The sequence below is a fragment of the Myxocyprinus asiaticus genome, chromosome 28, assembly GCF_019703515.2.
Source record: "Myxocyprinus asiaticus isolate MX2 ecotype Aquarium Trade chromosome 28, UBuf_Myxa_2, whole genome shotgun sequence".
Lineage (NCBI taxonomy): Eukaryota > Metazoa > Chordata > Actinopteri > Cypriniformes > Catostomidae > Myxocyprinus > Myxocyprinus asiaticus.
In genome coordinates this window covers 18,423,017-18,477,286 of record NC_059371.1, presented here as the reverse complement: position 1 = coordinate 18,477,286, position 54,270 = coordinate 18,423,017, and the positions used below count along the sequence as shown (strand labels likewise).

At 36.6% G+C, this 54,270-nt stretch overlaps 4 protein-coding genes, 2 long non-coding RNA genes and 5 other non-coding genes across 13 annotated transcripts; 4 read left to right on the top strand and 7 right to left on the bottom strand.

Moving 5' to 3' along the window:
* Positions 1-3,934: 3,934 nt before the first annotated feature.
* Positions 3,935-7,795, top strand: LOC127418504 (guanylyl cyclase-activating protein 2-like). The gene is made up of 4 exons (XM_051659098.1): positions 3,935-4,418; positions 5,050-5,199; positions 5,505-5,619; positions 5,815-7,795. Exons 1-4 carry the CDS (start codon positions 4,218-4,220, stop codon positions 5,940-5,942), a joined length of 594 nt encoding a protein of 197 aa, XP_051515058.1. The 5' UTR covers positions 3,935-4,217; the 3' UTR covers positions 5,943-7,795.
* A 788-nt stretch (positions 7,796-8,583) lies between these two features.
* On the top strand, positions 8,584-11,250 carry LOC127418506 (uncharacterized). 3 transcript variants are annotated; one of them, XR_007893504.1, is made up of 4 exons: positions 8,584-8,954; positions 9,393-9,665; positions 9,792-9,905; positions 10,764-11,250. It is a non-coding gene; the product is annotated as an uncharacterized LOC127418506 (long non-coding RNA). The 3 variants fall into 3 exon arrangements; XR_007893503.1 differs by having other exon boundaries at positions 9,393-9,905; positions 10,764-10,853; positions 10,955-11,250; XR_007893502.1 differs by having other exon boundaries at positions 9,393-9,905.
* A 602-nt stretch (positions 11,251-11,852) lies between these two features.
* Positions 11,853-16,730, bottom strand: LOC127418502 (C->U-editing enzyme APOBEC-2-like). Its single transcript, XM_051659096.1, has 2 exons — positions 14,463-16,730; positions 11,853-12,694 (listed from the first exon to the last, which is right to left on the bottom strand). The coding sequence occupies exons 1-2, from the start codon at positions 14,747-14,749 to the stop codon at positions 12,160-12,162; spliced, it is 822 nt and encodes a 273-aa protein (XP_051515056.1). The 5' UTR covers positions 14,750-16,730; the 3' UTR covers positions 11,853-12,159.
* Positions 16,731-16,850: 120 nt separating this feature from the next.
* On the bottom strand, positions 16,851-21,894 carry LOC127418498 (uncharacterized). Its single transcript, XM_051659091.1, has 2 exons — positions 21,418-21,894; positions 16,851-21,142 (listed from the first exon to the last, which is right to left on the bottom strand). The coding sequence occupies exons 1-2, from the start codon at positions 21,565-21,567 to the stop codon at positions 19,397-19,399; spliced, it is 1,896 nt and encodes a 631-aa protein (XP_051515051.1). The 5' UTR covers positions 21,568-21,894; the 3' UTR covers positions 16,851-19,396.
* An 886-nt stretch (positions 21,895-22,780) lies between these two features.
* LOC127418505 (uncharacterized) lies at positions 22,781-25,367 on the bottom strand. The gene is made up of 2 exons (XR_007893501.1): positions 24,668-25,367; positions 22,781-23,272 (listed from the first exon to the last, which is right to left on the bottom strand). It is a non-coding gene; the product is annotated as an uncharacterized LOC127418505 (long non-coding RNA).
* On the bottom strand, positions 25,351-25,422 carry trnae-uuc (transfer RNA glutamic acid (anticodon UUC)). The gene has a single exon. It is a non-coding gene; the product is annotated as a tRNA-Glu (tRNA).
* A 405-nt stretch (positions 25,423-25,827) lies between these two features.
* Positions 25,828-25,899, top strand: trnah-gug (transfer RNA histidin (anticodon GUG)). Its single transcript has one exon. It is a non-coding gene; the product is annotated as a tRNA-His (tRNA).
* Positions 25,900-26,197: 298 nt separating this feature from the next.
* ebp (EBP cholestenol delta-isomerase) lies at positions 26,198-34,481 on the top strand. Its single transcript, XM_051659097.1, has 5 exons — positions 26,198-26,343; positions 26,783-27,089; positions 33,705-33,741; positions 33,826-33,956; positions 34,045-34,481. The coding sequence occupies exons 2-5, from the start codon at positions 26,783-26,785 to the stop codon at positions 34,266-34,268; spliced, it is 699 nt and encodes a 232-aa protein (XP_051515057.1). The 5' UTR covers positions 26,198-26,343; the 3' UTR covers positions 34,269-34,481.
* A 4,346-nt stretch (positions 34,482-38,827) lies between these two features.
* On the bottom strand, positions 38,828-38,900 carry trnaf-gaa (transfer RNA phenylalanine (anticodon GAA)). Its single transcript has one exon. It is a non-coding gene; the product is annotated as a tRNA-Phe (tRNA).
* Positions 38,901-41,254: 2,354 nt separating this feature from the next.
* Positions 41,255-41,328, bottom strand: trnan-guu (transfer RNA asparagine (anticodon GUU)). The gene has a single exon. It is a non-coding gene; the product is annotated as a tRNA-Asn (tRNA).
* A 1,194-nt stretch (positions 41,329-42,522) lies between these two features.
* trnan-guu (transfer RNA asparagine (anticodon GUU)) lies at positions 42,523-42,596 on the bottom strand. The gene has a single exon. It is a non-coding gene; the product is annotated as a tRNA-Asn (tRNA).
* Between the last annotated feature and the right edge of the window lie 11,674 nt (positions 42,597-54,270).

Sequence of the window (54,270 nt, the reverse complement as noted above, 5' to 3'; positions counted from 1 at the left end):
ATATAGGACACGTTTTACTGTGGATATAGATACTTGTCTACCTGTTTCCTCCAGCATCTTTACAAGGTCCTTTGCTGTTGTTCTGGGATTGATTTGCACTTTTTGCACCAAACTGCATTCATCTCTAGGAGACAGAATGTGTCACCTTCCTGAGCAGTATGATGGATGCGTGGTCCCATGGTGTTTATCCTTGTGGTACCTTCAGGCATTTGGAAATTGCTCCCAAGGATGAACCAGACTTGTGGAGGTTCACACTTTTTTTATGAGGTCTTGGCCGATTAATTTTGATTTTCCCATGATGTCAAGCAAAGAGTCACTGAGTGTGAAGGTAGGCCTTAAAAACATCCACAGGTACATCTCCAATTGACTCCAATTAGCCTATCAGAAGCTAATTGGCTAATTTCCTAAAGGCTTGACATAATTTTCTGGAATTTTCCAAGCTGCTTAAAGGCACAGTTAACTTAGTGAATTTAAAATTCTGACCCACTGGACTTGTGATAAAGTAAATTAAAAGTGAAACAATCTGCAAACAATTGGTGGAAAAATTAATCATGTCATGCATAAAGTAGATGTCCTAAATGACTTGCCAAAATTATAGTTTGCTAATATGAAATCTGTGGATTGGTTAAAAAATTAGTTTTAATGACTTCAACCTAAGTGTATGTAAACTTCTGACTTCAACTGTATGCAATGCATAGGGGTTGCCGGTGGCTCTCTAAAGTGGGTGCAATCGCTAATCATACTCTTATCAGATCTGTGAGATCTGTTTGATCATATCACTTCAGAAGATATGGATTTAACCACTGGAGTGTTATTGATTACTTTTATGCTGCCTTTATGTCCTTTTTGGACCTTCAAATTCTGGCCACCATTCACTTGCATTGTATGAAGATCTGAAGATATATCTACAGAGCTGAAATATTCTTTTAAAAATCTTTATGTTCTGCAGAAAAAAGAAAGTCATCCACATCTGGGATGGCATGAGGGTGAGTAAATGATGAGAGAATTTTCAGTTTTGGGTGAATTATCCCTTTTTAAGTCTTCACTGTGTAAGTAGTTGTGTAAGAAAACAACCAGATCAACAGCAGTGTGAATTAGCCTCTGTTACAGTGACACCCAGAGGCTTTTGTCAGTTCCTCTGCAAATGGGACTTTTAAAAAAAGGACTTTGTTTCCTACAGAATTAAATTTGTGCTTCCATCTGTTGTCCATGTTAATCATTACATCTTGGAAGACTATATTTATATCATAATAATTAATTTAGTGTCATATGAAATTAGAGCACTGATGAATAATTGTATATATTAATCATGCGTCTCCTGATCACAAACAAAAATCTGCACCATTCAGCAGTGCATTAAAATGTATTTAGATCCACTTATGACTTTTAATTATTCATTAGGCCCGTTCAGAAGCAGAGCACTTATTTCCCCATAGTCCTAATATTAATGATTTGCAGCTGAAGATCATTTTGCATTGCAAATACCATATGTGTGCAAGTCCTACTTGTTATTGTATTGGGTTTTAATCCAATAAGGACATTAATTATTTGTGCAATGCCCTCGATACCTCCAGGCCAAAAGAGATTATCCCCAAGAAGTATGTAGTCAGCACATTGGAATAGGTCTTTAAAGAGCACGGACTAACACTAAACACTTTGTGCACTGTACTATGTGTACACACAGTACTACACACCAACGAACACACTTCACATAGAGTGGGATACACCTGAACACAACTGAGTGTTAAGGTCTCATTGAACACTTATTGTCATATTGTCAAACAGTACATTGCACAACCACTCTGAGCACTATAAGCCAGGCATTTTCCCACTGTTTAAAGTAATAATGAATTTAATTCAATCATACCATAACCAGTGTATTGCTTGCATTCCTACATTAATATCACATATAATCCATTTACAAAGATGTAGAAAACTGATGGAGAACTTATATGTCATTACAGACTTTTCAACATCATGGCCTTGAAAACACATAGATTCTTTAACAGGGTCAAACTCACCATTATAGATTCTACAGTAGACTTTGTTTGTCATTTTGCAAATGCTGTCATCAAACCCACAATGTACCTTTTCCCGCAACCTGCTAAGTGTTTTCCCATAAGGCCATGATAGTGATTGTGTATAAGATCTTGATCTATTTTCATATTTGAAAATGTGGCCATGGTATTTTCAGCCCATATGTCTGATTATGGAATTAAACATTTGGAATACAGTTTGTGTGGTAACACTTTACAATAAGGTACAATTCGTTAACATTTGTATTTGTTAACATAAATAATAATGAACACAATTTTAATAGTATTTGCTTATCTTGGTTAATGTTAATGTAATGTTCAACATTTACTAATATGTTTTTAAAATTAATAGTTGTATATGTTACCATTAGTTAATACAACATAAACTAACAATGAACACCTGTGTTTTTATCAATTAACATTAAAGGAATAATTGAAGTTCATTACAAGTTAAGCTCAAACAACAGCATTTGTGGCATAATGTTAATTCCCACAAAAGATCATTTCAACCCATCCCTCCTTTCTTAAAAAAGAGGGAAAAATTAGGTTACAGTGAGGCAGTTACAATGAAAGTGAATGGGGCCAACTTTTGGAGGGTTTAAAGGCAGAAATTTGTTTTTAATGACTTTATAAAAGCACTTACATAGTTTGTTCTGTTAAAACTTGTGTATTATTTAAGCTGTAAAGTTGTTTAAAATGGCATTTTTGCAGTGGACTACTTAATTGCAGGGTTTACTGCGTCATGGCAACAAAGTTGTAAAATTGGTTGTAACTTTACACAGAAAAGGTTTGTTAGCAATTTTATCACACTAAAATCATATTGACATGCATATTGTTTACAATTTGTGGCTATATTTTTTTCCGGATTGGCCCCACTTCCATTGTAAGTGCCTCACTGTAACCCAGCTTTTTGCTTTGTTTTTGTTTTTTTGTTTTTTAAAGGAAGGACAAATTATTTTTTGTGGTAATCAGCATTATGCCACAAATGCTGTCAACTGAGTTTAACATGTATTGAACCTGGAATATTCCTTTAACCAAGACTAAAAAAATGCTGTTTAAAAATATTGTTCATTGTTTGTTAATGATTCCTAATGCATTAACTAATGTCAACAAATGGAACCTTATTGTGAAGTGTTACCATTTGTTTTATAGTTTTACTATGTTGCCATTTGTATTATAGTTTTATTATGGTCCAGAGAGATGCATCACCCTCATGAATTAGGCCAGACTTCTCTAGATCCTATTTTTGAAAAACTATAAATAGTTAGAGCAGAGGGCATAAGGGATTATGACTTAGATTGTCTGAATAATTGAAAGGATAAAGTGATCGAGAGGAGAATTTGGTTTTAATGGTCTACATGATACATCAGTCAAGTTACTAGAATGCCACCAAATACACTGGATCATTGTTGGGTTCCTTGAAAACAAACATTCATGTGTTTTGTTACACTGCACTGATGAAGCATTCTTTGCCCTAAAGCCCCAAATACTGTTTTACATGTGGCTTGTCTGTTATGCATCAAATCCTTTGGTATCTGTCCATACTCTATGTATTTTCACTGATACAGTTTTGGATCGGATTTCCTTTCTCCAGAAAACTTCATCATGTTTTGTAGTGATTCATTTTTAGAAGATTTTCCTCTGGCATCTTGTGGCCTAAAGCCAGACAAAAATTTAACAGGGAAAAATAATCAGTGAGTCAGTTCATTTACTGACATATTCATCATTTTGAGATATATGGAGAGCCCTTGAACATGAGGATAGGAGCGCTCTATGTTCTAAATGATGAATAATAGCAAAGCTTCTTTTGATCTTGTTTCAAGCTAATTGATTCAGACATGGATTGATATAAATAATCCATAGCTGTCATGTGACCCATAATAGTCATTGTGCTGAATTCCAAGCCAGTAGGGCATCTGCGTTGAAGGCTTGTGGTTACTTTCACACTTTGGTTGATAATAAATCAAATTCTGAAAAAATTTTCTGCCATTTTTAATAAGGGATACATTCGTACCTTCGCATTCCATCAAGCAGACATTTTCGGTGTTGTATCACAGTTTGTTGGGGTTTAAGGTTTATTGTAATGTTTGGATCAAGGATAACTCCAGGGAAGTGAGGCTGCCAGATGTGATCATGGGCGTTTTTTGTTGAAAGGCAGAGCTTGTGTTGCTTACTGTAGTGATGGGTCAGCGGTTGAGTGAGGATTCGGATGAGAAAGAGATTGATGTTGCTGAACTGCAGGAGTGGTACAAGAAGTTTGTGGTGGAATGCCCAAGCGGAACCCTCTTCATGCACGAGTTCAAGAGCTTCTTTGGCGTTACTGGCAACCAGGAAGCATCGGATTACATAGAAAACATGTTCCGGGCTTTTGACAAAAATGGGGTAAGTGATTCAATTTTAGTTACCACACCAAAACATTCTAGATGTAGGCCTGTTTTAAACACTGCAGACTGTGTAGAAAATACTCAAGTGCCAGCTATCAGTGGTATTAGTTTGTTTTTGTTTATTCTTAAACTGTTGAATAATGATAGTCTAGGGCACTTTTCTGGAGCAAACGTTAAGAAGCCCTTATTTCAGTTTGGCTTTCCCACATGAACATTAAAAAAGTTAAAAACCAGTCACTTCACATGAATGCATTTAGGCAAACAAAGTCTTACTCAGAGTGAACATGTCAAGCATGAATAGACTACAAGTGTAGTTGCAGATCCATATGTGACAAGCCAAACTAAAATAAAGGCTTTTTAGTGTTTGTACCAGAAGAAGTGCCTATGATTTCTCTATGTGCTGGTACCGAAAACTTCCACCTTACTCTCTACTTTAAAACTTTCACTTTTCAAAAGTATTAACTCTGGTGTGGAAAGAGTAAGTTCTGACAATGAGATTTGTTACAGTTTTCAGATTTAGGAAGGACATTTGCCTCTTTGTTGCTGTAAATGGCTAGAACTCTGTTTTGGTAGGTCATTTTCTGGACAGAATTCCTTTTTCATCTCTCATTTCCTTTCATGTTTCATAGGACAACACTATTGATTTTCTGGAATATGTTGCGGCCTTGAATCTAGTGCTGAGAGGAAAGCTTGAGCACAAACTGAAATGGACTTTTAAAATGTACGACAAGGATGGGAGTGGCTGTATCGACAAAACAGAGCTAAAGGAGATTGTGGAGGTATTTATCCCTGGTGTCCTTTCCGTTTAATAACCAGGTCAGACAATAACCAGACTGGGTGAAACATTGCTAGGATAATAGTTCCTCAGTGGTTTACATGGTTTTAAAGAAAAAAAGGGATGAAGTTTTTGTATTTATGGTTACAAGGCATGAAGAAAAAATTGCAAATGCAATCTTTGCATAATTGCGAATGCAGTCTTAATTGTAATCTGTATACACATAACAAAGCCACTCATGACTGAACACTAAACACTATGTTTGTCCTATATTTGTCACTCTGCATAACATTGACCTTACTTTTACAGTCAATCTACCGACTAAAGAAAGCCTGCCATGGTGAACTTGATGAAGAGTGTAACCTCCTGACCCCAGATCAGGTGGTGGACAGAATATTTGAGCTAGTGGATGAGAATGGAGATGGTAAAACTTATATTATTATGATTTATTAGTTATGCAGGTGAATAATTACTGAATGGTAATTAAAAAGTTCACAACTTTAGTCCTTTATAATTTTTTTTTTTTTTTTTTTTTTTTTTTTATGCATCTTTTTAGTAGATATGTGAAAGTGCTTTACTTTCTGTTCAAAAGGACTCTTTCAATTTTCTTTGTCCACAGGGGAGTTGTCTCTGGATGAGTTCATTGACGGGGCACGGCGAGACAAATGGGTCATGAAGATGCTGCAAATGGATGTTAACCCCGGGGACTGGATTAATGAACAGCGACGCCGCAGCAGCAACTTTTGAACTCCATATTAACAAAACAAACCCTTAACATACTGGAAACCTACCCCTTCAGCAAACATTATACACAGATTATACATAGTTTCTCAAAATGTTAGGCCTGGCAATGAAAGTGAACCTTAATCTATCAGCTCCAATCATTTTGATAAAGTGTAGAGAGAGATCTCTGGCGTGGAGGGAAATGACCTCGCTTCTGTCTCTTCCTATCCCTCTTCTTTTCTCATATATTCCCCACTGCATCTCTCCCTTGTGTGTGTTTTGAAAACAACATTTATTTTATTTAAATGTGTATATTCATGTTTTCTTTATTCTTTCTCTCATATTTGTTCTTGGGAACTGTGAAAGTCTTTAATTCTGACTTTCTGTTATTACTGTTACGCTTCAGATGAGGCAGTTTTGAGTTTTATTGTCTGACACATATTACACAATTAAAGGGATAGTTGACCAAAAAATGAAACTTCTCTCATCATTTACTCACACTCATGCCATCCGAGTTGTGTATGACTTTCTTTCTTCTGCAGAAAACAACCAAAGATTTTTAGAAGAATATTTCAGCTCTGTAGGTCCATTCAAAGGAAGTGAATGGGTGGCCAGAACTTTGAAGGTCCAAATAGCACATAAAGGCAGCATAAAAGTAATCCATATGACTCAAGTGGTTAAATCCATGTCTTCTGATGCGATATGATAAGTGTGGGTGAGAAACAGATCAATATTTAAGTCCTTTTATCCTTTAAATTCTCCTCCCTGCCCAGTAGGTGGTGATATGCACAACGAATGTGAATAACAAAAAACAAAAGAAGAAGAATGTAAAATTGAAAGTGGAAATTGATAGTAAAAAAAAAAAAAAAAAAAAAAAAAAAAAAAAACATAAATATTTATCTGTTTCTCACCCACACTTATCATATCGCATCAGAAGACATGGATTTAACCACTGGAGTCATATGGATTACTTTTATGCTGCCTTTATGTGCTTTTTGGAGCTTAACAGTTCTGGCCACCATTCACTTCTTTTGTATGGACCTACAGAGCTGAGATATTCTTCTAAAATCTTTGTTTGTGCTCTGCAGAAGAAAAAAGTTATATGCATCTGGGATGGCATGAGGGAGTGTAAATGATATGAGAAATGAGAATTTTCATTTTTGGGTGAAATATTCCTATAAGGAATAATAGCAGCCATTGATTTCATATGGACATATCTAATGTTTGTAAATATATTAATATTGTAAAGACTAAGATCTCTTTAAGGTTACAATTCAATCATACATTACATAAACTGTGGTGTATGAATTAAATTATATTCTTTTTCATTTTATACAAGGTCACAGTAAATAATTAAAAAAATATAATAATAATTTACAACTGGCATGTTCTAACATGTTCTTTTGTCAGTGGTGGCACATACACACCAGTAACATTACTCATGAATGTCATTATTGATTTGTTGATTGGAGGTTGATATTGAAGATAAGGAAGGTTTTACAAAACATTAATTATATCTATATCAGATAATTACCAAGCCTACTGAAGGATATTTTTTTTTTTTTTTTTTTTTTACAGTGTTATAATTTGATTAACATCATCACTAACACCTCTAACATTTCAAAAGGACCTTCAAATAGGTTTTTAAGGAAACGTAAGCACATGGACCCTTGCTGTCCTCACTGCAAATAACTTTTAGTCTCATGAAAGTTTTTTTTTTTTTCTTCACTGATATTAAAAAATAGAATTACAAATTAGTATTGCATTTAAAACATTCTGAGTTATTTTTGTGTTTTACAATAATAAAACAAATTATTTTAATGAACATTGTGTATTTTAATGTACATTTAATAAATAAGCTTATATTATTTTCCAAATATTAGCAAGACTTGTTTTTTCGAAGTGACAGTATTTGCAACTGTAATTATAGAATTTCCCTTAAATTTTGATGTATGAATGTAAAACTCTTTTAAATAAATAAACACAAATACATAAGTTACAAAAATGACTGACTTTTAAATATTTTCTTTATTTCCCCCAGTAGACTTTTTCACAAGGTTGCTCTTGCATTCCCAAACGCTAGAGGGCAGTCATACCTTCAATGAAGCAGGACTAAAAGTCAAAAAGAAATCTACATTTCTCGTGATTTTTCCTGGTATTTTGTTTACAGTTATTGACTCAAACTAAAGCAGCGTTTCGATCTTTTGCAAAACACAGACTGAACTTAAATGGTGTAGTAAGTTTTTAGACTACCTAGCTGTAAACAGCAGTTAACGTAACCAGCCAGAGAATAATAGATAGCAAACACTTTGGCACGTGTAAATATTCTCTAGTAGTTTTATTCACCATAACCTGTAATTCATTACTGATGATAAACACGATCATTATAAACTATACAGGAGAGGCCGGGGCTAGTTGTCACACAAAGAAGGTGTGGTAAGGGTTGTATTTCAGTACATAGGTTTAAAGTCTTTGAGTTTGGCAACGCATGAGAAGAGATTTGTTCACCTGTCCGGCCACAGATGCCCTGGCACACTGCATCAGTGAAGACTGCCGCATGGCAGCAGGTGTCGCTGTGCTCTTCGAGAAGAAATTTGGTGGAACTCAGGAGCTTCTGACTCAGAGTTTAAAGCTACACTGTGTAACTTTTCTTTGTTAAAAAAAAATAAAATGTTATTAATGAGAGAGTGCAACAAAAATCCATCTTCCAAACCATGTCTTTACCCAAATACACTTTGATAAATCTATAATAAAAAATGATGCGTTTTGACGTCATAGCATATGTATGGTGTGGGAGTAGCATGAAGCTGAAAGTTTGTTGTCACAATGAACGAGAAAAATTGACCATGGATCGTTAAAAACGGCAATCCTCCAGGGAATCACCGGTTGTAAAAAAACAAAGAAACCCCAAAAAGAGCAGAGTCTACAAGCAAAAAGGGAAAGCGACTAGAGTCCGTAATAAAACCCGAATCAACATTGGCGACAACTGAAAGGATTTAAAAGCGACCCAGAGATGGCTTATTTCTTACTCAACAGGTAAGATTTTTTATTGACATGATTTATGTATAGTTGTGTAATCACACACAAGTCTTTTCATTTGCTTGCACACTTGTGTATTTTTCTTTATAACGGCAATAAGTTATATAAATAAATCCTTTAGTCCTAGGCTTTTTGAAATTATGTTGACCACTGGTTGGTAACAATGACAATCTATAAATTAGTTACTACTGTGGTCTATTTGGCCAGAATATCCTGCAGTTATAAAAACTTTACAACGTTTGACCTTATCAGACTAGCAATCATTATATCTAATGTTAACGAGCTTTGCCTAACATTTGTAACGTCATTTATTTCAAAACACCAATGTTTCCAATAAGTCAGAACAATAGCATAAGATATGGCACTTACCTGCTCAGATGACAAGTTTTCAGATATCCGTCTTTTCCTTTCTTTCTTTATTTATTTGTCCATTAGCTCTGAAAAGATGTCCTGTATTCATGTGTACACCGATGCCTCGAACCACATTCACAGAGGAGCAGAGCCGAACCACAACCAAAACAATGTTGTTCCGCAAGACGCATGCAGTTTTATTTTTTAACCGCTAGAAGGCCAAAAGTTACGTAGTGTAGCTTTAAATTATCATTACTAATAAGAAATCAAACCACACTAGTGTTACCACCTAGTTAATTCTCCATTGTCTTTTTTTTTTTTCAAACAGTGAAGCGACCTGGCCAGTGTGCTGTCCTTGTAAGATGACTCTTACCAGTATTTACTTCACCACGCAACTGCTCTATTTGAGCAATTAAGATGAGTTTTCTGGAGATTTTTGTCGACCAAAACTTACCTATTTTCACTTTTTTTTTGCTCCATTAGGTCACAAAGGAAAAAGTACTACCAAAAACCCACCTATGACATTCTTAGAAAGAGCCTTGTGTCTATGAGAGAACACTGCCTGGCCCATGGTATTACCAGATTATCCATGCCCTGGTAAACTGACATATTTAATAACAATTAAAGCATTGTGTTATTATATTTTTTGTTTTTTAATGTAGATATGTCTTTTAGTTTCCTGTGTCAAGCCATATGTACTTTTTTTTAGGATATGATTCCAAATAAATTATTTCAAGCACAGAATAAAAATGTCACTTTTTCCAATGTTCCAATCAGGAACTAAAAACAGTTCAAGGAACAAAAACTGAAAACAAAGAAATGTTTTTGCAGAAATTAACCGAAAATGGGAACAAAATCCCTTTCAATTGTTTCGCAGTGAAAATGTTTTGTTTTTTTAATGCTGGTAACAGGTTAATAACCGGTTAGTTTTGTTCCAATGATTTTTTCATGAAACCAAAGACCAAAGGATATATCACAGTAAATATTTAGAATTACACCACTTCCTGTTGCCCTAAAAAATTAGGCTTCTCTCTTTTTAGTAGAACATAAGCATATGCTTTGATTCTGAAGGACATCACTAGTTTAAAAACCAATGATAAAATAATAAAAGTCATTCGGCCCTCAAAAGGCGGTGTTCAAATGTGCCCAAGCAGTGTGTGTGCCTGCTGGAGCGAAAACTTTAGGCTTTTAATTGATTTTAGGTGGCCAAATGAATATTTGAAATATTTTTGGGGATATATTTAATATTAAGAATTCATTTTTTTGAAAAGACATTACTTTATAAAAAAATATTTTAATTTAGCTTATTTTGGGTGAAGCAAGTCCCTGATTTTGAGCTTGTTTCTCTTGTGAGATTTGAAAACACTGCAACTGGTATATCACCCACCCTTAGCACAGAGTACTGTCATTTTAAAAAGAACGTTATTAACCATTCTTTTATTTTGTTCTAACCAGTTACCAATTGGAAAGGAGGCTGCGGAACATTGGAATGAAAAAATACTGTTTCTGCTCAGAATGAACCGACATGAAAAACATTTCGTTTTGGTCTCTGGTTCCAATATAGCTGGATAATTGCCTTTCTAAATACTAATTTAGAAAGAATTATCATAAAACTTTCTTTTAAATAGATTTCCTTGTTTTGCTAGGATTGGCTGTGGACTGGATAAACTAAAGTGGGAAAACATGTCTTCCATTATTACAAAAGACTTTCAGAACACAAAGGTCTGCATCACTGTGTATACGATCTAGACCATAGCAGGTCTGAAATTCACATTAATTATTCTTAAAGAATGGTCAAAGGGGCACTTTTTATTCCAAAGGAATTGCACTTTTTCTGGAAAATATGCTGTAAAATGTAGTGGGTTCCTTAGTCTTCTCAGAAGCAGGTATAAGCTCAAGATTCTAAATAAGGGTTCAAACACTGTCCTAGAAGTATACACAAAATATATGACCAATAAAACAATCTGTTGTTTTTTCTTATGTTAGAATTTCCTATACATATCCTGTTGCATGAAGTGTATGGATTTTGTTTCCACCACTAGTATACCTAAAATACTAGGTGTATTTTGAATTGTTTCAATCTCAGAATGAAGAAACCGTTTGATAAAATTCTACTTTACTTTAGTATTTATTTCAGTACAATATTACTAATGAAACAATACTGTAAACATTTTGTAAAGTGCTATTTCATTACTGTTAATCTTGTAAATATCACTTTATTAATTAGTAACATATAATAATCTTATATAAACCTACCTTGACTTATATTAAATCTACCACGGAAATAGCTGAGACTAGCACCAGACCTTCATACTGGGATCTTTAGGCCATGCAAGGAAATAGTCACATTTTATTAACATACAAAGAGACTATTCAGCATGATGAATATTTTCAGAAGTTGTTTTAAAAAGACAAAATGTTAACATTTAAACACAATCATTAGATCAAACAATATTTGGGTTGCAAATAAACCAAATCAAGTCCAGTTCTGAACATATACTCAATATTTTTCCTGAATTACTTGAATAATGATAGCACATTGCATGCTTGAATTTTAGACTACACCCATCAGTTATTTGCAGAAAATTATCCACAGTAAAATAAAAATCGGTTTTCCCAAATATTTGTAACACACCTCCTAATACTTTAAAATCATTTCAAGTCTAAAATCCAAGCAAAAAAGTCAAACGTGTGATTTTACAGAACAAACTGTGATGACATAGGAAGAAGACACTGCTATAATGGCAGGGTGATTGTAATAATTTGTTTACAAGTTCTAATTTCCTTAATTTCCTTAAAAGCCATGCTGCATTAGACAGTATTTATCAATAGCCAGCAGCAACTCCTTACCCTACTTTAGAATATCACACAGCCTTTCATCATAATATTCATAGCTTTCTTGGCAGTCCTCCCAGGGTGTAAAGCTATCTTCTTCATTCTCAACAAAAGTAGACCAAACATAGGCAAAATCCAAAGGTCTCATCATGTGTAGCTTACACCCTGCTCTAACTAGTGCCTGTAGTCCAGCCTGTATCTCTGGTTCCTCCCACTGGAAGAGACGGGAACAGTGGATATTCAAGCGCAGTGTTTTGCGTGATCGCAAGATCTCTACAAGCTTAGCAGCACAGGTTGCGCAAGGACTCGAGGATGTGTACCAGGTTACTGTGTAGCAAAGTGACTTGTCATAAAAAGCCAGCACTTGTTGAAAAAAGACCTCCTCAGCGTGTGAGCCTGAATGCTCATCCTCCAGGTAACCACGAAGGCCATCTGCCTCTGTAGTGCCTCCTTGTATGTCTACCTGGTAGCACAGAAAGGTCTTGTTGCGTCCTGAAGAATATTCCACATTTTTAAATTGGAATTTAAAGAAGGTGGGGTTCATCCTGTCTCTGTGGGAATAAAGAGGGATATGCCTATGAAAATTATACCCCTAGACTTTTAACACATGAAAGAATTTGCTGCTCAACAGCACAAAGTGCTCTGTAATAATTAAAGAAATATTCCAGGGTCAATACAAGTTAAGCTCAATCCACTTCATGTGGCATAATGTTGACTACCACAAAAAAAAACTTGTCCCTCATTTTCTTAAAAAAAAAAAAAAAGAACCAGCAGCAGCAAAAATCGAGGTTACAGTGAGGCACTTACAATGGAAGTGAATGGGGCCCATTTTTTGGAGGGTTTAAATCCAGAAATATGAAGCGTATAATTTTATAAAAGCGCTTACATTCATTCTTCTGTTAAAACTTGTGTATTATTTGATCTGTAACGTTGTTTAAATCGTTGTTTTAGGCTTTAAGGGTTTACAGTGTTATATCGTCAGGGCAACAAAGATGTAAAATTGAAAATAACTTTACATAAATGGTTTGTAACCGATTTTATCACACTAAAATCATGTTAACATGCATAGTGTTTATTTTTTGTGGCTATACTTTTGAAACAGTATTTTAACGATAACAGACTGGCCCTCATTGACTTCCATTGAAAGTGCCTCACTATAACCCAGATGTTTGCTTTTATTAAGAAAAGGAGGGATGAGTGGAAATAATTTTTTGTGGTAATCAACATTATGCCACACGTACTGTCGATTGAGCTTAACTTGTATTGAACCCGGAATATTCCTATAATCAGATTAAGTAAAAGTAAAATGAAAAACATGAATGCATACATTTTCTTCAAAACAGATTGTTTGGACAAGAAGAGCTTCTATAAGGGTGGCCACCAAGAGGCCTACAACAACCCCAAAGGGGTTACAGTCCTCTATTACAGAAATAAGAGAAGTTGTGCATGGGGCAACACTGGCACCCATACTTCACTTTTCAAATTTGGCTTGTATGGAGGTCTTTGTTGTAATAAATTCCTTTACTACCTTAGGCGTTTGTCTGAAAGCAAATGAGAGATTCAGCAATTTGCTTGAAGAATCTATGGTCTGATAAGACCTAAAACTGATATTGGGGGCCTTAGTGCATGTACTGTGTTAGATTTGCATCACCAAATTAAAAACATCATTACAGGACAGAAGAAAAAAAAATATTGTGCTGAGTAGCCTACAGAACAATCCTTAACAAATGGCATTCAAAAACAGAGCATAATCACAGTGGAGTGGCTTAAAATTGAAAGGTTAATGTCCTGGATTGGTCCTGTCCAAGTCTAAGCTCACCAAAGAACTGCTATTCACAAAATGTTCCTATTCAAAATGATAGAATTTAAGCAATTTTGCCATTATCAAGATGTTTACTACTGACAGAGATAAACAGACTCAGATGTAACTGCCAAAGGTGACTTACCAATAATTATTTTTAGAGTGATGAATACTCACAGATAAAACTCTTTTCTATTTTAAAGTTTTAGTTGATTTATTAACATGTCTGGAGTTTTTCTTTTACATTATTTTGCAATGAGGCGGAAATAAATCTTAAAAAGATCATCATTTAATTCTGTAACAAAAAAATCATACAATGTCCATGAGGTGAATACTTAGGCAGAATCAAAAACAGTCACTATCAAAAAGTATTTGTTTAGACGCAATACTCTTACCTTTCTTTTAAATGGTAAGCAATGTCACACAACATGAATTTTAAAGATCAAGATATGTATGTTCTCAAGACTGATTTGAAAGCATGAGATCCAGTTTGTATTAGTCAGAGATCTTTGACTTACCCTACAATGATCTCAAACGGAGGTAGCTCAATAGGCTCCAGCTGAAACTCCTCATCTTTGACAGGACCCTGGGCTCCTTCTGCTATCTCCCCATTTCCCTGAGGCTTATCGACATTGTTTTGCTGATTTTCTGCTGTCTTCTCTGACTTCTTTGGCATCTTCTGTTCCTTATCTTTGTCCTTTTCTTTCTCCTTCTCAGGTATGCTTTCCGCTTTCTCCCCTTTCTTCTCTTTCTTTTTTATCAGACCTCCTTTGCTGGGTGTCCTGCTGTCCTTTCTGTCTGCCATGACAGAGTTGTGCGATGAACTGGGTCTGTTTGTCAGTGAGTGTGTGAGGGAGATTTAGTACGTGAGTCAGAGAGGTTGCGGCATGAATATGTTCCCAAGTCAGAGAAGATGACAATAAAGGTGTCATAAACAGGAGCTGGACAGAGAACGTGTGAGGGAGGAGGAGTGAAGAACAGCTACTCTGTCTTGTTTCCATGCTATAAAAAGGAGGGGGGATTTTCATACGTTCATATTTTTTGCCATTGTTTAAACAAGTCACTGCCCCATGTCATTCAACAGATGCATTAAAGGAATAGTTCAGCCAAAAATTGTCATCATTAACTCATCCTTATGTTGTTCCAAACCCGTATGACGTTTGTGGAGCAGCCTCAGTCACTAATCACTTTCATTGTATGGGGGGGTGCAATAAAAGTGAATGGTGACTGAGACTAACATTTTGCTTGTCATCTCCATTTGTGTTTATGGGTTTGAAACAACTTGATGGTGAGTAAATGATGACAGAATTGTCCTTTTTGGGTGAGCTATTTCTTCTACCCATTTCCTTCTTGCTCAATTTCAAATTATGAGCATTGACATTGAATGGCATATAATGGCACACTCATCCAGGTATTTCCCTCTAGTTTTGATCGGGATATTATTGCCATTCAAACACCAACAACAGGCAGTTTATTAATAACTGTCATTTGGCAGAGAGTTCAGAATGAGTCAGTCTCTTCACATAGTGAATGCCATGGATCAGTCCAAGATCTTACTGCCTTTGCATCAAGGCCATCTAAAGGTTAACATAGCACTGGCCAGTCCTAAAGAAATCTAATTCATAACTCTGGGTTTTTCCTGCACTCTTTAACCCATGAACAACCTGTAGTTACTATTTATCAACTCACCAAACTCTGCAGATGTCAAACAAGGACATAGCCAGGAAAATACTTTTGGGTGGGCCTCAATACAAATGGATGGGCCAAAAAACTTCCTTAACAACAGAAAGGCGGTGCTTTAAAACAGTACTTTCACACTTTCAGAAATCAGAATTTTTTGTTTTTGTTTTACTATTTTATAAATATATCTGTAGTCAAAGAATAATCTCTAATATTTTGGATGGGCCTGGGTCCACCCCGGCCCACCCTTGGCTAGGCCACTGATGTCAAATACAGTGCTCTTGTGACTTTTGAACATGTTATTTATCTTCTGCCAGAGATGGGAACCAAGGAAAGACCATTGGTCTTGTACAGTCCCAAATCTGTGGCGATGTTGATCTAGTTTACAAGGGGTACTAACCATAAGGGTAGTTATTTTAAGATGCATATATATAAGATCTATTACTGTTGTATGAATATAGAGCACATTCTGAAAACACTAGGTATCAAGCCTTAAAAAGCTAGCAGCAATGCTAATGTTATGAATTGTTTAAATATAGATCAGAGTGTGAGCAGCTGAGGCCACGTATGCTTCAACAACTGTGTACAAAACAACTGTATCTGCCCTCCTCTGACAGAAAGCCACACTGATAGATGGCTGGATAGATAGCTAATCTGGCTTAGTTATAATGATATTGGCCTGACTGCACATTGCAGTCTCAGAAATGAATTACTTGTGTATGAAGGCATATTCCTGCTAAAATTGAGTTTTCATTTCATTTCAGACCGATTGTGTTACTTATTTGGCACTGGAAGTAAATGACCATTTTTTTTCTCACACAAACGCACCCCCTACCTAAACATCACATCCACAGCATCTGATTGACAGGCATCCATTGTTGGCATAGAGATTACAATTGCAAGCATGGTTTGGCAGGGAGTGAGCGTGAAAATGAGGAAATGAAATAGCAAGCAGAGCATTGCTATTGCTGTTTCAATATGGCTGGGCCGCTAGGATGTTGAAAATAAAATGTCAAATGGATTTTGCTTTTCCATTTGAAATTTGGCAGACTTTGTATATTAAGTGTGCACTAATAGAAAATGAAATTCCAAATACAAAGTCGCATAGAATATAATACTGTATTCTGAGTAGGAAAATGAAATTAGGATTGCCACCGCTCGTGCACACAAACACACACACTCAAGAATACTGATTGCTGCATTGCCCACCCCACCTTACACATAAATCTGCTTGAGATTGAGTTTATTGATTGAATGTCCTTTTTGCTATTTTTTCACCACGATCAGAATACAGGCACATTTAAACTCTGCTGTTAAGATGCACAACCTGGCACATGTGCACACTACTTTATAACTATTAATGCATACACACTAATAATTACTGATTGGTGGAATTATTGTAATATACAAACATTGCCTGCCCCTTTTAGGATAAATTGCATTACCCAGCATTTCATATTTACAACATAGGACAAAATGTAAGGTTTGGTAACTAACACTTTTTTTTTTTTTTTTACTGAAATGGAAATGTCAACCTTTTTCATACAAAAACAAAAAGTCTCACACCAACATATCCAACAGGCTTCATTGCTCTCCATTCAGCCCTGAAAGCTGGGAGAGACTGCAGTCCACCATTAGCCTTCTCCAATTCCCCACAGGCCTGAAATGTAATTATTTTCAATTACAGGACCTGCCTGCAGCTTTCTAGCAGGCAGGTTTTGTACACAAAGAATCCACACAAATAGCTTGTCAGACATATTGTAGCTATCTGACCAATTTATCTCTTCAATGTTTACAAAGCTACCTTTAACCAAATGTTTAATAATGTTTATTTGAAAATTGCTATTCTTTTTCTAACGTGTTTTGAGAAAGCATTTAGTTGCAAGAATCCATGTTTTTCAGAGTTAAATAACATGCTGATAGAGAATGAGAGTTCATATGTAAATATTTAACAATTAATAAGGGATATACAGCATTGTGCACTGCACTCATATGATTCTGTTGTGTTTAAGTAGCATTATATTGGGGTGAAAAATTAATTGACAGAACATAACATTTTGTGTCTTACGAGTACATAAATCTGTAACAAAGGCAGTTAAAGCTGAAGTATGTAACTTTTTTGGTGTTAAAATACTTTCTGCTATCCCAGCTTAATATGCAGAGACATTCATATGTTAATTTTCTTGAAAACTATTAGTACTGTATCTCTGTTGCACTATGAAAATACCTCCATTTGTTTTGAGTGACCCATATTAAGAGAGACAATAACATTGGCTACGTTTACATGTACACCAATTCTCTGATTATTGCAATAATCAGAGTATAAGTAACAATTCGATTACGATGTTTACCTGATTTGGGCAAACCTCTTCAATCCAGTTTTCATGCTACTTGCCAATCCTCTTATTATTCGCTGAGAAATGTGATGTTTTAATGCTTTTTTATCAAAATAATATTACAAAAAAAATCTTGTTGCAAATATGGAAAAATATGGAAAATTAGACAGTCAGTTTGTGAGTTTTTTTTTGAACAATTTATTAAAAGAACCGGTTAATAAGAGTCATTTTCGACTACGCTTGATGCGCTGTCTGTTTTGATTCACTAAAAAGAATCGGTTCATAAGAGTAATTTTTTGTCAGATTACACTGGTTGCTCTGTATGTTTTGTTTCACTAAAAAGAATCGGTTCATAAGAGTCACTTGTTTGAATCGGAATACACGCGCTGGATGTTGTTCTGTTCCGCCTGCGAGTGTAAACTCATTTGAAAGACATACTTGCAATTTATTTATTTATTATTATTATTATTTTTTTTTTTTTTTTTGCAGTATACAGTCTTATTTATCCCACCAACATTCAAATTAGACTGCAAACCGACATTCACAACTCGTGAAAATTTGTTTTCTTTTGCCGTGGGTATTCTGCAGTTGGGGAGCACCACTGCTCGAAAACAGTGCCGGAAACTGCCGTTTCGCATTAAGCCAAGAAGTGCAGCTTCTTTTGTTTCGTGATGTTTTTGAACCTGTGCTTGAGCGTAACGTCATCCGTCTGCAGCACTGGCACAGGCGCACTTTGGTCAGAGTGGAAAGAATGAAATTAAAGCGTTTACATGCCAGTATAAAGTGATTAAAATAGGAGTACTCCACATATCTTTCTGCAATTATCATTACTCTGATTATTAGCATAATCGCAATATTCTGATTACATGAGCAACAGTTTAATGGCAGTATTGCCTTAATCAAATTGTAATCGCGTTATGAGGGTGCATGTAAACGTAGCCATTGACTCGACAAATAGCGTGAGCTGGGGGTGGGACTATCTGTTTGTTTGATCAACAGAGACGAAGCTGTTTTGAAAACAATGTTTATTTTTGCAATTCCGTTTGGTGGCGCAGAAATTACATACCTCAGCTTTAATAGGGTAACACTTTATAATGTTTATTAATATATCATATTTTCATATATATTTTAATTTACATGAACTAGTGATCTGTATCATTACATAATGTTTGTTAACTTATTAATAAAGGTTATTATAAAAAAGTGTTACCCATAATAGTTAGATAAGTGCAGACTAGTCCATTCTAGAATCAAACTATTAACTAATCATATAAAAAAAAAAGTAATTATTTGCTGACAATACGTATTTTGATATTTTTTAATTCTATTTGTACTGACAGATATATATCAGGCACAATCCCCATTTGGATTTGAGGTGTTTAGTTTGATATTAGTAAAAAAGAAAGAAGATAATCGCTGTAAAGCTTTCTTTGCAGCTAGGACCAAAGTATCCTATAGTTAGCTTTTAAATAAATTAGAGTGTCCAAGTTTTTTGGCAGAAGTCGACATTGCTCTGGACTGAGTGTCTTGCTAACCAGGTTGAATATCTGATCCACTGCTGTGGTTGTTGCTGGCACAGTAAAAACTTTCTTGGCCACTTGTGAGAGCAAGGGGAAATCTATGGACTTGCGTTTCCAGTATTGTAATGGATCCTCATCTGTTGGTTCTTCGTGAAGATATGCAGACAGCTCCTGCTCCACAGTCTTGGCTTGAGTGGTTGGCCTCTGCTTAATGAATGAGAAAAGCTTGCAGCGTTTGGATGGAGATGGCTGGGCCTCTGAGTGATGTTCTAGTGGACTCAAAGGCTGAGTATGCTTTCCAACCACTTCCAGCAGCATCTGCTTGTGCCAGTCAGTGTCACTGCTCCAGGAGAGCTTGAACTGTGGATCCAGGGTAGTCGCCGTTACACAGAGAGGGTCCTTAAGAATGCCGGCAAGCCTGCGGTCCAGAGCTTGAGACAACCCCATCACAATCCCTGAGCACTGGTGAGTTATGACCTCTGCCAGATGCTTGCGCAGACCTAATACACAGGGCAGGGCTAAGCTGATGGAGACATGCTTGTCTCCCTGGACCATGTCTGAAGCCTCTTCGAAAGGCTCCAAAATCTCAACTAGCTCCCTCAGCACAGCTTTTTCTAAGTTACTGAGGACTATGTCATTTCTGTCCACAATGTCTTCGAGGAAATCCATAGACTCCATCATCTGACGCATAATTTTTAACTGCGCATTCCAGTTCTTGTCTGAAGATCCCTGTCCATTTGTAGGGGCACTACTAGAGCCAAACACTTGGACAAGTTTTTCAGGAGCCACTGTAGCAATTATATAGTTGTACAGACAGGCTGCTTTGCTTAGAGGAACTGATATCTGAGGGGAAGCGCAAACTCCTTCCCTAACACATTGAGCCAGTAATCGAGCAAAGCAGTCTATCCTACTTCGACCAAGACACTGACCTAAAGACTTGTGGTTCTCGTTGCCACTAATGGCTTCCTTAACTCCTCCTGCACCAGTCTCTTCATCGCTACTATCTTCTTCCTCATCCTCACCGTTCCCAATGAGATGGAACCCAGGCAGATGAAAGGCAGATCTGTCTTCAGAAGGCGACGTGTCAGCAACAACTCTGAACACTTTTCCAGAGATGTCATGGGATTCTGAGATCTCATTAAACTCTGTGAGCATTTGCTGGGAGTTACTGTGGTCTGCAAGAGGCAAACATGCCAGAAGAGCGGATCTAATATGCCAGTCTGCATTTATGAAATGGCAAGTCACTCCAAGATACCCAGCACCTACAGTGCTGCTTGTCCACAGGTCAAGGGTCACACTGCAGGACTCTGCCCCTTTTAGAGCCTGCTTGGCAGCTAGCTGCACTTGAGAAACATAGGCTGGCAGAAGTTGCTGTTGTATATAATGGCATGGTACTGGAATATATCGGGGTTCCAGGAGCTGAAGTAACTCCCGGAAGCCCTCATATTCCACAATCTGTGCTGGCTGCAGGTCTCGGATGATCATCTTGGCAATGGCTTCCGAGATGAGGGATTGCCGAGGGTCGCTGTAGTCAAACTTGCTCATCCCAGCACCATTTTGAGAGATCACTCGGCCACCTGCAGGGCCAGCACACATCTGCATCGCCTCCCTTTTCACATCTTTCTTCCTCACAAACTCATCATACATGGCCTGGTGCTTGCGCTGTGAATGTGAAATGCACTAGTTATACTGATGAAATACAGATATAGGACTTATAATAAATGTAAGAACAAAAAGTATGGAATATGAATAGAACCTAAATGGCCAAGTTGATTATACTGTAGTTAAAATACATACATTTCAAGAATATATTAAAACAAACAAAATAATATTACTTATGTTAACACATTTATTACTGCATCATGATATTAAATTAGATACAAAACACATTTTACGTTTTGATTGGCTTTCATTCAGCTCAACAAATTAACCCTTACCTTTAGATGTGTAACAAAGTTAGAAGTAACTGTCCGTTTAGCCTGAATCCGTGTGCCACAAGCTTTGCAGTTTGATTCAATCTTGCCATTATCCCCCTCACAGACTATATTGAAGTAATCCAGAATGGAGACCCTAGATTTTGACGCCATCAGTGATTTTCAAATCTTCCACGTCAGATGCAACAAAGCGTGAGAATACTACACTAAAACGAAAACAATGTGATGCACCCCTTTGTTCTCCAAAATATCAGTCTTGCTTTTGAGATCCTAATAGCACTGTCTCTTTATGGCGATAACAGGATCGTTATCTGACCGAGATAACGTGTTCACCTGAGCTGACATTGATTGCATCGTCCCGTCATCATGTCAAAATACTTTCTTGGTTAGAAGTCCCATCAAAACACACCTCACGTCCGTCAAACCTGTGTAAACCCACAAACGATATGCTGGTCCCAGTATGAGCTCCGACTGTAAACATTACCCTATCCGCTAGCAGCTTTTTGCAATGAACACCAGGAAGTAGACGGCGAACAGGGCATTAATTTATTTATTTACCCTTCTCTCCTCTGTTTCTATGTTTTGTTTTGTTTTTATTCATGAACAGATATACACAACTTGATAAACGTAGGCTAACCTATTGGCACGATAAAGAAAAGTGCTCTTTGTATCACTTGTTTTACAAAGAGTGGTCACGTATAATATTTTAGCAATGATGTGTGCGATTTCATGTTAAGTAGCCTGCTAATAAACTGTAATCTGGTTGTAGCTAAAATATATTAAAAGGCGAGAACGCGCCTCATTCATATTGCTCGTGCACATTTTTGTTTTACTTGCATCAAAGTTTTTCTTTATCTGGTTTGTGTAGTATTTATTTTCTGTGTCGAAAATAGTTTAGACTAAAATTGCTTCCACGAATTATTATTATTATTATTGACTGATTGAAAAACATCGCCTCATTGTACTCATGTAAGCTTAGTTTGTCTAGTCTTTGTTTAAAACAAAACATGGCTCTGTAACAGAAATGACTATCTGAGGAAGCTTGGTACCTTTACATTGTAGAAGAAGAATCTGAAGAAGAATCAAATTTTGTTGTTGTTGTATTTTATGGAAAAGCAAGTATTAAGATATATTTCCTCCTATATTTTGAGATAGCTTACTGACATGCACCTCCAAATATGACTGGAGGGGTATTCATATTAAGGTTTAGAATATTTTCAACCACACAGAGCAGGTCCTCAAAAAATACTGTAAAGACAACAATTCAAATCTATCTTTTAACTCATTTTAAAATGAAGTATTAGTCTAAAATCAACTGTACATGCTCAGATTTCACAATAGCATATACTCAAGATGACAATACAGCTCATCAATCAACAGTATTTTTTATTAAGAAAACAACATTGTTTTTATGTTAATATGGCATAAAGGTAATTTGGCATTTAATAAAAATAATATGTTTTGTTTATATAGCGCTTTTCTTAGGCTCAAGGTCACTTTACAAAAGAATAATCAAAAGAAAAAAATGGATCAAACAAGAAAACGAGGGTCAGACAACAAAAGATCAAATACAGGAAAAAATAAATTTCCAAATATGTTATTTAACAGTCATTTTAAACAGATACGTTTATTCTGTGGAGAAGGAATGATGGCCCACTTTATGGTACAAATAAATACATAAAGATTTAATAGAAGAAATGAATGAATTAATGAATAAGGTCACTTTTATCCCTTTATCGTTTCTTGTTGAGTCTTCTCTATCTTCTGTTGTTTCTCCTTTATTTGGGTCTGCATTTCTTTCCTTGTAGCCAGTATCGCAGTATTTTTAGGGGTGCAGTCTCTGTTGAGAGAGAGATGACTGGGGGAAAAGGGGTGACACGGTTAAATGAATCCATAATGCAAACATATTCTGGGTTCTTGCAGTTTTTAAAATTTGTCAGTGGTAAAGTATCAACATCTAAATTTCATGTTCAAAACAGGATAACCTAATGAATGAAACAATGAATTTGTGTTACAATATTGCCAATTATATCATAAGTAACCACTATTTTTTAACAGTTCTGCATGTACCATAAACATTAAACATGTGTATATGAGCATTTGCAATCTGTCAACATGAAGCATTTGACAAATTGCTGTTGATGTTACAGACATTATGAATTTACATCAATATCATTTTGATTAGGCAATGTGAGTGTATTTCCTGATGTTACTGCAGCACTGAAATATTGTTTTATTCAAAATCTTTAAGGTCAATTTGAAACATGTATCTTGCATTGTTTGCTACTGAATTATCTGATTGTTAAAATGACTCAATTGTTGAGTTATAGTGATATAATCAAATGTTCTCATTACATGTCACAGTAATCTTGTGTTAAAGTAATAGTTTGCGCAAAAATAAAAATTATTTCATTTACTCACCCTCATGCCATCCCAGATGTGTGTGACTTACTTCTTCAGAACACAAATGAAGATTTTTAGAAGAATATTTCAGCTCTGTAGGATCATACAATGCAAATGAATGATGACCAAAACTTTGAAGCTCCAAGAAGCACATGAATTCAGCATAAAAATAATCCATAAGACTCCAGTGGTTAAATGCATGTCTTCTGAAGCGATCTAATGTGGTTTAAGTGAGAGCAGACCGAAATATAACAAATTTAGTAATATTTTGGTCCTTTCTCACACAGAATCGATTAGATCTCTTCAGAAGACATAGATTAAACCACTGGAGTCTTATGGATTACTTAATGCTACCTTTTTGTGTTTTTTGGAGCTTCACATTTTTGTCACCATTCTCTTGGATTGTATGGACCTACAGAGCTGAAATATTCTTCTAAAAATCTTAATTTGTGTTCTGAAGAAGTAAGTCACACACATCTGGGATGGCATGAAGGTGAGTAAACAATGAGAGAATTTTCATTTTTGGGTGAACTATTTCTTTAAGAAAAAACAATTATGTGAAAGAAAACATGTATAATCCTATTAAAAGCATGATAGCAGGTTTTAAATGAATGAATGCGTGACTTTGTTACAAGTGTGACCATTTTGCTGTTTTGTACTAAAAGTTTTGAATTTTGGTATTTCAAAAGTTTTGGTACTTGTGAATATAGTTCACATAACTAAACATACAGATTCAGATTGAATGCACTAATTAAAACCACACATACAATGTGCATCAAAGCACATCACATCAGTATGCTTTGCTTTTATACAGAAGGATTTCACTATAGCAGAAGAAAGCAATATTTACCCTCTTTAAAGGCAGCTTGAGCCTGTTTAAGATTTTGTTGTACAAGGATGCCAAACCACTTTAAAGGATCTCTGTGCTCTGGTGTGGACGACTCAAACTTTGTTTTTACTTGAGGGTCTGTCTCCTGTTGCTCATTTGAGGCATCTTCCTCTGCACTGTCCTTTTGTTTGGCATTTATTAGCCTCCAAAGACCTGAAACGAAGTTGCTGATCAAGGCGCATTTCTGCTGTTTTGTCTGACTAGACACGGTTGAATAGTGCTGTAAGAAAATGTATGACTTTGAAATGCATTGATATTTTTACCAGATAATTGTTTTGCTAGGATGCCCAGTCGTCGGATATTTACTGGTCATGTGACAAACAGATCACGTGACATAATAACGCTACGTAGATATTGCGTGTTATCCATTCTGTGAATATTGCAGAATTTCTTCGTTAAAGTAATGACAGCTAAATCATTATGCACGCACACATTTAACGTTTGAATTATGTTGTTAAAGCGGATTTATTGTGTGCGTAATTTCGTGAACTCTCTGAATGTCTCATAAACAAATGTAAAATTGTGTATAGGTTTGTGTTCCTAACGTGCCGTTTTCAAGAACAGACTCTTGAAACATTTCTGACAGACAGCATAAGTGACTTATCATCATCAAAACAAAATACACGACGAAATAAAAGATGTACTTCCCATACCGGGAGTCGAACCCGGGCCGCCTGGGTGAAAACCAGGAATCCTAACCGCTAGACCATATGGGAGGTGTGAACAATTTTGAAGGTACACGACCTTATTAAGTTGTACACACGTGTATCTCTACTTGTACTAAAACTTATCTCGTGTATGTTCACAGTGTAGTATTATATCCATCGCTGTAACGGACGATGATAATTACAATGGGAAAAAGTTCACTTTATTTTATTTTATTTATTTCACCCTACATAGGACAACAGAACATGTCGCGTTGAATATGATACTAGATAATGAAACAGTAATAAAGTAAAAAACAAAACAATAATAAACTTAAGAGCGCATAATGCAAGTTAATATCCTCACGTTTGGCCAAATTATAGTTTAAAAACACTGTACCATAACGCTGATTATATAAACATTCATAAGTATCAAACTGTAATTCCAACGCTAACTTTCACCACCTCCAGTAGCTCGCCGTGATCGTATAGTGGTTAGTACTCTGCGTTGTGGCCGCAGCAACCCCGGTTCGAATCCGGGTCACGGCAGGGATAAATCCCTATCACGGCTAGGGGGTAAAACTTTTTTTGCTCACTTTGGAAGTTTGTATTATTTTGAAGTATACAAAATAAAATAAAAAGACATAAACTTGCTTTTCTGCACAAATGTGCCACGAATAGCCTAATGTTTTACCTATATACACATTTCGCAATCACATGTGACGATATGTATGTTCCGAGGCGACCGTCCAACTGTAAGCGGTACAACTGTCACGTGGGTTTGCAACACATGCAGAGCGTAATAATGATTGGGTAGCGATAATCACGTGGGCCTACAGTAGGCTGAGACTCGGTGGCGCGATGTTTCTGTTCGTTGCAGTGTCTGATGCTTCAGTTATTTGCTGCTCTAGTTGTATTCTCGCAACAATCAATTGGCTTTAATTAGCAACCATCAAACGCATTGCATTTCTAGGATATTTCAGAACTCACAAAGTAAGTAAATACCGGCTGTGTTGTGAAACATGTTGGTCAGTTAGATTAAAGTGATTTCCATACGTTATCTGGTGCTTTATAAAACGCCTGTAACTCCAGACAGTTTGAGAAACCCTTTTGTTGCTGCATACATGATATGACTTAATGAACTGCACAAAAAATAAAAATAATAATAAGTTAAATTAATTAATTTAGTTGTGTAATCTTTAATAAAATAAACCTAAACATTTTAGGTTTTGTTAATTTCATTTTTGTTAAATATTACACAATTATTTAATGAAAATTTGTTATGAAATTGAAATAACGTCAATCTTAAAAATAGGCTTCAATATTTTTTTATGTGTCATTTGGAAATCATAACTCAATATCTAGTAATTTTCGTGCTGCAATAAGTTTCATATTCTGTCTCTAAATATGCTCTTTTCATTCACTTTTCCAGATGCAGAAGCAAGCGGAAACTATAAATCATCCATATTGGCCACGCAACCTGTCTATTCCAAACTATGTAGCAAATAACCGTTCAATGTCAGAGATTCTCGTATTCCTGTTCTCTGTGTCCGGGATACTGCTGCTTGCCACCTGGTTACTGACTGGGCGGAAGGTGTCTGGGAGCAGGCTTAGTGGAGGGAGAAGGTTAGCGTTGTGCTGGTTCACTGTGTGTGGTTTCATCCATGGAGTAATAGAGGGATGGTTCTCTTTATACTACACCATCATTCCCGAAGACCAGAGTTTCCTGTCTCAACTCTGTGAGTGATGTTCAAAGTCTGTTTTCTCTATGCACTTTGACTCAGTCAATCATTAGGAAGTGTCAAAATTATTGTTTGATACTGTACCCTTAAAGTGGTCATGACATGCCTTTTTATTATTTTAATATGTTCCTTGAGGTTCACTTCTTCTAATATTAATAAAGTTTTTTTGCACAAAAAAATTATACACATATTTTGTAAAACATTATCATTTTCCACCCTCATTCTGACCCTCTGTTGGAAATGGTCTGTTTTGGTGCTGTTTCTCCTTTAAGACTTGACATGAAATGTCCACTGTTGTGATTGGCTCTCTGCTCTTGACTGATATGTGCTTGTCTTCTCACTGCTCACCACTACTGGGCGGGGCAACAGAAGTAATAAGGTGAAGTTGTCATTGATGTGTTGTCGGTGTGTTCGAGATCATGCAGTGCTGTGCATACCGATCGGCGAAAGAGGCAGTGCATGTCGGTTAAAAATTTTGTCCCACCGCTGTGTCACCATGACGTATGCCATCAAAGTACCGTGAGAGCGATTCGAGAGCAGCCGTCTGGTGCAGCTGCTACAGTTGCTCCAGATGAGCTGCACAAGCTCTGAATGTCGACACAACTTATTCACGATTGGCCAGACTTACAGCATGACAAAGGTGACGTGTGTTTCATGGGCTGCGTGTGCAACTGCATACTTAACATACTACTCTTACTACTTCTGCTTTGTCAGTCTATGGCAGAAATAAGGGTAGTATGGTAGTATGCCGATACCAAGGTGTTTACCTCCTGTTTGGCAAAAACTCACAAATCTGTGTTTTTATGATAGTACATCGTGTTTATATAATTTTATGTTTATCATAGTAATATCATGTTTCTTCATAAAAAAACATTCAAAATTATAAAAAATACTGACTCCTTTATTAGTATTAAAATAATATAAGCTTTTATTGGACTTTCTCCTTGTACACCAGCAGGCACTATATTAACCAGCATATAACCTTTTCAAATGAATAAAGTTTCTGGTTATTTTGTTAAATTCAAGCATCTGTCATCATCTGCAAATCATCGGAGTTCCACTTTGTCTGTTTAGAAGAAAGCATACATCACGCGATCTGCCGTGACTGAAGTAGGTTTTGCATGTGAAAGGAAGAGCAAAGTAGCCGGCTTGATGGCTCTCTTTTCAACTCCTCAGAGATCAGGTCAGAGCCCCTTCAAGTTTCAAACTTCTCCTGGCTGATACACTGTCTCGCGCAGAGACGCTCATCCCTCGCACATGCTTGCTGCAGTTAGATTATAACGTGATGGCTCGCGATGTAGTGAACCTAGGGCCGGCTCGTGGGTTAGTGGGGCCCCAGGCGTAATCATGAAAATGGGCCACCTGGTGTGAAAATTCTCATAACTTTATAACATCCATAAAGCGGCTGCATACGTGATGAGCATATTTTTTTAATAGAAAGCACTAAAAAAAGAAGCACTATACTGTATAGCTCGGTAGATGACAAATAACGTGTCCAATAGCTTTTGTCCCAACATCAATATGTTGGGTTAAAATGTACATGCATGGAATATGTGTATTTTAGATGCTGTGACATGTCACCATTTTATCACCTTATTTTGATCAATTTTTTTCTAGAAGTACAAATAAACCATTGTCTCATTTAATATGAGGTCATGTTAACTGCAAGTATGATAATTACTGGATAACATTTTATAATAAGGTTTGCATTAGGTATCATTAACAGTGTATAATACAGGGGCGTGGGTAGCTCAGCAAGTATTGACGCTGACTACCACCCCTGTAGTCATGAGTTTAAATCCAGGGTGTGCTGAGTGACTCCATCCAGGACTCCTAACAACCAAATTGGCCCAGTTGCTAGGGAGGGTAGAGTCACATGGGGTAACTTCCTCGTGGTCACTATAATGTATGGTTCTTGCTCTCGGTGGGGCGCGTGGTGAGTTGTGTGTGGATGCCGCAGAGAATAGCGTGGGCCTCAACACACGCTACATCGCTGCGGTAACGCGCTCAATAAGCCACGTGATAAGATGCGCAGATTGACGGTCTCAGACGCGGAGGCAACTGAGATTTGTCCTCTGCCACCTGGATTGAGGCGAGTCACTACGCCACCATGAGGACTTAGAGAAAACCAATGAAACAATGTATAATAAAATTTTCCAACATTTATTAATCTAGGCTAAAGTCAATTTATAAAAATACAATTCTTTATTGTTTGTTCGTGTTAGTTCATATTGTATTAACTAATGTTAACTTATACAATTTTAATGTTAAAAATGGGCTAGTATATGTAGAAATCAACATTAACCAAGATTATTAAGTATTGTTTATTGTTAGTTCATGTTAACTAATGTAGTTAAGTAATGTTAACAAATACAACCATAAGTGTTACCCATCAAAGTAACACAAAATAAGAAAATGCTGTTTAAAATAGTTTTAGATCATTTTAATAGTATAGGACACTGCTGCCAATGCTTGAAATTCCATTTCAATTACCCACATCACTATGTGTAAATGTTTATTTAGAGCAACAAAATCAATGAAAACAAAAAGTTGGCCAGAATGTGTGCAAAAGTGAATAAAAGTTAAAACATCAGGGAAAATAAGGTACAGCAATGGGGGTGGGGGGTTATATTTGTACATATGTGTTTATAGGGCTTATAACACCTCAAAATATATATTTGTAAACAAATGTAAAGAATAAACACATACCTCTTAGAGAGCAGAGGTCTATGCAGATAGGATAGTTTGGTTATTTTCCAGATTAATTGCTCATATGTTCACTCTATGTGAGGTTATTTTTTTATTTTATTATTTTTTTGCATCTGTATATCGACAGTGTCTGAATTCCTTCCCCAGCAGATTATTCTTGAGAAAACGTGAAAAGCCCTAATGATTTGTCAAGCGCTGTATCTGCTATCATTTACACTAATTAAGCCTCAAAGTCTCAAATAGCCACAAAGAAATATTTTTCATAACTTATTTCCTGCGTTTCTGTCAGGCGTGCGCATTACACAGCAAGATGTGCGATCTGTGTCTAATAATACTGTTATAAGAAGCAGCGCTCCAGTTCCCAACAATGAATAAATTATGCATATTAGAGCGTACTGCTTAACTGTACTTCTTGCCGATTTTATTTGTTGTAACTTTCAGTTATTTGTCTTTTTGTGATTATTCAGAGCTCATTTTATACTTAATATGTTGTTTTTAGTTTTCACCGTCATTGTGATTTGTAAGTTAAATGATCAGGTTCATCCACGTCGGACGCTCTCCTGAGTGTGTGCGCAATAGAAACCAATGGACTGCGGAGAATTTCAAAATAAAAGTCATCAGTGTTTCTTACTTTATGACTTGTTCATTTACTTTTCATATGTTTGTGGGGCCCCTCAGGCATGTCCGATGGGCCGGCCCTGAGCGAATCATAATAAATGTGTCACGGTGTGTATCTATCTTATCTTGAAGAAAATCAGCAATTCAAGCTCTTAAGAAGAGTGAGTTTGTTTTTTGTGAGTTAAAGATGAATCGAAGTGACCAAAAAGGTGAGAGAGTGTACTCTTAGCCCATTATACAGTGCAAAATGCAAAAATGGTTTAAGATTTGTCTTTTTTGTTTTGTTTTTCAGTATAAATATCTAAAACTCCTTACATACATTTAGTTTAGGAACTATATTGCAGAAGATAAAAATGTTGTCGGAGAATGTTGAATATAATATTTGTTAATTTAAAAATATCTATAAATCCTTAAAACAAGATACATTTACCTGAGAAGCAACATACACGATATTTAGACTTGTTTTTAGCAAATGTATCTTGAATAGGAGTATATTTTGTCTTTACTGCACTGGCAGAAGTATAAACAAGTGAAAAAAAAACACTTGTATACAAAATACACTTATATTCAAGATACATTCTCTGAAAACAAGTCTAAATATCTTATATTTTGCTTCTCAAGTAAATGTATCTTGTTTTAAGGATTTTTAGATCATTTTAAATGGAAAAAACAAAAACATTTCTTTACTGAATTAAACATAATAAAATGTATTTTTTCCATTTAATTCAGTAAATGTCATTTAGAGGTATTTTTAAAAGATGATTTTGTCCTCTTTATTGTTGGTAAGCACATTTAATACAACCTTTTAGGTCGAGGCACAAGCTGAATAACCAGTTAAGAGCTAATGATTAATCGTCGCAATAAATCGCCAGAATAGTCTAATAATCGTTCTAATAATCGTTAGATTAGTCGATTATCAAAATAATCGTTAGATGCAGCCCTACCCAAAAATGAAAATTCTCTTATCATTTACTCACCCTTATGCCAACCCAGATGTGTATGACTTTCTTCTGCAGAACACAAATGAAGATTTTTAGAAGAATATTTCAGCTATGTTGGTCCTCAAAATGCAAGTGAATGGTGACCAGAACACAAGCGGGTCCAAAAATGACATGAGGCATAAAAGTAATCCTTATGACTCCAGTAGTTATATCCATATCTTCTGAAGCAATATGACTGGTGTGGGTGAGAAACAGATCAATATTTACAGTGCATCCGGAAAGTATTCACAGCGCTTCACTTTTTCCACATTTTGTTATGTTACAGCCTTATTCCAAAATGGATTAAATTCATTATTTTCCTCAAAATTCTACAAACAATACCCCATAATGACAACGTGAAAGAAGTTTGTTTGAAATCTTTGCAAATTTATTAAAATAATAAAAAAATTAAAAAAAAATAAAATCACATGTACATAAATATTCATAGCCTTTGCTCAATACTTTGTTGAAGCACCTTTGGCACCAATTACAGCCTCAAGTCTTTTTGAGTATGATGCTACAAGCTTGGCATGCCTATTTTTGGGCAGTTTCTCCCATTCTTCATTGCAGGACCTCTCAAGCTCCATCAGGTTGGATGGGGAGTGTCGGTGCACAGCCATTTTCAGATCTCTCCAGAGATGTTCAGTCGGGTTCAAGTCTGGGCTCTGGCTGGGCCACTCAAGGACATTCACAGAGTTGTCCCATAGCCACTCCTTTGTTATCTTCGCTGTGTGCTTAGGGTCGTTGTCCTGTTGGAAGATGAACCTTCGCCCCAGTCTGAGGTCCAGAGCGCTCTGGAGCAGGTTTTCATCAAGGATGTCTCTGTACATTGCTGCATTCATCTTTCCCTCGATCCTGACTAGTCTCCCAGTTACTGCCGCTGAAAAACATCCCCACAGCATGATGCTGCCACCACCATGCTTCACTGTAGGGATTTTATTGGCCAGGTGATGAGCGGTGCCTGGTTTCCTCCAGACATGACGCTTGCCATTCAGGCCAAAGAGTTCAATCTTTGTTTCATCAGACCAGAGAATTTTGTTTCTCATGGTCTGAGAGCCTTCAGGTGCCTTTTGGCAAACTCCAGTCGGGCTGTCATGTGCCTTTTACTGAGGAGTGGCTTCCGTCTGGCCCCTCTACCATACAGGCCTGATTGGTGGAGTGCTGCAGAGATGGTTGTTCTTCTGGAAGGTTCTCCTCTCTCCACAGAGAAACGCTGGAGCTCTGTCAGAGTGACCATCGGGTTCTTGGTCACCTCCCTGACTAAGGCCCTTCTCCACCGATCGCTCAGTTTGGCCAGGCAGCCAGCTCTAGGAAGAGTCCTGGTGGATCTAAACTTCTTCCATTTATGGATGATGGAGGCCACTGTGCTCATTGGGACCTTCAGTGCTGCAGAAATTTTTCTGTACCCTTCCCCAGATCTGTGCCTCGATACAATCCTGTCTCGGAGGTCTACAGACAATTCCTTGGACTTCATGGCTTGGTTTGTGCTCTGACATGCACTGTTAACTGTGGGACCTTATATAGACAGGTGTGTGCCTTTCCAAATCATGTCCAATCAACTGAATTTACCACAAGTGGACTCCAATCAAGTTGTAGAAACATCTCAAGGATGATCACTGGAAACAGGATGCACCTGAGCTCAATTTTGAGTGTCATGGCAAAGGCTGTGAATACTTATGTACATGTGATTTTTGTTTTGTTTTTTATTTGTAATAAATTTGCAAAGATTTCAAACAAACTTCTTTCACGTTGTCATTATGGGGTATTGTTTTTAGAATTTTGAGGAAAATAATTAATTTAATCCATTTTGGAATAAGGCTGTAACATAACAAAATGTGGAAAAAGTGAAGCGCTGTGAATACTTTCCGGATGCACTGTAAGTCCTTTTTTACTATAAATCTCCACCTTTGACCAGTCCCAACCAGTTGGTGGCTGAATGTGAAAGTCACTTCCACACTTAATTGTGGACATGAAAGTGTAGGTTTTCAGTTAAAAAAGGACTTAAATATTGGTCTGTTTTTCAACCACACCTCTCATATCATTTCAGAAGATATTGATTTAACCACTGGAGTCTTATAGATTACTTTTAAACTGACTTTTGGGGCTTCAAAGTTCTGGTCACCATTCACTGGCCTTGTGAGGACCAACAGAGCTGAAATATTCTTTTAAAAATCTTTGTTTCTGTTTTGCAGAAGAGAGAAAGTCATACATGTCTGGGATGGCATGACGGTGAGTAAATGATGAGAGAATTTTCATTTTTGTGTGAACGATCCCTTTAAAGTGCAATCTTTTTTTTCCTTTATAGGGAAAGAATATTGCAAAGGAGACAGCAGATACGCCATGTAAGTTATACACATGATTGTCATATGTTTAAATATGAGTTTATGCATTGTGTCTAACCTCCTTTTATGTGATCTTTGCTTCAGAGCAGATAATTTCACTGTTTGCATGGAGACAGTAACTGCTTGTCTGTGGGGTCCCTTCAGCATATGGATTGTTGTGGCCTTCTTGTATAATCGTCCTTACAGATTCATCTTGCAGCTCATCGTTTCTCTCGGTAAGAGATGTGTCACTCATATTGTATATGAGAATCGGACAACTTTGAAGTAAAATCTGTTTGTTCTAACCTAAAACATTACTTACAGGTCAGCTGTATGGTGCAGTCCTCTACTTCTTCACTGAGCATAGAGATGGGTACATTCACAGCGAGTATGGGCACCCCATCTACTTCTGGTTCTACTTTGTTTTCATGAATATTTTGTGGATTGTCATTCCTTTCTCTCTTATAGTGGATTCATGGTGTCAGCTATCTACCAGTCAATGTATGTTTGATAAAGCAGCCCTGAAAGAGAAATCTAAAAGAAGCTAGGCCAGGGACATAGGAAAGGAAAGAACTGAACTACTGTATACCATTTTTAATAATATCTAAACTACATGAAGAGAATCTATTTTTTAAAATTACATTTTGTAATTGTACAGTACTTATTGATGGAAGAGAATAAGTGTAATGATTATGGTGAATATTCATTACCGAAATGTGACTGTGATTGCATTCAAATTAAATATTCAAAATACTGCCCCATCTGGGTTGCTTCATATTTACTTGTTTTTGTTGTGCACTATTTCAATATCAAATGATTCCATTTGAGATTTTGTTAAATAATTACTTGTTGTAGGATCCACTTCTCCTCATATCACTGACAGACACTTCAATCCTCATTTTATTTGTACACTACAATAAAGCCTCTCCAAGGCTGTCACTACCAATCCCTCTATATCTATCTTCACTCTCTGTTTCACTCTGAATGCAGTTTGATTATCAGTTGAGGATGTTTCTCCCTTTTTGTCCAGAGATCAGTGAGCTCACTCTAAACTGAAGGGCTAAAATACTGTAAACCTGCAGTGAGTGACACCCTCAGTGATTATAATGGGAGAGCTGTAATATTGTTGTGTTTGCTAAATTTCTGGGTACAGCAATTTATTCAAAACCTAAGTGAGCCAGTGTGAAGTTGGAATATGGCAGGAAGTTATATAAATAAGTATTTCATTAAACTTCTGTTAATCCACATTAATAATCAGATTACAATCTCAAGAGCAATAATCGACAATATTGATTTTTGTCAAAATCATGCAGCCCTATTCTCTAACCTCATGTCTCAGAAGAACTCGATATGAACACTATATCTTTTTTCAACTATGGCCAATTGAGATTGAATAACAGACAGAGCACTGCAGTAAAAATTAATATGATTCATAAATATGGATATAACTAATCTATTTTTTTTTGTGACATTTTGTTTTTGTTTGTTTGTTTGGTCCCTGCTGATTTCCACCCCCAAAAAACTTATTACAAATCTAGTCACAATGCAAAAGCATTATGTGTAATAATACAAGGCAGGAACAGCTAAAAGAAGGGATGTGTCTCATGAAAGAACTTGCACAACAAAAATGCAAATGACTGCATGGTAACTGTGTTAAAGCTTTTTCCAAAGCTTCTGCATACAGGCCCAAACATAGTGTGTACACATAACTCTGCAAACAAAATTTGGTAAAGATCACTCACAGGCTAGTTTCAGCACAAATTTGAAAAAGTCTTACCGTAGGCTAATATACAATGTACTTCAACATAAAACTACCCCGCTTACACTTAACTGTCTAGTGCTGCACAGTACAAAGGTTTAAGATAATCAAATCACAGTATAAGATGTGCCCCATGTGCATACAGTCTTCATACACTGAAATGCATATTCTTTCCTATAAAACAAGAAAGAAATCATTGAGTGTTTGAACTTGAGCTATTTATCACTCTGTAGCGAAGTTCACACCAGCAGATATCATGTAAGTAAATTATATTTGTTTATTATATATAGCCTAAAATGTACGAAGTATCAATACTCTTCGTCTTTGATTTTCTTGATTTTTAGTTTAGGTTTGTTTATCTAATATTATTTTAGTCTATTTTAACAAACGGGGAAAAGAAAAAAGGACAAAATGTAAATGTGTTAAGGACTATAAATCATAGCAGTTGCATAGCATTATTTCTGGTTAGTCTGTTATGTGGGTATGATTTGGTGAACTGAACTGACTGCTGTGAAAGATTTGATTAGCTAGTTGTTGCGTTTTGAATTTTGACCCTGCAAAACTGCAAAAGGCTCTGGACTGATCTGGGTCCCGTTTCCAATAATGATCAATCTTAGCGGTTAAGAGTGTTTTCTACGAGCAATTTTACGAACGTTCGTTATTTTTTACTTGTGTTTCCCAAAACTGCACAACATGAACGCGCGAGGACGCGCTTTAAGTTCTTCAAGTTGCTGTCCGTGTGCGAGCTTCTGAAATGTGACCGTATAGTGCTGCTCGTCAGTGTAATTTCATTATATTTGTGCGTAACTTTAAAAATATTTGTAATTTACCTCGCTGGAAATGTTTATACACATTTAACCTAATTAATTACACATAGGCTATTACATATTACATATATTATTGCATATTTTGCAATAATTTTGTGTAGAACGATCTATTTATTTTACATAATCACTGCTTCGTTCATCAGATGTGCATTTTCGATATTTCGATTTCACAAATTGCTCTGTTGGTCGAGATTAAAGTTTCCAGGATCAGTGAACACAGCAGAGGACCTGTGTATGGTACTGCCAATGACAAAAAAAGGTTCACCGTTATTGCGGGACGCAAATAAGGAGACGCGTGGAAGCTGCGCTTTAGGGACATTCACCAATCAAAGGTAGGACTGCTGTTTACTCCCAAAGTGGGAGTCTTATCATTCTCAAAATGTGTCCCCCTCTGAACTTCCAAAATGTAATTTCTTTACTTGCACTTGCCATTGGTCCAACTAAACCCTCAAGCCTGATGTTGACGGTAAACTGAAGACAATCATAGACATGTCCATTGAGTACATAGGCCCATTAGTGAAGAACAACAAAATTATACCGCTCCCATTATAATAACCTCAGCAAAAAAAGAAACGTCCTCTCACTTTCAACTGCTTTTATTTTCAGCAAACTTAACATGTGTAAATATTTGCATGAACACAAAAAGATTCAACAACTAAGACACAAACTGAACAAGTTTCACAGACATGTGACTAACAGAAATTGAATAATGGGGGGGCGAATCAAAAGTAACAGTCAGTATCTAGTGTGGCCACCAGCTGCATCAAGTACTGCAGTGCATCTCCTCCTCATGGACTGCACCAGATTTGCCAGTTCTTGCTGTGATATGTTACCCCACTCTTCCACCAAGGCACTTGCAAGTTCTCAGACATTTCTGGGGGGAATGGCCCTAGCCCTCACCCTCCGATCCAACAGGTCCCAAATGTGCTCAATGGGATTGAGATCCGTGCTTTCCGCTGGCCATGGCAGAACACTGACATTCCTGTCTTGCAGGAAATCACACACAGAACGAGCAGTATGGCTGGTGGCATTGTCATGCTGGAGGGTCATGTCGGGATGAGCCTGCAGGAAGTGTACCAGATGAGGGAGGAGGATGTCTTCCCTGTAACGCACAGCATTGGGATTACCTGCAATGACAACAAGCTCAGTCCGATGATGCTGTGACACACTGCCCCAGACCATAACGGACACTCCACCTCCAAATCGATCTCACTCCAGAGTACAGGCCTCGGTGTAACGCTCATTCCTTCAACGATAAACGTGAGTCCGACCATCACCCCTGGTGAGACAAAACCGTGACTCGTCAGTGAAGAAAACTTTTTGCCAGTCCTGTCTGGTCCAGCGAAGGTGGGTTTGTGCCCATAGGCAACATTGTTGCCGGTGATATCTGGTAAGGACCTGCCTTACAACAGGCCTACAAGCCCTCAGTTCAGCCTCTCTCAGCCTATTGCGGACAGTCTGAGCACTGATGGAGGGATTGTGTGTTCCTGGTGTAACTCGGGCAGTTGTTGTTGTCTACCTGTCCCGCAGGTGTGATATTCAGATGTACCTATCCTGTGCAGGTGTTGTTAATCGTGGTCTGCCACTGCGAGAATGATCAGCTGTCCTTCCTGTCTCCCTGTAGCGCTGTCTTAGGCATCTCACAGTACGAACATTGCAATTTATTGCCCTGGCCACATCTGCAGTCCTCATGCCTCCATGCAGCATGCCTAAAGCACATTCACGCAGATGAGCAGGGACCCTGGGCATCTTTCTTTTGGTGTTTTTCAGAGTCAGTAGAAAGGTCTCTTCAGTGTCCTAAGTTGTGACCTTAATTGCCTACCGTCTGTAAGCTGTTAGTGTCTTAACGACCGTTCCACAGGTGCATGTTCATTAATTGTTTATGGTTAATTGAACAAGCATGGAAAACATTGTTTAAACCCTTTACAATAAAGATCTGTAAAGTTATTTGGATTTTTACAAAATTATCTTTAAAATACAGTGTTCTGAAAAAGGGACATTGCTTTTTTTGCTGAGTTTATGACAACAATCAAGTAATTAATGAACACAGTTCTCAGGTTGTTTTTGGAAGTGTAGCCTGCATAAAGAATATGGCTTGCATTCACCCCACACAAAATAAGTATTTTATTGTAAATTATATTAATCAAAATTATTAATCATATAATTACAATCAAAGGAAATAATCCACAGTTAAATTTTTTGTCATATTTGTGCAGCCCTTATTTACATATATTAATTTAACAGACCTAATCTAAACTGATTTACAAATGAGAGATGAAACGAGCTTTATAGTTACATTGTTCTATTTTTCCACAGTGTTAAATACTAGAAAATGTCTAATTATTACCTACCAATAAAGAATACTTAATTGCTTCGTGCTGGCAATGTGTTGGTTGTTTCAAAAATAAAATAAATGAATGTCTCTAGAAACGTATACACAGTAGTTTGTAGAATAATGGTATAATACGAAATCTTAACATAAAAGGGATGGACTACTTCTTAATGACACAAGCAAGGAAAATGCCGAAACCCGGGATCGAACCAGGGACCTTTAGATCTTCAGTCTAACGCTCTCCCAACTGAGCTATTTCGGCCATGTAAGCAGCTGAAACTACAGTCATAATAGTTTCTCAGTGAACATCTGTGGATGAAACTGTATTTTAAAAATTTACCATGCACTTTTTCCCTCTTTGAAAGGATTTGATGTATTTTAGTTGTTAATGGTCCCATCCTGAATTTGATAAATGCTTCTACGCCTTTAAGAGAACGTACGCTATAAGAAGACGTCACATTTTTTCAGGGCGGGACCTGGTTGAGTCGAAGTTCTATGAAATTCTTAGAAGGGTTCTGTTAAATGGCTGTTTACATACAAACGCTCCGCTCTGGCACTTCAGGGTTCTTTTGGTACTGGAGAAAACAGCTCTCTATGGGTGCTTCGCTCAAATTGTCCCAAAATGTTGTTTGTGGGGTTAAAACCCATTTCTGAAAATTAATGGAGATTTTGGATTTATCAGGATCATGATAAACTCAGCATTTGATATATTTTATGATATTTCACGGATCACCGCCATCATTATAGCGTCTGCTTTAGTGAGACCCACTTACCCGCAGCTGCCGTTAGCGTAGGGACCTCGTCACCAACATCGCAACCCATGCCATATGTGAAGAACAATGTCATACTGCTAAAATGATTCATTTTGAATGCATTAAATAACAATTGTTATGGAAAACGGCTGAAATTAAGTTTGAACATGGAATATGATTATACTGAAGTCAAACGTGATTATTTACACGTGGTTTAATAATTTAAGCAGTAAAGACGCATTTTATACTGTATGTCTGATGGTAGTTTTCATACCACATTTTTTAGGCTCTAGAAGTTTGAAACGTGTGTGGATGTTTATTTATCAACCCCTAACTAACACGTCCAACATAAACATACAGGCATATTGAATCAAGTTAAAACATGCTTTCCTAACATTTTGAAAGAGCCTACATAATTTATTCACTGTAAATCATAGATATCCATTTATAATAACTTTTATTAACATCAAGAAACATTATTACCTAATTTAATGCTTAAAAGATTATTAAAACGGCAGGGCTGCTCATCACCGTTGCCTGCGGTGTGACGTCAGAGTCATTTGCAGAGTAATTTCAATTTCAACAGACATGAACAAAGTTCAGTTTAGCTTTTTATGTTTTTTAAGCTTAACGTTAAGAATATTTCATGTATGCAAATAACCGTTTCATAGAGTTTTCAATAAAGACATATACAGAGAAATATATATTTATGACTACAGCCTTTCATCATACAGTTATTTCATGATATATTTAATTGTGCCTGCTGTATCCCTCTATGCTTGTGTTCTCCATAGAGGACCTAAAATTTAGAAACAGTTGTCTTAGGTTTCTGGGGGGCATGCAACGTTGTCCTGTTGTTGCCTACAGCAGTTCACACCTTGTGGTTCTTTACTACAGACTTTCCTATTTGCACTCATAAATGTAGATATAAATGTAGAGACATTGCTAAATTTTATTTTCAGGCATTTTGCGTTTACTCCATGCATGTGTTTACTCTAAATCTTTCAAATGTATACCTTCTTAAAGAGATCACAACGCATACAGATATATCTTTCCACTTCTTTCAAGATTATGTTCATTTTAACAGAGCTAAGAAAAATTTCTCAAAACAATAGCAAAGCAGAAATTGCCCATTGCTAGACTTTAATTCTACAGTCATTAATATCAAATTATAATCACTGTCACATCCTTAAAAATCGCGTTTCCAACTATTAAGTTTTCTATTTGTGCCTGTTCTTAGGTCTGTTTACACAATATTTCACAACAAATATGGCATGTTTCTGCATGTGTACAGAATTATCAACAAAGAAATCTCCATAGAAAGGTCTTATATCGCCCCCTGCAGGAGTAATACTGGGGAAATGGAAACTTAGTAGTTTTACCCTGGGTTTACCACAATATGTCGCTCTTTCATTATGACGCTTCCCTCAAAAGTGTGCTCTATTCAATCATTAGTTCCTATTACAAATTAAGTTAGTGTTTACATTTATTGCGGCTATTATTTATTGTTTATCATTTATGGCCAAGATCGATCAACAGTTAAAATTGTGATCCTACCTAGTAAGATGCATGCCATATTTACACAATTTTCACCAAATATTATAGAGTATTCTGGTAAAGCTTAATTTGATATCTTCATTAAGAGCAAATTAGCAAAAATCCTTTAAGTATGAACTTCAAGCAGAGCCTAGATGATTACTGTCAACAGAAAGTTACTTCCAACTGCAAACCTTACATTTTGCACAAAATAATGCACATTTGTCATTCAGACAATTCAAACAATTTTTTTTTTTTTATCATTATCAAGACAACATTCTCACAAATTACTTAAATGTTTATTAAAAAACAAAACAAAAAACACTACCGTCCCTGGGTGGGCTCGAACCACCAACCTTTCGGTTAACAGCCGAACGCGCTAACCGATTGCGCCACAGAGACTAGCGAATACCTTTATTGGAATACATGTACAAAACAACATTGTATCTGTCCATAGACCTACATGACACCTTTGTCCAAATATACAACAACAAAGATGCTTGTGACTCCACTTATAAGCAATCACTAGGTCATTTTACATGGCTTTATATGCTTTACTATAAGCAATACACCGATCAGCTACAACATTAAAACCACCTGCCTAATAATGTTACCCTCGTGCCGCAATTGCACACAGCGGTTATCTGAGTTACCGTAGACTTTGTCAGTTCGAACCAGTCTGGCCATTCTCTGTTGACCTCTCTCATCAACAAGGCATCTTCTGTCCACAGAACTGCCGCTCACTGGATGTTTTTTGTTTTTGGCACCATTCGGAGTAAATTCTAGAGATTGTTGTGTGTGAAAATCCCAGGAGATCAGCAGTTACAGAAACACTCAAACCAGCCGGTCTGGCTCCAACAATCATCCATGCGATTATCTAATCAGCCAATCGCAGTGCAGTGCATAAATCATGCAGCTACAGGTCAGGAACTTCAGTTAATGTTCACATCAACCATCAGAATGGGGAAAAAAAACTGATCTCAGTGATTTGAACCATGGCATGATTGTTGGTGCCAGATGGGCTGGTTTGAGTGTTTCTGTAACTGCTGATCTCCTGGGATTTTCACACACAACAATCTCTAGAATTTACTCCGAATGGTGCCAAAAACAAAAACATCCAGTGAGCGGCAGTTCTGTGGACAGAAGATGCCTTGTTGATGAGAGAGGTCAACAGAGAATGGCCAGACTGGTTTGAACTGACAAAGTCTATGATAACTCAGATAACTGCTCTGTACAATTGTGGTGAGAAGAATATCAGAATGTATTATGAGATGCTGGTTGGCGCTGTTTTGGTGGCACAAGGGTACCTACACAATATTAGGCAGGTGGTTATAATGTTGTGGGTGATCGGTGTGTATCTTCGGCATCTATCTCTGAGGTTAAATGTGAAAAAGCATAAATGTATAAACTCAAACCAATATTTTTAAGGACAAATTCTCATTGGAAGCGTACAGGATTTCCAACTGCAGACCTTTCACAGAAAGCATTTGATATTCAGGCATTTGGTGTAACGCCTGATTAAGGTACTTCATTAGTAGTGTCAACACAACATTTCCATTAATAACTCAAAATGAATGCATAAAAATAAAACCTCACCGTCCCTGGGTGGGCTCGAACCACCAACCTTTCGGTTAACAGCCGAACGCGCTAACCGATTGCGCCACAGAGACTGGTATCTGCCCATCCTGGAATGATCCCAATACATACACAAGACAGTCCAGAATTGATACCTGAACCTCTGAATAATATACTTTCTTTGCAGAACACACCACTTCTGCTAACAACTGGTATAATTTCCGGCATTGGCAGGTCTAACCTCTGAGAATGATCTGAAATGCAAACATTATGAACGTATTGTTTTCCACTCAACAAAGCCATGACATCTGCTGTTTTACTTTGTTTTACAGCCTTTCACTAACAATAAATTATCCATGGTTTTGCTGCAGTAACCAGTTTGACCATAGTGTAGTAAAACCAGTAGTCACAAAATTAACCATGGTAACTATAGTCATGGTTACTACAGTTTTACTATAGTAAAACAATTACTGTATGAATACTTAAAAAAAAAAAAAACACGGTTATTACAGTGACGGTTACTACAATATTACTACAGTAAAATCATGGTTAATTTTTGCGTAAAGTAATCTGAAATAGTTTTTTCCCCCTAAATTGTTAACGAAAGTCCGATTAATTACTGAACCAAACTGTTCAGTTCAGCGATTCATTTCAGGCATCATTCAAACGTGCGTCTCATCTGACTGTCTGTTCACGTGTTCTGTTATTAGAAGTGCTGCTTTATTATTTTAGTTAATTTATAATTATTATTTATAAGTTGCAACGAGTGTTGTAATTTATTTGCATTCATTTCTTCCAGTTAGTGTCGTTGTTGCTGCCGTTTGTGTTTGTTAATTAACTGACAGTGATTTAATCATTCCTTTTGAGTCTACAAAAATACAAATAAGCCAGATATGCTTTGTTGTTCTTCAAGTCATGTACATTACAGATTTACACATACAGTACCTCAGTGCAGAAAAATGATACATTACATTTGTGTGTGTGTGTGTGTGTCATCTCATTGAGCTAATAAACAACGCTTAATCATATAAACATGGCTACATTTTCAGGTTAGTCATACAAACATTCAACATAACACTTTCAAATAAGCTAAATAATAAACAGTAAAACATTTTATATTCATTTACAGCTCTTCAATGAAATAGAACGTCTTTTATTACACGTAATAATTTTATATACACACCAGTTAGCATTGTTTTATTAGAATGATAATAACTGGTTAAAACGAAACTCTTGCAAATGTGTTTTCACACTCATATGAGCAGATACTTTAACGAACGGGAGGATTATCTCAGGTACCATAAAGCTCTTAGCGCTGTTTTTAAGAGTTTAGAGTATCCCTCGCCGGGCAGAAGGGTTTTTGTACGGACTGATACAAGTAGTTGCCAGTCATTACAGCCAATGTTTTCTCAATGTGGATTATAACCACAAAACAAATGTATGCAAAGTTTCTTTCTAACAATGATAAACGCTAAATGAATAAAATTAAATATAAAACTTGGCAGTAAACTATTTGACTAGCCATTTGACATCGATCGCGTGTACATAAGATCGAGCGATCGTTAGTTACTAAGTTAGTTACTAACTAGTAACATTTAACTGGTTACGTTGCCTTACCTCAATCATTTGAGCCAAATGATCTAAATGTTGAAGCATTTAGCTAGTTGTCCACATCATCAAGATTACCTCAGACAGGTCATGACATTTCAACTTTCTGCTAATCACAAGGTGCATAATCAACAAATAATACTGTTTGAATCGATTGTTTTTAGCGTAGAGTCATGACTAGAACCTTCCTACCTCATCTTTATTAATATTTTGCTTTGCAGAGTTCGTAAATGTTGACGTGAAATGTACAGATGTTGTTTTCGGACCCACTGTAAATATTCCTAATGTGAAGGCGTTACGCGTTAAGGAGGCGTCCTCTGATTGGCTGCATCAATGTGAAAGGCGTGACGCTATTGGCCAAACAATCAACTTACTAAAATGAAAAAACTGAGACAGATATCTAAATATATCCAATGCAATAATGTTGTTACTTGCCTTATTATTGTTTATTTTTTCTACAGCGTTTCATCCGGAATAAATACATTCGTTTTACAACAAACTTCAAAACAGTGTATTCTTTATTATTATTATATAAAAAACTACATGTAATTACATGTAGGAAATGTCCTAAATACTCACATGACTTTCCACAAGTTTAAAGTTAATATGGTTTTAAACATTTACAGTAAGATAGTACATATACTACCCATACAGTAAACAGTACTTTTTATAAAATGCAGCTTAACAACATCAACATGGATAGCCCAAAAACATAACATATGGACATTTCAAAGTGCCGAATAACAATGCAACAAAAAGCAGCAATTGTCTTGATAGACATTTTACGTTAGTCATACTTTTCATAATATAATGACTACTGTTCAAGACTTATTTATTCAAACAAGTCTGTACTAAACTCCATGCACGCCCTATATTTCCTAGTTAAACATCTTGCTCAGCCTCTAATCGAGTTTACTGTTTATGTCCTTTAATTTGGAGTTGACTTGTTTCAAGGCAGTGTGAGTCAGGCTGGAGTTCCAGAATCTTTCCAAAGGCCATAAAGGATTCTTCCAGTTCCCCCTCTGGATGCAAGTTTGCCCAAGTTGATCCCAGGCTTTAGAACTCATTGGGTTTAGCTCAGTGATTTTGATACTACTGTCTCTGGATTTTCCAAGCTGGCCTAACTTAAGTTGGCACAAGGAGAGATTGGAGTGAAGTTCTGCTTTTACAGTTCTGTACACCTCCTCAGTCGGGACGTGGGAGTCCTCCACACTTTCTTCCTCTTGCTTTTCTGTATCATTGCATGTTGCCAAAGCTGTATTATATCCATCCACGCATTCTTCTGACTCCTCTGTTTTTCCTCTTGTCTGGCCCTTTAAAGTTATCGCCAGTTTTACAGCTCTGCTGCACCCCAGATATCTCCCTTCCCAAACTGCTGGCCACCCCTCTGCTTGTGAAACTGTATCCAAGCTCATTATTCTCCAGGTGTCATTTGCCATGACTCTTGCCCAGGGGTTAATGAGTGGAGCTGAAGTGTGAAGCAGAGAGACTGTTGAGGCAATAATTGCTCTGTTGTATTTTCAGTCTGGGTACCATTAAAATCACTGCACGCTGCTTTGGAATCCTTTACGTTCTAGGCACTTAATGTGAATTGCAATAAAAATTAAAAAAAAAAAACCCTGCAAAAATGTCATTAGATGAGATATAATATTACACTTGTCCATGCTACACATATTAAATTAAATTATTAGGTTACTCAGAAATCAAAACTCTGTCATTATGTGCTCACCCTCATGTTATTCCAAACCTGTATAACTTTCTTCAGTGCAACACGAAAGAAGAAATTTTAAATAAGGCAGTGGTGCTAGGGGATGCTCAGCCACCCTAAATTGAGGCCCGGCCACCCTGTGTCCCACCCCTGTCATTCTGTCATATTTATAATCAGGGTTTGAGATTAACTCCTGCCAAATGCGAGAAAAAAAATATATAAATCATGCGTAACAGTCAAATCATTAGCCAATTTGATCATGCTATAATATTACATTCATTTTCCCTGACAGTATTTTAACAGTAAAGTGCATCTCCTGTATTTTCTGAATGAAAAGCGATGTCTGAGCTGTGAATGAATGAGTCGGTTCTTTTGAATGGATTTGTCAAATGGCTTAGCAAAATGGTGTGAATCGATTCACAATTCATTCAGAATAATTTGGGTGGCTCTTACATGCACTGAATCATCTGGAGTGGTTTCTCACTCAGTAAAACTATTAAACATAGAGCGCAGGATGAAGTGGAATATTTACTGACAATCCATTTAACCTAAACCTGCAAATGCATTCTATAATTGGAGCAAGCGACCAGTGATGAAAAGGTTTTCATTTAGTTTAACACCGGCTATGAGCAGCTTTTGAATAACTCTATACTGTCTGCAGGAAAACATTTGATCCAATTGAGTATCAAAACAATAACAGTACATGAAAGTACCAAAGTTGGACATGTACCATGACAGTACCATGGTGTTTTATGGGGTACCTGTAAATATCATGGTACATCATCAATATGGTACTCATTCAGTACCATCTAATAGCATGTACCATGGTACTCAGCAGGCTTTATTTTTGAAAGGTACTTTTGAGAAACTTCAACTATTGCTGTGTCATATAAATAAGTATTTTAGAGATGTTTTGTCTTTGACAGTGTGTGCCTTTTTATCTGGTTAGTGGTTTAAACGCTTCCCATGTTTATCATGTAGTTTGTGGTGTAGTTAACTAGCTAGATTCTCTAAGGGTAGCTTTCAGCTTAGCTAATTGTTCTGTAGAGTAGCTGGTAGTTTAGCTAGCTACATTTTTACTAGCTTTTCCAACAGTTAATTCTTCAGTGTGCTGCATCAAGTCAGGTAATAGTTATTGGTTGACCAGTATGGGTATTTCAATGACCAATGCCGATATCCAGAAAGCAGGATGGCAGATTGCTGATTTACATAATACAATTTAACAACAGCAAATCAGATGGACACAAAATTTTAAGTGAAAATCACACTAATTTCATACAATACTTTCTCAAATTTGCTTAAATTTGGGGGGAAAAAATTGACACAACACAAAGATAACACTCCTGTGTTAATCGGCCAAGTGAACACGGTTATCGGCCAATGCCAATAAATCACAACATGTCAAAATATCAGCCGATTAATTGGCCTAACCAATATAACGGTCTATCACTAGTAGTATTTTAATAGAACCTACATGTGAAAGAAACCTTCAGTAAATTTTCAAGTTTTTTTTATATAATTAAGAGTGTATTGCGTCTGTTGAGGAAATCATGGATTACATTTTTTTTTAAGTATGAAATACAGATTTAATTGAAGAAATACTTAAATCTATGACTTTAATAATTCAGTTTAAACTGGTCTGAATGATTGTTCATGAATCGGACTGATCTATTCAACTCACCCACTGATCACAGCTGACTAAATTAACCCAGCTCTCTGTTCACGGCTCTATCTGTCAGTGGATCACCAGCTTTCTGACAGAAAGGCAGCTGCTAGTGAGAATGGGAAAATTCACCTCCAGCTCATGTACAGTCAGCACTGGTGCCCCCCAGGGATGTGTGCTCGCCCCACTACTCTTCTCCCTCTACACAAATGACTGCACCACCAAGGACCCCTTTGTCAAGCTGCTGGAGTTCGCAGATGACACTACAGTCATCGGCCTCATTTAAGATGCTGATGAGTCTGCATACAGAAGGGAAGTTGAACAGCTGTCCATCTGGTGCAGTCAAAACAACCTGGAGCTGAACATGCTTAAAACAGTGGAGATGATAATGGACTTTAGGAGGAACACCCCACCATTAACCCCGCTAATCATTCTAAACAGTACTGTGGCAGCAGTGTCATTCAGGTTCCTGGGCACTACCATCTCACAGCACCTGAAGTGGGAGACCCACATAGACTAAATATTGAAAAAGGCCCAGCAGAGGTTGTACTTCCTTTGCCAGCTGAGGAAGTTCAACCTGCCACAGGCGCTGCTGATACAGTTCTATTCAGCAGTCATTGAGTCTGTCCTCTGCACTTCTATAACTGTCTGGTTTGGTTCAGCTACCTTCAAAAGTCTTCTTTTGAAGACTTCAAAAGATAGTTCAGACTGCTGAGAGAATTATTGGCTCTCCCCTACTCACCCTGCTAGAACTGTACACATCCAGAGTAACGAAAAGGATTGGTAAAATTACTCTTGACCCCATTCACTCAGCACACTTCCTCTTCAAACTGTTGTCCTCTGGCCGGTGCTACAGAGCACTGAGCACCAGAACAGCCAGGCACAGGAACAGTTTTTTCAGGCCATCCACCTCATGAACAGTTAAATCTAACCCCAAATACTTTCCTTTGGTCAAAACAGCCATGTGCAATATTCAATCCATCCATTCCTACTTTTATCCATATTTCATTTATATTCTTTAACATGTCCAACCTCTTCTTCAATACATCACCTGCACATAACTGTATATAAAATATTTTAACATCATTGCGTTATTGTATATTTCTCTTTTTTTATTTGTTATATCTTTTTATTTTTTTTTTTATTTTTATGTCATTATATGTATATATGTTTAAATGTATATGTTTGGATGTATGTATATACGTTGCATTCTCTTGCACAGGAAGCTTCTGTCACCTCGACAAATTCCTTGTGAGTGTAAGCATACTTCGCAATAAAGCTCATTCTGATTCTGAAAAGGAAGATCATCAGTGAGTAATTATGTACACTGTCTGTCTGTTTTTCATACAAAGCCAAGTATGGCTTCAAAAGATTTGGAATTTAGCACTCAAGTCATATGGACCACTTTTATGATACTATTAAAAGCTTGACAGCTTAAATCCTCCATTTTTTTTTTTTTTTTTTTTTTGTGAATGCATGGAAATACCCAGATAACACACAAGGCCTACATCTACAAGAGGTCTGTTTAAGAGCATTTCTTCTGGAAAGCATCAAATTCTAATTAACATCTGATAAACAGGAGACTTAGAAACATTCTAAATCATGAAAGTCTCAAAGACATCTGCTTTGTCCTTTTAACTTCCAAGAGAAAACATCTTATAAATGTATTACAGATGAGCAAACACTAAAAAATAAATATTCTCGATCAGGGGTGGGCAATTATTTTGGTACAGGGGACACATCGGGCTGAACCCTATTGAAAACCTCTGGAATGTGATCAAGAGGAAGATAGATGACCACAAGCCATCAAACAAAGCAAGCATCTTGAATGTTTGTGCCAGGAGTGGCATAATGCCACCCAACAGCAATGTGAATGACTGGTAGAGAGCATGCCAAGATGCACGAAAGCTGTGATTGAAAATCAGGGTTATTTCACCAAATATTGATTTCTGAACTCATCCTAAGTTAAAACATTAGTATTGTGTTGTTTAAAAATTAATATGAACTTGTTATCTTTGCATTATTTGAGGTCTGAAAACTGCATCTTTTTAATTTTTTTTAATTTTCACCAGTTGTCATTTTCTGCAAACAAATACTCTAAATGACAATATTTTTATTTGGAATTTGGGAGAAATTTTGTCAGTACTTAATAAAATAAAAAAAATATTTTCATTTTACTCAAACCATATCTAAATCCAGAGAAACTGGTAATTTTGCAGTGGTCTCTTAATTCTTTCCAGAGTCGTATTTTCCTCTTTTGCTTGCTTTTGCTCGTGTATTGATGCCGAGATCTTTGTTTATATTAATCACTGAGAAAGTTTGCTTGCAAACTTAGTAGCACCATACAGCACAAGCAGCCTCAAGAATGGACACGGAGTGACCATTTCACACTTTACACTGAGCAGAATAATGTCGCATGAGAGCGCGCTCACATGCATGGTTGCCAGATTGCACAAAATAAGTGTAACATTAGGCAGGATGTTTCAAATTTGCCCAAGTATAAATGTCTAATTGGGGTGTTACATCTCTTATCTGACAACCCTGAGCATGTTAAATGCTTGTGGAGGCGCGTTAGGTCCCAATGCAAGATAACTGAGATATCCAATGAATAAAACGCTTTTAGGAGAAATGAGCCGCGGACCAGATTAAACCATGTGGAGGGCCGGATCCGGCCCGTGCACTGTAAATTGCCCATGTGTGCTCTAGATGAAAACACACCCAACAAACTGACAGCTGGGTGATGTACTGTGCTATCAGGGAAAGCTACCTGTACATTATTGAATATTTCTCCCTTTGTGGTCCACAGAAGAGAGAAAGTCTGAGTCATTAGGGTTCGCAAGTACATGCTGGTGAGTAAATAATGACATATGTTAATTTTTAGGTGAACTATCCTTTTAAATTGCATGCGGTTTGTCCTCACCTCATATATCTCTCCAGCCCAAATATAGCTTCTCCCATGTGCAACAAGAACCACTTATCCAGTGGAACCTGCAGAACAGAGTCCTGGGAGCGATAATGTGGGGTAGCATGCTCACTACAATCAACACTGACTGTTGATTCAGAATCATAAGAATACGTTTGTTGTGTTCTCCTCTGTCACACTTTTTCAGCGCACTTTGACCTTACAGAGTGACTTCATCATAGGCGTGCAGTCCCCTCGTGGTCTTTCTCCAAGCCACCTTCGGAGCACCTCCCACAGGCCACCACGAAACATGGAGATCCATGACGTTTCAGCAGGAATTTGATCAACCGGTCTCTCAGGCACTCGGACTGCTGTCATGACGAAAGAGTTGCAAAAGACCTAAACAAAATATTAAATTAAAGGAGAAAAACAGTAAGAGAATACAAACAAGCAGGCAGAAAAACACAAGGACTAGAAAACATTATTGCTTGAAAAGTAGCTTACATTAACTTTCTTGATTCATTCCAAGAATGAACAGCTGCAGAGCGATTGTGAATCGCTCATTTAAAGGAGCAATATGTAACATTGACATCAAGCGTTTAAAATGGGTACTCAGTCCAAATTCAAAATATTAGAGAGAGTTGTCTCCCCCATCCCCTCCTCCCCAAACTCCAAGCTCGTGCTGGTTGCCAGGTTGAGGACACGCAACAGGAACGAGCAAACTGACAATGGCAAGCAATGAGCCTTACACTGTAAGTTGATCAGCTAATGGATACGTTTGTAATTTTTTTATTGTTTGGAAATTATAAACTAGCTCATGTGGATTTTTTATAACTCTGTCAATGTTAGCTAGATGTACTGCTGGCTTCCATGGCTGCAGTGCTCTGTTTGCCCGCTAACTCTGGCAACCCGGGGTGTTGAAATACTATTGGTGAGTGGGCAGTGGGCGGGATCACACAGGCCAAAACATAAACAGAAATTCCGGCCCAGAACGGACATTTCAAAGTAGAATATACTGGCTGTAGCATTGTTTTTGTAGAAGCCAGTATTTCAACTTAGCATGTTTCCTAAATCTCTGATAACATATTATGATCATTTTATGCTTTAGTACAGTAAATATATTACACATTGCTTCTTTAAGCAGCAGAGGTAGTGGCTATCACGACACCTGTCGGCACTGTGCTGCAGACTCATCATTTTAAACCTGGCACATCAGCAGATTCAGATTGCATAGCCATTACAAACAGAGAAAGCTAATAATGGCACATAACCAAAATACGAATATTAAATGTGTACATGCTCATCTTGTTGCAGACTCTCTTCCTCCACTGCGGAAATCTCACACAATTGAAGGTCTTCCATCACTCTCTATAGGTGAGGCATGGGGTGAATGTAAACCATACTTCACACTCCAGGATTAATCAGATGTCGCTCTTTGATACATCTAAGAAGGCAGGTAGTTTGCTATTTTTAGTTGAAAAATCCTGTTCAAGAAGTAATTGTTTTCTCACAATATTGCCTTAAATAAATCTATCAACTGAAAATCATGACCGACTGACAAGATGCATATTATCAATGCAAAATTTCCCCTCTAAGTACTGTATCTATCTGTGACACCTGTATTTAAGGGTAAACGTGCTAAAAAAATAAAAGTGTAAGCTTAAATCAATACATTTTGGACAAATTCTGCTTGACACGGTATAAACTAGAAATGTTATTAAGTTAATCAACTGCAGACCTTTCTGATAAAACTTTAGGCCTTAAAGGTACATTCAGTAATGTTTTACTCCTAAAGAAATGAATAGTAATTTTGAAACATAAAATCATTTTCACTCACATGAGATGAAGACTCCAGTCATATCAGTGACCTTATAAAAGCTGTTTTATTCTACATGGAGAGGGTCCGCACATGGCAGCTGCCATGTTAGAATCACATGACCAGCCGAATACTACTCGCTTAATCTCAGTAATCGTCCTGTTATTGAACACTTTCAGTGATGGATTAAAGTAATCGTGGCTGACTGTAAATAGTGATAATTTTTATGGCATTTGTAACTGAAAACTGTTGCGTTTGAATAATTCTACATCCACGCCACCAGGTGATGGTGTAAGTCCAAGACGACATGCATAAAACATTACTGAGTGCACCTTTAATTTGAAAAACATTAAAGTAATGTTCCGGGTTCAATACAACTTAAACTCAATCTACAGCATTTGTAGCATAATATTGATTACCACAAAAAATTATTTTGATTCGTCCCTCCTTTTCTTTAAAAAAAAAAAGAGCAAAAATCTTGGTTCCAGTTAGGCACTAACAATGGAAGTGAATGTGGCCAATCCACAAACGTTTAAATACTCACTGTTTCAAAAGTTTAGCCACAAGACATAAAGTATATGCATGTAAACATGATTTTAGTGTGATAAAATCACTTACTAAGCTTTTCTGTGTAAAGTTATAGCCAATTTTACAACTTCTTTGCCATGATGATGTAATGTCAACAAACCCTATTATGACTGTAAAAATGACAATTTAAACAACTTTATAGCTCAAATAATACACAAGTTTTAACAGAAGAATTAATGCAAGTGTTTTTATAAAATTATAAGCTTTAAATTTCTGTTTAAACACTCCAAAAATTGGCCCCATTCACTTCCATTGTAAGTGTCTCACTGTAACCTCGACTTTTGCTTTTTTTTTTAAGAAAAGGTGGGACGAGTCTAAATTAATTTTTGTGGTAATTTACATTATACACAAATGCTGTCGATTGAGCTCAACTTGCACATTCCTTTAAATATACAAGGGACAGTGTTGGATGTAATCTGATTACAAAGTAATTAGTTGCTGCAATCTAATAACTTCTTAGTCAAATTTGTAACCCATTTCATTTTAAGTTCTATTAATCTGATTACTGATTACTGTTACTGATTTTCAATTAAGTTAATTACTTTTAAGTACATTACATTGGTTACACATTTTAGAACAGTAGAATTTATGTAAAATTTAAAACATGAATTACGTTCATATATACGTCTATTCACGTTTCTGTGACCACTGAAGGCTGTGTGCCTCTAAATGAAGCAAGTCACCGTAAGGGAGAAATAAGTGTATGACTAACATGCGACAATGTACAAGGAGGAAATATATACATTGTTTTGGAAATATATACGTACTAAATTTCTGTGAAGTGTTTAAGAAAGTAACTTAAAGTGTTTAGTAATGTGATTACTTTTCTGATTAAATAAACAGTAAAGTAATATGATTACAATTGTAGAGAAGTAATTAATAATTTGTAGTGGGTTATTTTTTGAGTAACGTACCCAACAGCACTGACAAGGGATTTGTCTCAGTGCCGGTGCTAATACAAAACATATTACACTGATTCTTGAGATAAGGGACAAAACATGTTTAAAATCTGAGTTTTCATTTTTTACTACAAAAATAATTTGAAATGGATATATTTGTAGACAAAGGTATCAGTTTATGTAAGGGGACAGGTTTTTATAAAAACGCTTTTTTTTCCTGAAAATTGACATTTATTCACTTTATAACTTACATCTTAATGTCATCAACTCCGTCAGACACACTAAAAAGCATGCTATTTTAATTTGATCCATACAACAAGAGTGTAAAGTCTTTATCTAATAATAGTGATCATTAAAGGAGTTAAGTGATAAAATACATTCTACACATTTTCTTCTGTTTTCACACTATTCTGTAAATTCTGACAGAGTTGACAAAATTGAGTATTTTTCCATCTTGACCATGTGTTGTACACTGGAGCCATTTTTTTTATTTTTTTTTTGGTTTGTTTGTTTCCTCAGTTAAAGCTTCCTCAATAACCTGACACTAAAATGCCAAAAATGATCCCACAATTCTAAGAGAAATTA

Coding starts and splice junctions, on each gene's coding strand:
- LOC127418504 (XM_051659098.1), top strand. CDS start 4,218: ATGGGTCAGCGGTTGAGTGAGGATTCGGATGAGAAAGAGATTGATGTT. Junction 4,419..5,049: donor GGGCTTTTGACAAAAATGGG/GTAAGTGATTCA, acceptor CATGTTTCATAG/GACAACACTATTGATTTTCT. Junction 5,200..5,504: donor AGCTAAAGGAGATTGTGGAG/GTATTTATCCCT, acceptor TTACTTTTACAG/TCAATCTACCGACTAAAGAA.
- LOC127418502 (XM_051659096.1), bottom strand. CDS start 14,749: ATGGCAGACAGAAAGGACAGCAGGACACCCAGCAAAGGAGGTCTGATA. Junction 12,695..14,462: donor CCGTTTGAGATCATTGTAGG/GTAAGTCAAAGA, acceptor TTATTCCCACAG/AGACAGGATGAACCCCACCT.
- LOC127418498 (XM_051659091.1), bottom strand. CDS start 21,567: ATGGCGTCAAAATCTAGGGTCTCCATTCTGGATTACTTCAATATAGTC. Junction 21,143..21,417: donor ACTTTGTTACACATCTAAAG/GTAAGGGTTAAT, acceptor TCACATTCACAG/CGCAAGCACCAGGCCATGTA.
- ebp (XM_051659097.1), top strand. CDS start 26,783: ATGCAGAAGCAAGCGGAAACTATAAATCATCCATATTGGCCACGCAAC. Junction 27,090..33,704: donor GAGTTTCCTGTCTCAACTCT/GTGAGTGATGTT, acceptor TTTCCTTTATAG/GGAAAGAATATTGCAAAGGA. Junction 33,957..34,044: donor GCAGCTCATCGTTTCTCTCG/GTAAGAGATGTG, acceptor CATTACTTACAG/GTCAGCTGTATGGTGCAGTC.